The sequence below is a fragment of the Rana temporaria genome, chromosome 12, assembly GCF_905171775.1.
Source record: "Rana temporaria chromosome 12, aRanTem1.1, whole genome shotgun sequence".
Lineage (NCBI taxonomy): Eukaryota > Metazoa > Chordata > Amphibia > Anura > Ranidae > Rana > Rana temporaria.
This window is the reverse complement of record NC_053500.1, coordinates 135,822,693-135,877,292: the sequence shown is the minus strand read 5'-3', so window position 1 is coordinate 135,877,292 and position 54,600 is coordinate 135,822,693. Positions and strand designations below refer to the sequence as shown.

Below are 54,600 nucleotides of genomic sequence, written 5' to 3'. Positions count from 1 at the left end.
GAACTATGGGAGATTTCTATGGACTAATGAGGGTCTTATATGGACCACTGGAGGGAGGGGGGGGGTCTATGGGAGATTTCTATGGACTAATGAGGGTCTTCTATGGACCACTGGAGGGAGGGGGGGGTGTCTATGGAACTATGGGAGGTTTCTATGGACTAATGAGGGTCTTATATGGACCACTGGAGGGAGGGGGGGTGTCTATGGAACTATGGGAGATTTCCATGGACTAATGAGGGTCTTCTATGGACCACTGGAGGGGGGGTGTCTATGGAACTATGGGAGATTTCTATGGACTAATGAGGGTCTTCTATGGACACTTGGAGGGAGGGGGGTGTGTCTATGGAACTATGGGAGATTTCTATGGACTAATGAGGGTCTTCTATGGACCACTGGAGGGGGGGGGTGTCTATGGAACTATGGGAGGTTTCTATGGACAAATGAGGGTCTTATATGGACCACTGGAGGGGGGGTGTCTATGGAACTATGGGAGATTTCTATAGACTAATGAGTGGGTTTCTAATGGCACTTTATACACTGACATACCTCCATAGACCCAGACGGGGGGCTCATCTGCTGACTTGGCAGAAGTTGAATCCAATACAATATTCCTTCAGATAATTGCAGTCCAGAGGATGGTCTTCCAGTCTATTGAAGTGTAAGAAGACAATGACTTTACCAGCACCCAGCCTCTGTGAAGAACTAATACTGAAGGAGGGAATATGAAGAAACGGGGAGGGTCTAGCTAGGACTGAACCATCACTACACAGGAAGGGAGGACAGAGGAAGATACCAATTCACGGAAGTAAACAAGTTGTAGTGACCCAAAAACCACCACTAGATGTCACCATTCTACAGAGAATAAAATAAACCCATGCAGTTCAATAAAATACATAAATATTATATAAAAGTGGGGCACCTATGGACTAATGAGGGGTGTCTATAGACTACTGAGGGGTGTCTATGGACTAATGAGGGGGCACCTATAGACTAATGGGGGTGTCAATGGACGAATAAGGGGTTTCCATGGACTAATGAGGGGGCTCCTATAAACTGATGGGGGTGTCAATGGATGAATGAGGGGTGTCCATGGACCGATAAATGGGTTCCTATAGACTAATGGGGGGTGTCAATGAACTAATGAGGGGGCTCCTATAAGCTAATGGGGGGTGTCAATGGACTAATGAAGGTGGTCTATGGATTGAAGAGGGGCATCTATAGACTAATGAAGGGCGTCTTTGGAATATTGGGGGGTGTCTATGGACTAATAAGGGGTATCTATGGACTAATGAGGGGTAGCTATGGACTAATGAGGGGGCGTATCTGGCAGTGTATGGGGGATCTCGTCCTCAAGAGTAGATTGGATCTGGCAGTGATGAAGGGACCTATTGTTGCTGGGGGGGGTATACTGTTGCAGAGGGACTTGTTGCTGGTGTTGGGTCTACTGTTGATGAAGGGACCTATTGTTGCTGGGGTAGTCTTTTGTTGTGTGAGGGACCTAGTGTTGCTGGGGTGGGGTCTACTGTTGCCAAGCAGACTTATTGTTGCTGGGGTGGGGTCTACTGTTGCCCGAGGGGACTCTGTGTTGCTGGGGTAGGGTCTACTTTTGATGAAGGGACCTATTGTTGCTGGGGTGGGGTCCATTGTTGCTGGTGGGAGTCTATTGTTGTGTAAAGGATCTATTGTTGCTGGAGTGGGGTCTACTGTTGCGGAGGGGAAGTGGGGGAGTTCCTGCACCTATTCCCTGGAAAAAAAAGACCATGTCAGGGATCTGATTGGTGCAATCACCACACACTTATTTGCACATGGGAAGGAGAGCAGCATGGGGACCCACAATGCACCGGGACAGAGGCGCTATGTACAAAGCGCGCGGTGCGACGTGCACGCGGCGTGCGGCATGTTCCTCGTTAGTTGGACAGACGTCCCAGAGTGATTTACATCTGTAATCCCCACCAGCCGCTCTCCGTATTCCTCGCCTCCCTCTAATGTCATTCCGCCTTTTTCTAATCCGCCTATTATTAATTCAGCATCTGCCTCATTAGCGATCAGCGCCGCGTTTGTAGTGGAAATGGGACTCCGCGCGCCGGCCTCTTCCTGCACTGATCATACATCTCCGCCATCCATCAAAGTGCCGCCGAGCACATCGGGAACCAACGCCGACTGCAATCCCCATTTAATGCCCAGAGCTGTTCCCTGATAACATGTGCAGATTATTTCTGCCAAATCCCGACATAAATCTGAGAGATCTGCCTGTGTTATCCCCCGATCATTGCCACTGAGAAATGTCTATTATCTGCTTATTATGAGGGGTTCCCACCGTCCCTGTGCTGAGTTCCTGGGTCTGTATACCCGCTGTGCCCATTATGAGGGGTTCCCACCATCCCTGTGCTGAGTCCCTGGGTCTGTATACCCGCTGTGCCCATTATGAGGGGTTCCCACCGTCCCTGTGCTGAGTCCCTGGGTCTGTATACCCGCTGTGCCCATTATGAGGGGTTCCCACCATCCCTGTGCTGAGTCCCCGGGTCTGTATACCCGCTGTGCCCATTATGAGGGGTTCCCACCATCCCTGTGCTGAGTTCCCGGGTCTGTACACCTGCTGTGCCCATTATCAGGGGTTCCCACCATCCCTGTGCTGAGTTCCCGGGTCTGTACACCCGCTGTGCCCATTATGAGGGGTTCCCACCATCCCTGTGCTGAGTTCCCGGGTCTATACACCTGCTGTGCCCATTATGAGGGGTTCCCACCATCCCTGTGCTGAGTTCCCGGGTGTGTACACCCGCTGTGCCCATTATGAGGGGTTCCCACCATCCCTGTGCTGAGTTTCCGGGTCTGTACACCCGCTGTGCCCATTATGAGGGGTTCCCACTATCCCTGTGCTGAGTCCCTGGGTCTGTACACCTGCTGTGCCCATTATGAGGGGTTCCCACAGTCCCTGTGCATCCCTAGTGCACATAACTACAATTGTTATATATGTACATCTGATGCGGATACATTATGATTTTCTATGTATTTGTAATTTCACACATGTTGTGTTCCTTTTCATCAGCTGTACCCCTTGAACCTCTGAAGAAGCTCAGCCAGCGAAACACGTTGAAATATTTCATATATATATAAATAAGGAGAGATAGAGAAAGAGATAGAGATATATACAGTATATAGACATTTAGCCTTCTTTCCTTTTTTATATATATATAAAAAAAAAGGAAGGACGTCTAAAGGGAGAAGGGAAGTGTGTGTGCGGGGGGCCGGGGGGGGGGGGGGGTTAATTATGGTGAGTTTAGGTGTTAATCAGGGATTAAAGAAGGTTCAGGTTTACATTGTACCCATCTGTGCCATTTCACACTGTACACTGATCATATATCAGGAGGTGTCAGCGCTCTCTATACACATACCAGACCAGTCCCCCCCCCCCAACCCCCCAACCCCATACACTGATCATAAATCACAAGATGTCAGTGTTTGATGCACAGACCAGACCAGACCAACCCCCCCCCCCCCCCCCAATACACTGATTATACATAAGGGAGTATCAGTGTATCCATTACACAGACCTGACCGGGACTCTCCCGATCGTTAATCAGGAGGAGATCAATGATCCTTATCCACAGACCAGACTAGGACCCCCCCCCCTTTTCTGTACACTGATTATAATTAAGGGTGTCAGTATTCCCTGCAGACATACCAGACTAGGATTCCCCCCAACCCCATGAATAAGGGGGGTGTCAGTGTTCCCTACACACATACCAGACTAGGATTCCCCCCAACCCCATGAATAAGGGGGGTGTCAGTGTTCCCTACACACATACCAGACTAGGATTCCCCCCAACCCCATGAATAAGGGGGGTGTCAGTGTTCCCTACACACATACTAGACTAGGATTCCCCCCAACCCCATGAATAAGGGCATGGCAGGGGGCGTGTCCTATGCCTGCATACGTTTGTTGGTAGGTGTCCCTCATTCCCATCTCAGACTGTTTGGAGGTATGATAAACCCTGCTAGACGAAGGATGGACCACATGGGGTGTGAATATAGGACAACCTACAATAAGAACATCAAGAGAAGGGAAAGAAAATGCTGCTCCGGGGCTCCCTCCAGTGCTGCTCCCTAGAAATTTACAAACATTTCAAGTCACTGCTTTGTGAAAATTCACAATCCATCAAAATGTGGAATTTTCCAAACCTGGACACTCCCGTTAAAGTCATTAAAAATGCAAACCAGACTACCAAAAACGAATGTTATTAGGCTACTTTCTCTCCAGAACGAAGGTTAGTCTTTATACAGAATAGAAAAACCTCCAGAAAATACAGCATTATTGCCACTAAGTGGAGCGGAAGATAAACATTTTTTAATAAAAAAAATATAATAAAGACACACATACAGGGCTTTTTTTCAGCTGGAACTTGGTGGAACTCAGTTCCTCCACCTCTGGTTCAGGCAGCACACCTCTGAAATCTGCACTACGTACACAGCACACTCCTAAACTCTGTACTATGTACCAAGCGCACCCCAGGACTCTGCACTACGTACACAGCACACCCCTAAACTCTGTACTATGTACCAAGCGCACCCCAGGACTCTGCACTACGTACACAGCACACCCCTAAACTCTGTACTATGTACCAAGCGCACCCCAGGACTCTGCACTACGTACATAGCACACTCCTAAACTCTGTACTATGTACCAAGCGCACCCCTGAACTCTGCACTACGTACATAGCACACTCCTAAACTCTGTACTATGTACCAAGCGCACCCCTGAACTCTGCACTACGTACATAGCACACTCCTAAACTCTGTACTGTGTACCAAGCGCACCCCTGAACTCTGCACTACGTACATAGCACACTCCTAAACTCTGTACTGTGTACCAAGCGCACCCCTGAACTCTGCACGTAGCACACCCCTGGGGGAAGGGGGTTTCGGGGGTTGTGGTTGAGTTCCTTCACCTATTTTCTGCGAAAAAAAGCCCTGTACACATATATACAGTAGAACCTCGGATTACGAGCATAATTCGTTCCAGAAGCATGCTTGTAATCCAAAGCACTTGCATATCAAAGCGAGTTTCCCCCCCATAGGAATCAATGGAAACTCTCACAATTCCTTCCAGTGTCACTGCTAGTCTATGCAGTACCACATGTGGCCAGAGGTAGGGGGCGGGGGGGGGGTTGCTGGAAACACTCGTAGATGCTCTGAGACACTCTCTGAGCGTCTCCGAGCATCACTGGCGCCCCCACACTTCTGGCTGGAGACACTCGGAAACACTCAGATGCTTGGAGACCGAGTGTCTCTGAGTGTCTCCGAGCATCACTGGCCGAGTGTCTCTGAGCATCTCCGAACATCACTGGCGCCCCCACACCTCTGGCTGGAGACACATGGAAACGCTCGGAGACCGTGTGTCTCTAAGCGTCTTCGAGCATCACTGGCGCCCCCACACCTCTAGCTGGAGACACTCGGAAACACTGAGAGATGCTTGGAAACCGTGTGTCTCCAATCGTCTTCAAGCATCACTGGCGCCCCCACACCTCTGGCTGGAGACACTCGGAAACACTCAGAGATGCTCTGAGACACACAGAGCCCGAGTGTCTCTGAGCGTCTCCGAGCATCACTGGCGACCCCACACCTCTGGCTGGAGACACTCGGGGCCAGATTCAGATAGGAGATACGACGGTGTATCTCCAAGGGCGGCCGGTCGGATCTATGCGACTGATTCATAGAATCAGTTACGCATAGATATCCCTAAAATCCGACACGTGTAAGTGACTTACACCGTCGGATCTTAGGCTGCAATTCCAAGCCGGCCGCTAGGTGGCGCTTCCGTGTCTTTTACGCGTCAAATATGCAAATGAGCATTTTTCCGGCGGAAAGTTGCCCCTGCTATAGCAGGGGTAAGTGCGGCGTATCCTATGTTAAGTATGGCCGTCGTTCCCGCGCCGAGTTTTGAATTTTTTACGTCGTTTGCGTAAGTCGTTCGCGAATACGGCCGGACGTAATTTATGTTAAAGTCGAAACCAATGACGTCCTTGCGACGTCATTTGGGGCAATGCATGCTGGGAAAATTTGCGGACGCCGCATGCGCTGTTGGATCGGCGCGGGGACGCGCCTGATTTAAATAGTACACTCCCCCTAGCCGCGGAATTTGAATTCCGGCGGGGGATTTACGATACGCCGCCGCAAGTTTTGAGGTAAGTGCTTTCTGAATTAAGCACTCGCCTCAAAAACTTGCGGCGGCCACATCTCTGGCCACATGCGGTACTGCAAATCCCAGAGGCTAAAATCCTGCTCATCTTGCAAGACAACACTGGCAAATCGAGTCACGCTGTATTTATATATTTCTGCAACCCCCCCCCCCCCCATGGAAATTGGGGTCTTCCATAGACAGCCAGATCTGTGTCAATGCTCTCCTCTATATACAAATATACATTCAGAACAGTCAGTTTCTCCAGTTTATACACAGGCAGTAGTGCAGCGCTCCACTCCCAGAATCCTTCGCTCTATATATTGATCGTCTCTCTATATGGAGGGGGGTACTCTGGTAGAGGCAGTAAGGAATAGTTTTATCCGTATAGCAGCTCTCCCATTCAGGCCATTGTGGTTCTCGTGGTAGAATTGGTGGTTCAGTGGGTCGCCGGGTGGCTCCGCCTCCTGTATCGAAACTGAATGTCCCCTTCCGGTTGGAGCACCCCGAACCCGTATCTGCTGCGGTCAAACTCTGGGATCCCTGCCTCTGGGTTCTTCAGTTCAAATTCAAAATTCAGGATTAGAAGCCAGACGAATCTGGAGGAGGAGGGGGGAGGGGAGGGGGTAAAGGAAAATAAATATAAATCAAATATAAATAAATCAAATTTATCTAATACATTTTAGAAAAAAAATTATAAAAAAAAAAAATCGCTGTACCATTTCCGGTGGTTTAATGGATCTAACGGCGAGCTTCTTGTACTGGTTGAATGAATTTTTTTATTTAACCACTTCCCTACCGGGGACACCCTAGGGCAGGGATATGCAATTAGCGGACCTCCAGCTGTTGCAGAACTACAAGTCCCATGAGGCATAGCAAGACACCCAGAGGCAGAGGCATGATGGGACTAATTGCATATCCCTGCCCTAGGGAATAAAATGGCGGTCATTGCAACTTTTTATCTCACACGGTATTTGCGCAATAATTTTTCAAACGCCTTTTTCTTTCATGAATTAAAAAAATAACAAAACAGTAAAGTTAACCCAATTTTTTTGTATAATGTGAAAGATGAAGTTACGCCGAGTAAATCGATACCTAACATGTCACGCTTTAACCACTTGAGGACTGCCTACTGCACTGGCACTGCTGGGCACATGCACGTACAGGTACGTCCTGTGCTAGTGCCCAGCCGTGGGTCGCGGCCCGGTCCAAAGCTCCGGGGACCACGGGACCCGCGGACCCGATCGCCGCTGGAGTCCCGCGATCGGTCCTCGGAGCTGAAGAACGGGGAGAGCCGCGTTCTTTCCCGTTCTTCACTGTGGCGGCGTCATCGAAGACGTACGCCTGTCGGATCTAACACAGATGCCGTCGTATCTTGTTTTGGGGATACCAAAACAAAGATACGACGCGCAAAATTTGAAATTACGCGGCATATCAAGAGATACGCCGCGTAATTTCTTTGAGGATCTGCCCCTGAGATTCTGAATATAGAGAATATGGGGGACACCCATCAGGTGAGGGCAAAGCTGATACATGATTTGGATAAATGATTAATTTATTTTTTAATCAATCTCTTCTCATAGGAATAATCTATAATATATATTGCCAACAGCCTAATCAAACGATATGCTTCACACAGGGAAATGGGAGTTCAATGTATAGCTGGAAGATACAATGTTACGTTATCAATCATCTCTGTTTCCAATAATATCTTTGTTTCCACCATGTAACCTCAATCTGATTGATTGAAATACGATAGCGTTCATGCTGACAATCAATGCAAAACATTTTCACCGTGGCCGATTGACAGATTTATCAAATCTCATTAAAATTTGTCTAAATCTATCAGAAGTAAAAAATTATGGGAATGAATTGTATAGTTGCAGTACAAAAATAGGGGGGTGGGGGGGGGGGGCAAGGGAGGAGCATGACGCATTAAATGCTTATTAATGCATCAAAAGTTTTCTCCTGGCCACAATTGCTTATGACCAATGGCCATGTGACAACCCAGAAACCCCCAATGACATTTTTTTCCCCATGGATGAACGGGAAGATATTTGGGATTTTTTTAGGCGCAGAAATTATATCAAATATATTATTTAAAAATCGTTTATTTTTTTATTTTATTGGAAGGCTTGTATTTCAAAACTGGACAGCCTCCCCTAAAGAAGCCCGATATATGGGTGAAACATGTTGGGAAATCCACCTTACAGTGCTGTCCTGCTAATACTGTGATATATTATACTTGCCAACTGTTTTATTCTTAATACATATTTTATTTTGTTTCTCAAAATAAAACAGTTATTTTAAATAATATATTTTGATATCATTTCTGCACCTAAAAAAATCCTAAATATATTTCCCGTTCATCCATTCAACCCAGGGATGTGGTGTTTAAAAAAAAAGTTGGTGTGTCCATGATCAAAAAAAGTTTCTACATTTTTCCCCCCATCTTAAAAGGAAACATTTGGACACATTGTCACCATTGGAAGAAGCCAAAATCTTCTGTAATGTCTTACAGTTTAATGCTGGTGATGGCGTGAAAGCGCCCGACGCAGACGTTGGTGCCGGACCCCCACGGCATAGTAAAATGTTTCACCCTTCGGCCCCTCTTGTAGAATTCTCTCTTCTCCGTTCCGTCTGCATTGAGGAAACGGTTGTAGTGGAAGACCTACAAGACAGACGACAAAGGGGGGGGGGGGAGGTATATTTACATATACTGGGACTTTAAATGAGGAGCACAAGAGGGGATAGTGCGACTCCATCCCTAATCTGAATCCAAAAAGTAAAAAAGTATGGGACTTTAAATTGAGGCAGGCCGAAACACAATATGGGAGTAAAGATTTATTTGCATGAGTGTCAAAATGCGCAACATTGTATATGCTAAAAGTATACAAGTATACATAGTACATAGGTATGATGGAGTAAACCTAGTGATGTACAAATGATCCCACTTCCTCCTTCCGCCGAGGGGCTGGTAAGGCGATTAGCTTAATCGAGTCACGCTGTATTTATATATTTCTGCAACCCCCCCCCCCCCCCATGGAAATTGGGGTCTTCCATAGACAGCCAGATCTGTGTCCATGCTCTCCTCTATATACAAATATACATTCAGAACAGTCAGTTTCTCCAGTTTATACACAGGCAGTAGTGCAGCGCTCCACTCCCAGAATCCTTCGCTCTATATATTGATCGTCTCTCTATATGGAGGGGGGTACTCTGGTAGAGGCAGTAAGGAATAGTTTTATCCGTATAGCAGCTCTCCCATTCAGGCCATTGTGGTTCTCGTGGTAGAATTGGTGGCTCAGTGTGACGCCGGGTGGCTCCGCCTCCTGTATCGAAACTGAATGTCCCCTTCCGGTTGGAGCACCCCGAACCCGTATCTGCTGCGGTCAAACTCCGGGATCCCTGCCTCTGGGTTCAGAGGCAGGGATCCTTTTTGTAGCTGCTGACTTTTAATAAACTTAAAAAAAGGCTGGAACACCCCTTTCAGACCATCTCTCATTACTCACAGATATTTCAGCAACAGCTCCTGATGAGTCGAACTATCGACGAAACGCGCCAAGCTTTTGACGATGTAGTCCACCCCATTTCCATCATTAGTACATCACTAGGTTTACTCCATCATACTTATGTACTATGTATATTTGTTTCCCAGTTATGACAACCATGTTTTACATTTTGTTTATATATATGCAATGTATTACGCTCATCACCCCAGGGTGTTTGTATATGCTTTTAGCATTTACTTTTCATGTACAATGTTGCGCATTTTAACACTCATGCAAATAAATCCTTACTCCCATATTGTGCCTCAGCCTGCCTCAATTTAAAGTCCCATACTTCTTTACTTTTTGGACCTACAAGACAGAAGACGGGTTCCTGGCTGGAGTGATGGATGCAAGGTGTCCTTTGCTGACGTTTTAGATATAACCAAAGGTGGAACAAAAAATATATAAAATTGATAAGGCAATGAATGGGGGGGGGGGGCATGGTGCTTCCTCTCGACAAATTGGGTCAACACACTGAGCATTGTGCAATACGAAGGCGCCCCTGCCAGGTGTACCGAGTCTATGAATGGAGAGCCAAAAATAGAACGCTCAGCTGGTTCATTGGGTCCCTCAGGTGGTGTATCATCTATAAATATCTCCACTCAGCAGGCGGTGTGACCCCCGAGGCCTGGCGTGTCTATTTTACAGATATTCTATTTTCTGCACCCTTACCATTGTCTCCGGGTGGAATTATTCTGTGTTAATAATTGATGGAGACAATTGGAGAGTTCACGGTGTACGTGAAAAAAAAAAACGGGACAATTAGTGTGACGGATGAGGTAGGATAATGCTCAGTATTGTATCACAAATCTGATGAATTTGTAGAATGACACAGGAAAAGATTTGAACATTTTATATGGTTTTTAGAGGATCTCCAAATGAAATGGCTTCAACCCAAAATGGCACCCACCTTGTAGATCACTATACATTGCTCTCGGATTGTTCCAAACACAGGAAAATTGTGTTTGTGTAAAAAAATAAATAAAAATCAGAACAACTTACTGGGGCATACGAGTGTTCATGAACCATATAAATGGGCTGTGTAGAGTTCTGGTGATTAGAATGGTGGGGGGACGAAGATGGACAGGTAAAGGGAGGACAGGTGGGGGTTCTAGAAAGACTGGTGGAGGAAGATGAGGATGGACAGGTAGAGGGAGCACAGGTGGGCAAAGAAGAGGATGGACAGGTAGAGGGAGGACAGGTGGGGGAAGGAGAGGATGGACAGGTAAAGGGAGGACAGGTGGGGAAAGAAGCAGATGAACAGGTAAAGAGAGGACAGGTGGGGGAAGAAGGGGATGGACAGGTGGGGGTAGAGGAGGATGGACAGGTGGGGGAAGAAGAGGCTGGACAGGTAAAGGGAGGACAGGTGGGGGTGCTGGAAAGACTGGTGGAGGAAGAGGAGGATGTACAGGTAAAGATAGGACAGGTGGGGGTGCTGGAAAGACTGGTGGAGGAAGAGGAGGATGGAGAGGTAGAGGGAGGACATGTGGGGAAAGAAGCAGATGGACAGGTAAAGAGAGGACAGGTGGGGGAAGAAGGGGATGGACAGGTGGGGGTAGAGGTGGATGGACAGGTGGGGGGAGAACAGGCTGGACAGGTAAAGGGAGGACAGGTGGGGGTGCTGGAAAGACTGGTGGAGGAAGAGGATGATGGAGAGGTAGAGGGAGGACATGTGGGGAAAGAAGCAGATGGACAGGTAAAGAGAGGACAGCTGGGGGAATAAGGGGATGGACAGGTGGGGGGAAAAGAGGCTGGACAGGTAAAGGGAGGACAGGTGGGGGTGCTGGAAAGACTGGTGGAGGAAGAGGAAGATGGACAGGTAGAGGGAGGACAGGTGGGGGAAGAAAAGGATAGACAGGTGGGGAAAGTAGCAGATGGAAAGGTAAAGAGAAGACATGTGTGGGTAGAGGAGGATGGACCGGTGGGGGAAGAAGGGGATGGACAGGTGGGGGTAGAGGTATATGGACAGGTGGGGGTAGAGGAGGATGGACAGGCAAAGGGAGGACAGGTGGGGGTGCTGGAAAGACTGGTGGAGGAAGAGGAGGATGGACAGGTGGGGAAAGAAGCAGATGGACAGGTAAAGAAAGGACGGGTGTGGGTAGAGGAGGATGGACCGGTGGGGGAAGAAGGGGATGGACAGGTGGGGGAAGAAGAGGATGGACAGGTGGGGGAAGAAGAGGATGGACAGGTAAAGGGAGGACAGGTGGGGGTGCTGGAAAGAATGGTGGAGGAAGAGGAGGATAGACTGGTGAGGAAAGAAGCAGATGGACAGGTAAAGAGAGGACAGGTGGGGGTAGAGGAAAATGGACAGGTGTGGGAAGAAAAGGATGGACAGGTGGGGGAAGAAGAGGATGGACGGGTAGAGGGAGGATAGGTGGGGGTGCCGAAAAGACTGGCGGAGGAAGAAGAGGATGGACGGGTCGGGGAAGAAGAGGCTGGACGGGTAAAGGAAGGACAGGTGGGGGTGCCGAAAAGACTGGCGGAGGAAGAAGAGGATGGACAGGTGGGGGGTGAAGAGGCTGGACGGGTCGGGGAAGAAGAGGCTGGACGGGTAAAAGATGGGGAGGACAGGTGGGGCTGCTAAAAAGACTGGTGGAAGAAGAAGAGGATGGACAGGTGGGGAGAGAAAAGGATGGACAGGTGGGGGAAGAAGAGGATGGACGGGTAGAGGGAGGATAGGTGGGGGTGCTGAAAAGACGGATGGAAGAAGAAGAGGATAGACAGGTAGGGAGAGGACAGGTGGGGAGAAGAAAGAGCAGAAAGGGAGGCAAGGGAAAACCAGGTGGAAGGAAGAAGTGGACAGGCTGGAGAGGGGAAAGAACAAGTGGAGGGAAGAGGTGGATGAGAACAAAGCATGGGACAGGTGTAAGGGAGGTGGGGATGGGATGGGGGAGAATAGAAAATTAGAGAAGGATGAATGGAAGGAGAAGGGGGAAGGAAGGGAAGAGGGGGTTTGGGGTTCATGTAGGACAGGTCAGAAGAATGGAAGCTAGACAAACCTGGGGCTCCGGGTGTATCTCTGGATCCATCTGAGGACTGACATAGGGGAAGAGGCACAGTCTGTCACCCTTCCTTAGGAGGTACTCCGTACCATCCTCCATCTTTAGTGGTAGCTCAGTCAGCACCTCTCTGGTGATAAAGGGGGCTGCAGTCAGACGGAGACTTTCCTCCAACACGCTGTCTGCAAAAAAGGGCAATATTGGTTATGTCATTAACGTACAAAGGAGTATATCCAGTATTGCGCAGGGTGCCAGGTGTACCCAGCATTCATTGGTGGAGTCAGGTGTACCCATAGGTGTGCCAGGTATGCCCAGGCGCACCCTAATCACCCTGTACAGCACAGACTCCCCCGACTGCCCTGCCCCCCCCCCCCCCCAGTGATATAGCAATAGTGTCTTCCCTCTTCTCCAGCCAGCTGTTGCTGCAGGGATGTTTTAGGATGGGTAGGTGAAGGGGCAGGTAAATATGTAATTTACTGGCCCCTTCCCTTTCTGAATGAAAACCGTAATCAGTAGTGTGTGTTTGCGCTTTGGGGTGCTCATCCTAATGTAATAGGCTGCGCACACCTATGGGTGTACCTATTGGACATGGTGGTGTAAGAGATGAGGAAAACGGGAAGGGGGGGGGCATCAGTTCCTCTCACTCAATGTCTGGGAAACATCGCCCCTCCTTGATTCCACAATTGTCCCTCTTTGGTCTTTCAGTGGTCTCTTTGGTCCCTCTTATAGTGAACTCACTGAATATTGTTGCACTCTCCAGCGCACTTTGGTCCATCTCCTCCAATCCCGTCACTTTCTGCAGCAAAGTCTTCAGTTCACCTTCAATGGCCGCCATCGCCTCAGGGTTCTTCAACAGGAAGAACAGAAGCCAAAAGGCCGCTGGACCCGCATTACCCTGAAAAATACCAGGAAAGAATAAACAGCTCCACTTTATTCCTGTGTCGGGTGGAATGAAGTGACCCTTCTCTGGTCAAAGGACAGTCAACCTGTCAGCAGGGCTGGACTGGGACAGAAATTTGGCCCTGGACTTCATCCAGACTGGCCCACTTTGACAGGTCTCTCCCATGGCGGCCGGACAACTCCTGCAGGGACATGGAAGGAGGGGTACAGGGGGGAAATCCCTCCAGAATTTCTATACGGACAGTTTTGCCCTCTCACCTGTGTTGCCCACAGTTGCAGTAGCATGGCACGGCTCTGCATGTCTCTGGGCACTTGAAGATCATCCAGGTGGCGCTGGTAGGCCTCCAGCCAGCCGCTCCGATTGGCTCTCCTCCGCAGGGTGTTGGCGTCCAGCAGCTGCCAGAGGTTTTCCTTCAGCAGAGCCGCCTCTTTCTTCTCCGCTGGGGAGGATGCAAAGGGGACGTTAAAGATAGCAGATTTAGAGTTAGGGAACAATGGGGTACAGACATGACAGACATGTGCAATTCGTTTAGTTCCGAATTCCTTTTTTTCAGATTTTATGACATTTTGAATTTCAGAATTTTTGAAAGTTCGAAATTTCAGAAATTTTAAATTTCGGAAATTCAAATTTTTGGAAATTCGGAAATTCAAAATTTTGAAAATTGGAATTTTGGAATATTTAAATTTCGAAAATTCGAAATGAAGAAATCCATGATTTCGAAAATTCCAAATTCAAAAATTAGAAAATCGGAGATTAGAAAATCAGAAATTCTAAAATTACAAATTACAAAATTTGGAAATTCGAAAAGTCGAAAATTCAGAATTTAAATTTGCTAAATTGGGATTTTCGAATTTTCTAATTTACCGAATTTCCGAATAATGCAAAAAAAAAACAAATGCAACTAAAATGAAAACAAACACATTTTTCGGCAGTGCACATGTCTAGTATTTGACAAAAATGTCCTCCCGGCGATGGTAATTAGAAGCTGATATTATAATTCAACAATAATATGATATATATGATTTTTGGTTCCAAGTTTAAAATAAAGGGAGACTGTGGCGTCACCCCAAAAACAAACAGCGATTTATCACCGATCTGATGGACCGACCGTGATAAAAAAAAAAGGAAATGCCTGGTTGCGGCAGCAAATTGGTGAGATTGTGTGAAGCAATGCTGCCATCTGGTAAAGGATTCCATCATTAAACATCAGTTTGTGGCAAAGACAGACAAGGACAAGCGCCCTCTGTGCGTCTTTCGCTAATCAGTGAGCCGTATATGGAGCAATGCTGCCCCCTGGTGTCTTATTCAATCATTACATTGTGCCGTCAGCCCTGTGATAGTTCAGTGCTGTTCACCAGCATTAAAAGGCTAAATTGAAAAGTGCCTTTAAACACTTCAGCTTCGGAAGGTTTACCCCCCCTTCATGACCGGGCCATTTTTTTGCAATACGGCACTGCGTTACTTTAACTGACAATTGCGCGGTCGTGCGACAAAGTACCCAAATAAAATTGATGTCCTTTTTTTCCCCCACAAATAGAGCTTTATTTTGGTGGTATTTGATCACCTCTGCGGTTTTTTTTTTGCGCAAAAAACTAAAAAAGAGCGACAATTTTGAAATAAATAAATTAATAAATGTCTTCATTAATTTAGGCCAATATATATTCTGCTACATATTTTTGGTAAAGAAATCCCAATTAGCGTATATTGATTGGTTTGTGCAAAAGTTATAGCGTTTACTGACTACGAGACAATTTTTTTTTTTTTTTACTAGTAATGCCGTAAATCAGCAAATTCTAGTGGGACTTTTTGGGGGACCAGTGACACCGATAGTGATCAGTGCTGAAAATATGCACTGTACTAATGATACTGGCAGGGAAGGGGTTAACATCAGGAACGATCAAAGGGTTAACTGTGTTCCCTGGGAGTGCTTTCTAACTGTGTGGGAGGTGACTGGGGGGGGGGGAAGAGAGAGATTCGTGTTCCTGCTTAGCAGAAACACAGGATTTCCATCTTCCCCTCTCACAGAACGGTGATCTGATTTATTTTCCTCTCTCTGGAACGATTGCTAGGTGTCAGCGAACATCAGGTCCGCCGGACCTGCTGATTGGCTCCGGTCCAATCACAGCAGGAGACCCAGAAATGTAAATGACGTATGTAATTTGGTGCTCAAGGGCCGCCCTGCTGCAAGTGACAATCTGCTACGTGTGGCAGGTGACGTTGTGGCAAGTGAAAATCCGCAATGTGTGGCAGGTGACGTGGCAAGTGACAATCTGCTACGTGTCGCAAATGACAATACGCTACGTGTGGCAGGTGACGTCCTGGCAAGTTACAATCTACTACGTGTGGCAGGTGACGTTGTGGCAAGTGAAAATCCGCAATGTGTGGCAAGTGACGTGGCAAGTGACAATCTGCTACGTGTCGCAAATGACAATACGCTACGTGTGGCAGGTGACGTCCTGGCAAGTGACAATCTACTACGTGTGGCAGGTGACGTCCTGGCAAGTGACAATCTACTACGTGTGGCAGGTGACGTTGTGGCAAGTGAAAATCCGCAATGTGTGGCAGGTGACGTGGCAAGTGACAATCTGCTACGTGTCGCAAATGACAATACGCTACGTGTGGCAGGTGACGTCCTGGCAAGTGACAATCTACTACGTGTGGCAGGTGACGTTGTGGCAAGTGAAAATCCGCAATGTGTGGCAAGTGACGTGGCAAGTGACAATCTGCTACGTGTGGCAGATGACGTTGTGGCAAGTGACAATCTGCTACGTGTAGCAGGTGGCAAATGACAATATGCTACGTGTGGCAGGTGACGTCCTGGCAAGTGACAATCTACTACGTGTGGCAGGTGACGTTGTGGCAAGTGAAAATCCGCAATGTGTGGCAAGTGACGTGGCAAGTGACAATCTGCTACGTGTGGCAGGTGGCAAATGACAATATGCTACGTGTGGCAGGTGACGTTGTGGCAAGTGAAAATCCGCAATGTGTGGCAGGTGACGTGGCAAGTGACAATCTGCTACGCGTGGCAGGTGGCAAATGACAATATGCTACGTGTGGCAGGTGACGTTGTGGCAAGTGAAAATCCGCAATGTGTGGCAGGTGACGTGGCAAGTGACAATCTGCTACGTGTCGCAAATGACAATACGCTACGTGTGGCAGGTGACGTCCTGGCAAGTGACAATCTACTACGTGTGGCAGGTGACGTTGTGGCAAGTGAAAATCCGCAATGTGTGGCAAGTGACGTGGCAAGTGACAATCTGCTACGTGTGGCAGGTGGCAAATGACAATCTGCTACGTGTGGCAGGTGACGTTGTGGCAAGTGAAAATCCGCAATGTGTGGCAGGTGACGTGGCAAGTGACAATCTGCTACGCGTGGCAGGTGGCAAATGACAATATGCTACGTGTGGCAGGTGACGTCCTGGCAAGTGACAATCTACTACGTGTGGCAGGTGACGTTGTGGCAAGTGAAAATCCGCAATGTGTGGCAAGTGACGCGGCAAGTGACAATCTGCTACATGTGGCAGGTGGCGTTGTGGCAAGTGACAATACGCTATGTATCAGCCAGTGGCGGCTGGTGTTTTTTTCTTTTTTGGGGGGGGGGGGGGGGGGGGGGTGCATCAAACAACCAAGAATTTTTTTCATATATGTCTCGATGGAAAAAATTCGGACGTCAGCTGTGTACTAACGATTAGATTATCGTACGATCGCTTTGATGGTGTTATTTTTTGTTCGATATTCGGATCGCATATCTAGCTCTCGGCAGATACTTTCTGGAAATGATAAATCGCATTCAAACGCTGTACTCTCACCAACCCCAATGTTTCCAAGGATCTTGTGAAAACTAAGGGGCTGGGGGGGTTTATTTGCTGTACTTACAGTAAGTGACACACCCTACAGAGGTGTAAACTGATGACGATGATGAAATCTTTTCTCGCCGTGAAATGTCGCTTTGAGGTGTGATGCCCCTACCTGCAGAGAGCATGCCACGGGCGCTCTTCATCAGCAGCTGATCCAACTTGCGGAATTCTCTGTACACGTGGAGGGAGTGTTGTAAATCCCTCCCTGGTGCCGTCGGCTGTTCTGACTCCGACCCAAACAGTGTCAGATATCCGGCCCTGAAAGACACAAAAGGTGGCAGTCAACTCCCTGCAGACAATCCACATTTTATAGGCTAAAAAATAGGGCTGGGGAAATTAAAGATTAATTTAGGGTTGTCCCGATACCGATACCAGTATCGGTATCGGGACCGATACTGAGTATTTGCGGGAGTACTCGTACTCGCGCAAATACCCCCGATACCTAAATAGAATACTTTTCCCCCCCCCCGCCGCTGCCGCCGCATCGCACCGCCGCATCGAAAGCCGCCGCATGGGTTAAACGCCGTGCGGGAACATCACAGCTTTCATTTGAATAGCTGTAGTGTTCCCGCACGTATAGACACTCCCCCTTGCCCGGGATTGGATGGGTGATCGTGATCTGTCCAATCCCGAGCAAGGGGGAGTGTCTATACGCGCGGGCAAAACAGCTTTTCAAATGAATGCTGTGATTTTCTCCATGCGGCGGCGGCGAAGGTATGGGGGACATTGCTGCCAGAGGGACATTGCTGCCAGAGGGACATGGCTGCATATGTGAGGGACATGGCTAGAGGGACATTGTTAGAGGGACATGGCTAGAGGGACATGGCTGCATATGTGAGGGACATGGCTAGAGGGACATGGCTGCATATGTGAGGGACATGGCTAGAGGGACATGGCTGCATATGTGAGGGACATGGCTAAAGGGACATGGCTGCATATGTGAGGGACATGGCTGCATATGTGGGGGACATGGCTGGGGGGACATGGCTGCAATATGTGGGGGACATGGCTGCATTTGGGGACACATTTAAAAAAAGTATCGGTATTCGGTATCAGCGACTACTTGAAAAAAAGTATCGGTACTTGTACTCGGTCCTAAAAAAGTGGTATCGGGACAACCCTAGATTAATTCCTCGATTAATCTTTAATTTTTTTGATCGATCAAAATTCTTGACGTCACCGGACAGCCTGGACAGTGAGACTTTCCCTGCTGTATGCGATTAATCGAACACGAAAATTAACAGCCCTACTAACAGCCCAGTAACAGCCCTACTAAGAAAACAAGCTGCGAGACTTGAATGACTCAACATCTGCTCTGTCGGGGAATTTTATGCGGCGAATGATCCAATATCCGCCCTGCTGGTAAATGGACGGGCAGAGATTCAAACGATCGTTCTGCTGGTAACTAACGTAGTGAATGAGCCAGCATCTGCTCTGCTGGCGAATCACCTGTAGCACTACCCCCGCTGAGTTCAGATTTCCCTGGACCTCCCTCTTATTATCCTGCAGCCAGATGCTTGGGTATTTTCACACGACCAGGTGCACACTCATCCGCTCGTTATCCAATGACCAGTCCGGGGATTTGTTTTTTTGTATATATTGGTAGAACTTGGATGGGAGAAGGGATTAGTAGGATACTCTAACTATGCACAGACGAGTAGAGGAAAATGGTGATATGGATAAGTGACAATGTCAAAAAAGGCACCAACATCCCTGAAAATGGAAGTGGATAAGGGAAGTTTTTTAGGGGACTTTTTAGAGGTGCCGGTGTCTTGTCACATTCGGCTCCCCATCACAGATTGCTCCGGAAGTGACGTTCTGTCGCTGCCATCTTGCTACACCCCACACTCCTGCACAGTAATAATAGAGTGTGAAGGGGGCAAGCGGACTTCTTGTTACACCCACCGGAGTTTTAGATTTCACAGTTATTTTCAACACAAAACTGAGCTTATATGCTTAAATACAGTGGGCCGGATTCAGATGCATTGGTGTATCTTTCCAGGTGGCGTAATGTATCTCAGATAAGTTACGCCGCCGTAAATTAGGGCGCAAGTTCCGTATTCAGAAACAACTTGCGCCCTTAGTTACGGCGGCGTAACGTATGTGTGTCAGCGTAAGCCCGCCTAATTCAAATGTGGATGATGTGGGCGTGTTTTATGTATATTAACTGTGACCCCGCGTATTTGACGTTTTTTACGAACGGCGCACGCGCCGTTCGTGAAAAAATCCCAGTGCGCATGCTCGAAATTACGCCGCAAATCGTCAATGCTTTAGACGTGAACGTAACTTACGTACAGCCCAAACAACGTAAAATTTAAAAAACTCGACGCGGGAACGACGTCCATACTTAACATTAGCTACGCCTTATATAGCAGGGGTAACTTTACGCCGGGAAAAAGCCTAACGTAAACGACGTAAAAAAATGCGCTGGCCGGACGTACGTTTCTGAATCGGCGTATCTAGCTCATTTGCATATTCCTCGCGTAAATATACGGAAGCGCCACCTAGCGGCCAGCGTAAATATGCAGCCTAAGATACAACGGTGTAAGACACTTACGCCGGTCGGATCTTAGGGAAATCTATGCGTAACTGATTCTATGAATCAGTCGCATAGATACGACGCCGCACACTCAGAGATACGACGGCGTATGCAGAGATACGCCGTTGTATCTCCTTTCTGAATCCGGGCCAGTATTTGTAAATCCGACGAACTGTTTAAATGTTAAATGTGAAAATCAGAGGTGTTCTGTCACATTAACAACCATTTAAGGTCAGCAGGTTTGCTGCTGCTTTTATAAATGTAACATGTAAACAGTCCGTCGGATTTCCAAATACTGTATTTAAACACATAAGCTCCGTTTTGTGTTGAAAATAACTGTGAAATCTAAAACTCCGGTGGGTGTAACAAGATACCCGCTTGCCACCTTCTCACTCTATCATTACTGTGCAGGAGTGTGGAGTGTAGAAAGATGGCGGCGACGGAACGTCACTTCCGGAGCAATCTGTGATGGGGAGCCGAATGTGACAAGACACCGGCAAGATGAGTAATTCAAATACTACAGTATATAAAAAAATAACAAAGATTTTATTATTACATACAATACATACCGTAGTTAAAAGGTTGGCTATGCTTTATGTGCACAGGTACAGAAGAATATCTTGACTTCAAAACAGATGAAGATTAGTCACTCAACAATAACATTGGAGTGATTGTCCCAACATGTTTTGCCACTCAGGGTTTTCTCAGAGGATGTTTTAACCACTTCAGCCCCGGAGGATTTGGCTGCCCAATGACTGGGCCATTTTTTGTGATTCGGCACTGCGTTGCTTTAACTGACAATTGCGCGGTCGTGCGAAGTTACACCCAAACAAAATTGACGTCCTTTTTTCCCCATAAATAGAGCTTTCGTTTGGTGGTATTTAATCACCTCTGCGGTTTTTATTTTTTGCGCTATAAACCAAAAAAGCGACTATTTTGAAAAAAAAGCAATATTTTTTACTTTTTGCTATAATAATGCCCCTTTCACACTGGGGCGGGAGCTACACCCATTTGTCATGTTTCCCCCCCACTGTCCAATATGCCCCTTCCTATTGGACCAGTGTGAAACAGGCAGACAACAGGAGCACACTGAGCAGAGATCCATATCATCTGGTAAGAGGCTGTCTGTCTTTCTCAATAAGGAGCACGTTTGGAGCGCGATTTAAAGTGGACGTTCCCTTAGTAGCACCAAGCACTCTTCTTGGCACATTATACACTTATCGGCAACATCTGCTGGTGACGCCCATTTGCTCCACTATCCTGTCTGCTGGATATCATCCCTGTTCATTGGGGCATCCTTTGAGGATATTACACAGGCTTGTCTGATCTCTGTAATAGAGATTCATATCATCTGGTAAGAGGCTGTCTTTCTTTCTCAATAAGGAGCATGATTTTAAGTGGACATTACCTTAGTAGCACCAAGCACTCTTTTTGGCACATTATATACCTATTAGCAACATGTACTTTATAATTTGATCACAGTTTCGACATCTCTTTGATTGTTATTTATACTAGTGTATTTTTTGCTTACATTTTGAAGTTATATTTACATTTGCACACAGTTATTTTCACGAGGCGATTTAAGGAACAGCGCACCATTTTTTTATACACGTTTTCATTAGTCTAGTATTCTGACTATTGAGAGTTGCAGCAGTTCATCTTATTCACAGTAGCCAAGGGCATAAACCAGGAGTCTGAAACTGATGGCCCTCCAGCTCTGCCTGAGGGAGTTATGCTTGTAACTATTAGCATTGCAAAGCCTCATGAGACCCCTGGCATGAACCCTTTTATTTTTATTTTGTTATTATTGAAGAATATAACAGATTTGAAAAATCATGTACATGTAATATAGGGGGTCCAGTACAACACTCTTCCTTAGATCCTCAGGGGCGGGGCAGCAGTTTACCTCCCCAATCAGCTCACCACCTCCAGAGAGCCCCTGCCAAAACTATTCTTACTACAGTACCTCTCCAAACTGTGGTTTTGCATGTCCTACTTATGAGAAAATTATATTTATTATATATAATGTAATTAAAAGGAAAAATACCTTAACATGACACCGTACGTGAAGTTGAAGAGGCCATCTTCCCTCCATGTAGTTGCCGACACGTTGCTGTCATTCAGTATGGCGGACAGGTTTCTGAACATGGATCTGGTCAGGCTCGGCAAGTTCTGGTTCTGTAGATGTCTACAAAACAAATGAAAGGAATCTCCGATCAGAAATCGCTTCCGTACCCACCAATTTAAACTATACTTTTTTAAGTGGACCTAGCCAAAAAAATGCATAAAACACAGGGCGACTAACTACTGTGAATGCAACTATTGGAATGTACCAACGTCCCGATAATATGGAAGTGGAAATTAGTCTGGACTACTAGAATGGACTTTTGGCGGTACAAGTAATGAATGTAAAAAATCTATAAATATTTATTCATAAAAAAAGAGTATATGAGGAAAGATATACATAATTTCGTGGGAACAGTACATTATCAGCATATTATCTCAGTACATATTATAAAGAATAGTACAAAAAAGCTTATACTTATGCAAATATACTCATGACATAAGACTATATAGCACAGAAGAGTATATATAAACTTTTAATCCTTGGAACTGAGTTTGATATGCGGAATGGTAAGTCTTGCTTTTAGTCTCGACATGTTTCGCGTACAGGACGCTTCATCAGGAGCATAGAGTTAGGTTAAACAGGTCTCCGCATAGGTTTGTGGAAACGACCGTTAATAATAAAGTATGGTATATACAGCGTTGTTGCCTAAACAGCCTTTTGGGCATGTGTTAGTTCCTTTACTCTTTTTTATGAATACATTTTTATAGATTTTTTACATTCATTACTTGTCCCACCAAAAGTCCATTCTAGTAGTCCAGACTAATTTCCACTTCCAATTTATACTATAAGGCCACAGTGAGCTTGGTGGCCATGAAATTGGAAACTCCCACCATCCACCAGCTATGCAGGAACTCGCAATCTACTTTTTGCTCGTAATACTTACAGTTTTAGCGTGGCCTTTTCTGCTGCGGCATCATAATCTGGCAGAGTGACATTGAACATTCGCTCCATTAAAATCTTGGCGTATTTCCCAAAGTCCAACTTGTTCCTGGATTCCCAGACAACGTGGTCATAGGAGAGCGGATCCAGGAGAACGGTGACAAACCTCCCAGCCACCTGGACCTGGCAGGAATAGAGCGGGTGGCATCAGGTGACATGTGGAGGAATGGTGGTAATGACACAGATAAGGGTGACTTTGCACCATGACATCTCTACATAGTCCTAACATTCCAACCCACCCCCGGAGGAATTTGTCTGTTTGGTCCCTTTATCCTTCTTTTCTTTGAGAGATTTGTTTGTTTTCTCAGCTATAATCCCCCCAACCTTCTGGAAGATTTTCCTTAATCTGAACATATTTCAGGAGTGACGCTCTGCGAGTTTCTTTTCTCGCAAAAGGAGATTTTCCTCCTGTGAGACATGAAGGGGATTAACTGACACCAAACGAGGAGAGGAGAAGTCGGGAGAGGATTTCTTCTGACATTTCCGGTGATCTTTCCCCAATTCCGGGGTGATTGGAGAATGGCGTCCACATCGCACCATTATATCACACAACTATGCAACCATACCATACTATACAAACACACCATTACACAACCCCACTGTACAACCCCTCTGCATCATTGTATCACATAACCCCACTGTAGAACCTACAGAACCACACCGTCTCCTTGTACCACACAACCAACTTGCTCCATTCCACCACACAACTACACTACCCTACTGCACAAATGCACCATTGTACTGCACAACTGCACTCACCATTGTATCACACAACCACACTGCACCATTATGTCACAACTACACAACCCTACTGTAGGACACATCCCCACCACACAATACCATACAACTACCAGGGCTTATTTTTCTCAGAAAATAGGTGCTGGAACTCAAACACGAACACCCATACCCCCCCCCATACCCTCCAAACCAAATCAAACAGTGAGTGTGTTCAAAGTTCAGGGGTGCACTACATACATAGTGCAGAGTTTAGGAGTGCGCTACATACATAGTGCAAAGTTTAGGAGTGCGCTACATACATAGTGCAGAGTTCAAGGGTGCGCTACATACATAATTCAGAGTTCAGGAGTGCACTACATACATAGTGCAGAGTTTAGGAGTGCGCTACATACATAGTGCAGAGTTCAGGAGTGCGCTACATACATAGTGCAGAGTTCAAGGGTGTGCTACATACATAGTTCAGAGTTCAGGAGTGCACTACATACATAGTGCAGAGTTTAGGAGTGCGCTACATACATAGTGCAGAGTTCAGGAGTGCGCTACATACATAGTGTAGAGTTCAGGAGTGTGCTACATACATAGTGCAGAGTTGCACTACATATGTAGTGCAGAGTTCAGGGGTGCGTAACATACAAGCAGCTGCTTATCTCTGCATCCCCCATCCACATTTCACTTTCTCCCCTCTTCAGCTCTGACCTGTGCATACAACCCCCCTTCTGGTACTGAATGTAGGTCTGCCCCTCTCACTTGCAGGGAGTTCATCCAGTGGGGGTTTCAGGATCTGCACTGCACGGCACCTGCATCTCCCTTGTCCCCATCCTGCACTCAGTGGGAGCCACCCAGGAGGTCATATCTGTGGGAGCCGTTGGGGAACAACCTGTCACTTGTAAACACAGAAGCTGAACTTCTGTGTTTACAAGTGATAGTGGTAAGCAGGGAGCAGAGGGCCTGAGTAGGAGGTGGTGGAACTGAGTTCTACCAAGTTCCAGCTGAAAAAAAGCTCTGCAACTACAACAATCACACAAACACCACACTACTGCACCAGCATCATTATAAGAAAAACTACACAACACACCACACACAACTACAACTATACCATTATACTGTACAACTATGCAACCACCCCACATGACATCATTGTACCGCACAACCAAACCATTGCATCGTACAACCACACTGTACAAATATATAGCTCCATTAAGTCACACAACCACACTGCACTATTATATCAAGCAGCTACATTTGCGTCCTTTGTATCACACGGCACCATTATAACACAACTTCTCCACTCAAACCACACAATCTGACACAAGTATACCTACTACACACTATTGTACCTGTAGCACCCTGAAGTTTAGGCAGGGTTGCTCCTCACAAATTTACTTGTCAGGAATAGTTATCCTGGTTGATCATTAGAGATCTATTGATTTCTCCCTAAGTTTGGCCTTGTTGCAAATTTCTCTTCTACCACTAGGTGGCCGGGTACTTGGAGGTACTAGATATGAGAAGGGCAATGCAAGGTCAGGTTATGGGTTTATGGGGTATCTCAGCCAATGGACAGGGGTTTTCTTGAATTCCTTGGCCTGCTGGAAGAGCCTATATATACGGGTGGAATCAGATGATCTGTGTTCTGTGCCACCTGGACGGCTGTCTGGGTGGACATGTGTTGTATTGCCCACGCTACTAGGCTGGAGATTGGGCCTATTCCAGACACATCTGGCTGCTAGGCTGTCTGAGGGCCTATCCAGAAGCAAGAGAGCAGCATAGGGTTGGGACTGCGGCTCACAGTCCAACCAAAAATAACGGTGCTGCCGGCCAGAGAACCTGACGTGGTCAGAGGTAGAGGCAGTGACGGTGCGTCCATAAGAGGCACACCGGCGCTGTCCCCTCTCCCTGCCACCCCTCTATCACCATAGATAGATTCATGCTTGGGTCTGTTACCCTTTAGGCGTCCAATCATAGCAGAGGACGGGAGAAGACATCAAGAAGCATGGAGGACACCGCCGTGACCCGCTGCCCCACCAAGACAAGGTAAGTGCCAGGCGGACAGGGGATGCACACACTAGCAGTATTTGATGGGCACAGTGGCGGCAGTTGATGGGCACAGTAGCGGCAATTGATGGGCACAGTGGCGGCCATTGATGGGCACAGTGGCGGCCATTGATTTGCACAGTGGCGGCCATTGATGGGTTTTTTTTTCAGTTTGTTTACTCCCCCCAAAAAATTTTGAGCACCAACCGCCACTGGGTAGAGGGGAAGCTGTCTCCAGTAAGGGACTATCCACCTAATTACCAGGGACCACAGTGAGTAACTGAGGCAAGTACCGGAGCAGCATTCTCACCAACCGGGGGCGGTGAAGAATCGGGAAACTGCACTGGGTATCTAGCCAAAAAAGTTTGTTTGCATTCAAGAAGTGTCTGGTGCCCAATAACTTTACCTACTCTGCACCCTTCATGCCTCACAACCCACTACATACATGGATGCTACGTATCCAAAAAACGACAAAACACACAGCACCATAGCATCACACAACTACAGCTTGCAGAAGCTGTCTACCCACACTGTACCATTTGTAAATTACATGTGAATCTGATCTCTTCTCCAGCCTCCCTCCAGTGAAAATAATGACTTCTGCCAGGTTTTGGGTGGAGCAAAAATGATTCTTATAAAATCAGTGGAATTTTTGGGAGAGGAGAAAAAATCACCCGGGGCAGCTATGCACAGGAGGAGACATGCCGGGGATTATCATCTTCATGTCAGAAGATTAAATAAGACTCTGAGTTGCCCTTCAAAGAGACACTACATTGTGGGAAATATGGAGGCCTTAGTCTAAAAAGGCCAGTTGCCTGGCTGTCATGTTCATACCCTGACTTCAATACTCAGAGCCCCTGATCTGAAAAAGGCACGTAGGAAGGAAAAAGTACAAAGATAATCAGTATACTTGTGAATTAGGGCTGAAGCAAAAAAAGATCAGAATGACAAACTAGAATTTTCAGCAGGAGCCTGGCAATGGCAGCACCAATTTTCAGAAGAAGGAGCCTGGCAATGGCAGCACCAATTTTCAGAAGAAGGAGCCTGGCAATGGTAGCACCCATATTTGTCTCCAGAGAGGTTCCCTTTAATGCTTTCCAAATTGAGATGTGTTATTGGTGCAGCCTGGGAAGGTGTGGTGCTCCAGTGGATGGTAGCACTGGCTGGGCTCCGAGGGGGCCAGGAATGGATAGGATTACCACTTACGGTCACATGACAAAATCCTGGTGTGCGGAACGGCTCGGGTGACTAAATTTCCAAACGGCCATTCAGGGACAACCCGCCCACCCCCCCCCCCCCCCCCCGCCACCACGCGAAAAAAAAGATTTTGACAGTTTTCGGAAGAACAAAAGCAAACAGTGGTCACTAGTTTGGACAGTTTGTCACCTTCATTACTGTTCTACCACTTGTGCCACCTTCTTCTTCATTACTGTCCCTTACTTGTGCCACTATCTTCTTCATTACTGTCCCCTACTTGTGTCACCTTCTTCTTCATTACTGTCCCCTACTTGTGCCACTATCTTCTTCATTACTGTCCCCTACTTGTGTCACCTTCTTCTTCATTACTGTCCTCTACTTGTGTCACCTTCTTCTTCATTACTGTCCCCTACTTGTGCCACTATCTTCTTCATTACTGTCCCCTACTTGTGTCACCTTCTACATTACTGTCCCCTACTTGTGCCACCTTCTTCTTCATTACTGTCCCCTACTTGTGTCACCTTCTTCTTCATTACTGTCCTCTACTTGTGTCACCTTCTTCTTCATTACTGTCCCCTACTTGTGTCACCTTCTTCTTCATTACTGTTCCCTCAGTTGTTGTCCCCCTGTGTCACTTTCATATCACCCACTTGTCAGCTTCATTACTGTCCTTCAGTGCCCCCACGTGTGCCACCTTCTTCTTCATTACTGTCCCCTACTTGTGCCACCTTCTTCTTCATTACTGTCCCCTACTTGTGTCACCTTCTATATTACTGTCCCCTACTTGTGCCACCTTCTTCTTCATTATTGTCCCCTACTTGTGCCACCTTCTTCTTCATTACTGTCCCCTACTTGTGTCACCTTCTTCTTCATTACTGTCCCCTACTTGTGTCACCTTCTTCTTCATTACTGTCCCCTACTTGTGTCACCTTCTTCTTCATTACTGTCCCCTACTTGTGTCACCTTCTTCTTCATTACTGTCCCCTACTTGTGTCACCTTCTTCTTCATTACTGTCCCCTACTTGTGTCACCTTCTTCTTCATTACTGTCCCCTACTTGTGTCACCTTCTTCTTCATTACTGTCCCCTACTTGTGTCACCTTCTTCTTCATTACTGTCCCCTATTAGTATCACCTTCTTCATTACTGTGCCCTACTTGTGTCACCTTCTTCTTCATTACTGTCCCCTACTTGTGTCACCTTCTTCTTCATTACTGTTCCCTACTTGTGTCACCTTCTTCTTCATTACTGTCCCCTACTTGTGTCACCTTCTTCTTCATTACTGTTCCCTACTTGTGTCACCTTCTTCTTCATTACTGTTCCCTCAGTTGTTGTCCTCCTGTGTCAACCTTCATTGTCCCCCTGTGTCACCTTCATTGTCCCCCTCGTCTTCTAATATGCCCTCTGGTAAATGGTTGTCCACTGGTATGTCTGGGGTCCCTCAGACTGTCGAGCGGGCCACGGCCACAGGCAGGAGGAGGAGAAGTCGGGCAGCCATGGATCTGAGCCAGAGCCAGTCAGCACTGCAGATGCCACCGGACGGTGGGCTGCGGGCGCCAGAGAAAGAGGTGGTTTGAGATACTGGAGTGAAGAAGATCACACCAGTCCCTCTAAGTCATTCTGAGCACTGGAGAAGGAGGAGGTGGGTGGAGACACCAGTCACAGTGCAGTACTAGGTGCACTCTGAGTCTCTGACTGACGCCACTGGTTGCTAGATGCCAAGCAGCCCTAGCAACCAGTTCCGACAATCAGTTAGTAGGGTGGCTGTATCCTCTATTTCATTCCGGGACACTGTATTGTCCCGGAATGAAGGTGCCCGGGACCCAGGACACACATGGGATAGTCCCGGGCAATCCGGGACATGTGGGCACCCCAGGAACGACATATCCATTATTGAGAGTGTATAGGTGACCCATACATGCCACCAGCCTGGTCACACCAATCTGTCATATTACAGGAATGTATGAAGCAAACCTAACAATCATGGCTGCCACTCAGTGTCACCTTCTATTGTCCTTGGTGACTGGACCCGCTCTGAACGAAGTACAATTGACACTTACTGTGAACACGTCTCCATGTTTGGCTTTCATGCGTGTCAGGAAGGCAGCCGCGTCTCTCCCGAATTCTAGTGCGTGACCCAACCATGGGATGAGTCCACGGTCCAGTGGGGGCTCCTTCTTCCTCCTGCAAAGACATAAAACAACATTCAGGATTTGTGGCTGCATCTCACTTTTACCTTCTAGACCCAAACAAGCCATCCCAACATGGGTCTGTACATGAGGCCGGACACCAGGAACGGCTACGTACATCACACTGGACACAGCTCCGTACATCAGACCAGACATGGGTCTGTACATGAGGCCGGACACCAGGAACCGCTACGTACATCACACTGGACACAGCTCCGTACATCAGACCAGACATGGCGTTGTACATTACACCGGACATTGCTGCATTCAGACTAGACATGACTTTGTACATCCCACTGGACACCAAGAACAGCTCCTTACATCAGTGGTTCCCAACCTCAGTCCTCAAGTACCCCCAAGGGGCCATGTTTTGGGAATTTCCCTTAGATAAAATAGCTCTTATCAATACCATGTCATTGATATTGATTTACAGCAGCTGTGCAATGTAAAGGAAAACCAGAAAACATGGCCCGTTGGGGGTACTTGAGGACTGAGGTTGAGAACCACTGCCGTACATCACACCAGACATGTGGCACAGTTCTGTACATCAAACCAGACACCAGACATGGCTCTGCACATCACCCTGGACTAGGGTTGCCACCCCATCCTTTTAAAACCAAACACATTAATTACAAAGGTTTGGAGGCTAATTTAATGTAGATAAGGCACTAAGTGAGTTTAATCACCACCTTAATCCATACCTCTCAACTTTATGAGATGGGAATGAGGGACACCTATCAGCAAAAATATGCAGGCATAGGACACACCCCTTGCCACTCCCCCTTAAAGGAGAATTGTACAAAAAAACAAGGGCCTAGATTTACATAGTTAGTCAGGTTGAAAAAAGACACAAGTCCATCCAGTTCAACCACAAAAAAATAAACAAACAAAATAAAAAACACAATACAATCCCATACACCCAACTCCATACCCACAGTTGATCCAGAGGAAGACAAAAAACCCCAGCAGCGCATGATCCAATTTGCTACAGCAGGGGAAAAAATTCCCTCCTGATCCCCCGAGAGGCAATCGGATTTACCCCGGATCAACTTTACCTACAAATCTTAGTACTCAGTTATTTTATGTACATTTAGGAAAGAATCCAGGCCTTTCTTAAAGCAATCTACTGAGCTGGCCAGAACCACCTCTGGAGGGAGTCTATTCCACATTTTCACAGCTCTTACTGTGAAAAAACCTTTCCGTATTTGGAGGTGAAATCTCTTTTCCTCTAGATGTAAAGAGTGCCCCCTCTCAAAGGGCTTACGACGGCGCAATGCCATGTACGCCGTCGTAAGTCCTAATCTGGGCCGCCGTATCTATGCGACTGATTCTTAGAATCAGTTACGCATAGATATCCATTAGATCCGACAGGCGTAAGGCTCTTACGCTGTCGGATCTTAAATGCAATTTTTTTTTTTGCCGCTAGGTGTCGCCTCCGTCGTTTTCCCCGTTGAGTATGCAAATTAGCTAGATACGTGAATTCCCGAACGTACGCGCGGTTGACGCAGTGAAGTTACAACGTTTACGTTAGGTTTGCGCGGCGTAAAGTTGCCCCTGCTATATGAGGGGCAACCAATGTTAAGTATGGCCATCGTTCCCGCGTCGAAATTTATAAATTTACGTAGTTTGCGTAAGTCGTACGTGAATGGTGCTGGACACCATTTACGTTCACGTCGAAACCAATGACGTCCTTGCGACGTCATTTGAAGCAATGCACCCTGAGATATTTTCCGGACGGCGCATGCGCAGTACGTTCGGCGCGGGAACGCGCTTAATTTAAATGCTCCACGCCCCCTACCCGGCTAATTTGAATTAGGCGGGCTTGCGCCGGGTGATTTACGCTACGCCGCCGCAACTTTACAGGCAAGTTCTTTGTGAATAAAGCACTTGCCTGTAAAACTTGCGGCGGCGTAACACCCATCTACGAGAATCTGGGCCAAGATTGGTAAACCCACAAGTGCTTTTTTACCACTACTATTCCTTTATATTGGCTTTTTGAATTTACCCACGCAGCAATTTAGAAATCGGATGAAAGGTTTAGCACCGAGAAACACTTTTTGATAAAAAGTGCATTTTATATACATCTATATAGATCAGACCAAAAATGAGGGACAAATGGGGAGGAATGAGGGACATTGCTCCAAATCAGGGACAGTCCCTCGAAATCCGGGACAGTTGGGAGCTATGGACTAGGCAGAGTGGACAACAGGATGGTAGCCGTCCTGTTCTGCCTTATGGTAGTCATTGTGGTCAGAATCCCATTTGGTTTGTGGAGGCCACTCCATGAGGTCATATGTGTGACGGCTGAGCGGAGGGAAGGAAACCCCAGATGGTAATGGCTCATCTGCCCACACACAGGAATATGTGACATCTCTGTGACCCCCCGTGGGTGAAATGATGACGGTTTTGACACTGAGGAAGCCCCGAGACGGAGGGGGGATTTCAGCAGATTCTCCTCTCTGTTGGAGGAGGTGACCCCTCTGGATTTCAACTCTGTTGTGGGATGTTCACTGTAATATGGAACCATAGGTGTGCGCAGCCTATTGCATTAGGGTGTGCACCCCAAAGCCCAAACACACACTACCGATCACTCACGATGTTCATTCAGAAAGGGAAGGGGCCGGTAAATTACATATTTACTGGCCCCTTCCCCACTCCTATAACATCCCAGCAGCAACAGCCGATAGGAGAGGAGGGAAGTTGGCAGCACAGCGGGGGGGAAGATGGGAGCTAGGGCAGTAGGGGGAATCTGTGCTGCACAGGGTGAATAGGGTGTGCCTGGGCACACCTGCCACACCCTGTGCGCACGCTTATGTATGGATCCTCAAATTATATACATGCACCCCCCAATATCTGCCCTCATCCAGTAATGCCATTCTACACGTTACCCCTCATTAAAGGAAACCTGTCAGGTCTATCCTGATCCTAGTGCTGTACATCAGATTGAAACAATGTAGAAATCAACACTTCTAATTTTACATGCAAATTGCTGCTAATAATAATAAGCAGTGGAAAATAATATTTTTTTTATCTGCTAATAAATGTGTAACTCTAACAGAAGTTACAGCATTACTCTACAATGTTACAACATCCAGTCCCTTTAGGTCAGTTATCCACACTCTTTGAACACTGTTCTTCCAGGTAGGTTATCAGCACTCACCTGTTCCTCCTAAATTATCTGCAACCCTTTGCGTGCAGCACCTCTAGGTAAGTTATCCCCACCCTTTGCTTGCAGCGCCTCTAGGTAAGTTATCCCCACCCTTTGCGTGTAGCCCCTCTAGGTAAGTTATCCCCACCCTTTGCGTGCAGCGCCTCTAGGTAAGTTATCCCCACCCTTTGCGTGCAGTGCCTCTAGGTAAGTTATCCACACCCTTTGCGTGCAGCCCCTCTAGGTAAGTTATCCACACCCTTTGCGTGCAGCCCCTCTAGGTAAGTTATCCACACCCTTTGCGTGCAGTCCTTCTAGGTAAGTTTTCCGCACCCTTTGCGTGCAGCCCCTCTAGGTAAGTTATCCCCACCCTTTGCTTGCAGCGCCTCTAGGTAAGTTATCCCCACCCTTTGCGTGCAGCCCCTCTAGGTAAGTTATCCACACCCTTTGCGTGCAGCCCCTCTAGGTAAGTTATCCACATCCTTTGCGTGCAGTCCTTCTAGGTAAGTTTTCCGCACCCTTTGCGTGCAGCCCCTCTAGGTAAGTTTTCCGCACCCTTTGCGTGCAGCCCCTCTAGGTAAGTTTTCCGCACCCTTTGCGTGCAGCCCCTCTAGGTAAGTTATCCACACCCTTTGCGTGCAGCCCCTCTAGGTAAGTTTTCCGCACCCTTTGCGTGCAGCCCCTCTAGGTAAATTGTCCGCACCCTTTGCGTTCAGCCCTTCTAGGTAAGTTATCCCCACCCTTTGCATGGAGCCCCTCTAGGTAAGTTATCCCAACCCTTTGCGTGCAGCCCCTCTAGGTAAGTTATCCACACCCTTTGTGTGCAGTCCTTCTAGGTAAGTTTTCCGCACCCTTTGTGTTCACCCTTCTAGGTAAGTTATCCCCACCCTTTGCATGGAGCCCCTCTAGGTAAGTTATTCTCCACCCTTTGCGTGCAGACGCTGTAGGTAAGTTATCCACAACTCTTTGCGTACATTCGCTCTAGGTAAGTTATCGGTAGTACACACACACACACACAGTCCCTCCAGGTAAGTTATTAACACTCTTTGCACATAGTCCCTCAAGGTAATTAATCTGTAGTCTATACACAGTCCCTTCTAGCAGGTTATCAGCACTCACCTGCTCATCCTACTTATCTGCAACCTTTTCACACAATTCCAGGTAGGTTGTCCTCAGTCCACACACAGTCTCTTCAGGTAAGTTTTCCATACTCCTTACCTGTACTTAGTCTCTCCAGGTATCTGCGCTTTTTACATAGTCCTTCTAGGGAAGTTATCTGCTGTTCCCACACAAAGCCACCCCGGGGAGGAGACCAGCACTCACCTTCACACAGTCCCCCCAGGTAATTTATCAGCAGTCACCTTCACACAGTCCCCCCAGGTAGGTGATCAGCACTTACCGTCACACAGCCCCCCCCAGGTAGGTGATCAGCAGTCACCTTCACACAGTCCCCCCAGGTAGGTGATCAGCACTTACCGTCACACAGCCCCCCCCAGGTAGGTGATCAGCAGTCACCTTCACACAGTCCCCCCCAGGTAGGTGATCAGCACTTACCTTCACACAGTCCTCCCAGGTAATTTATCAGCAGTCACCTTCACACAGTCCCCCCAGGTAGGTGATCAGCACTTACCGTCACACAGTCCCCCCCCCAGGTAGGTGATCAGCAGTCACCTTCACACAGTCCCCCCCCCCCCCAGGTAGGTGATCAGCACTCACCTGTTCCTCCGCAGGAAGGCAGCCCAGATGAGCACAGGGATGAGGATGAGCCAGAGGAGGACAGAGCTGGAACTCATCGTTCTCGGAGGAGGCAGAGCTGGAAGTGGAGTCAGCAGACTCTCATCCTCTGTATATATATATAGGAGGGGGGCGTGGACTCCAAATTCCACAAACACTGCCAGGATCTGAAGGGGGTCATCCTCTCCACCATTATGTGAACACAGCAGAGGCAGCTGAACACTCCACTTTTTAATTATAAGCAGCACACATACTGAGTGATGGAGGGATAGGCAGGAGATATCCTACACCCTCACAAACTATGAGTTTGTGTTGTCCTTTAAAGGAGGCCTCTGACCCAAGCTGGCCAGGTTCCCCCAGATTTAATGAGCTCAGTGACCATATGGCGCCATCTGCTTTGGTAGATGGATATACAAATGCTGTTCCCACCCAACGTGAGTGCCATTGTGATGCAGCACAAGGCGACCGCCATATCTGCTGTCGACAAATAAAATAAGACAAATTAGGAACTCCGCCTCTTATCTCTACTGTATATGGTGGCTCATGCTTGGAGGTCATCATGCCTGAGCTCAGCAATGACTACAAACACGTCCTTCAGCTATGTGAATTGTGGCCAGAAGACACAATATACAGATTCTGCCCTGTGTAAGGAACAAAGGTCCGCCAGAGTGCCTAACCGAGCCCCAGACAGCTGTAAAAACCTGACAGGGGTCCTGATCCTTCCCCAAATCCACCCTTAACAAAAAAAAAAATTTGGGCTGACATACATTTTAATAATGAGCATCTGTCCTTGAGGTAGGGAATCCAGGAACACTCTGCTCCACCAGGGGCAGATCCAAGTGGGGCAATTTGAAAATAGTGAGGGAGCGGCCAGTGGATGAGCGGGCGGGCAGGCCAGTAACTGGGCCAGTGGGTAAGCGGGCGGGCAGGCCAGTGAGTGGGCCAGTGGGTGAGCGGGCGGGCAGGCCAGTGAGTGGGCCAGTGGGTGAGCGGGCAGGTAGGCCAGTGAGTGGGTGGGCGGGTGGGCAGGCAAGTAACAATCCGCATCTGAAGGCAGGTGACGTAGTCTCTCCATATAATAAATATATGAAGAATTTCTGTGACATAAGGCGACCTCCCTAATGGATATAATGCAGCCCCCATGGATAGACATACTGGCCCAGATTCAGATACAATTGTGTATCTATCGGCGGGCGTAACGTATCTCATACGTTACGCCGCCGTAACTTAGGGCGCAAGTTCCGTATTCATAAAGAACTTGCGCCCTAAGTTACGGCGGCGTAGCGTATGTGGTCTGGCGTAAGCCCGCCTAAATCAAATGTGGATGATGTGGGCGTGTTTTATTCAAATTAATTGTGACCCCCACGTATTTGACGTTTTTTACGAACGGCGCATGCGCCGTCCGTGAACGTTTCCAAGTTCCAAATTACGCCGCAAACTGTCAATGCTTTCGACGTGAACGTAATTTACGTACAGCCCTATTCGCGAACGACTTACGTAAACAACGTAAAATACGACGCTGTTCGGTCATTTCCGACGTCCATACTTAACATGACTTACCCCTGTTTTATGAGGGGTAACTTTACGCCGGAAAAAGCCTTACGCAAACGACGTAAAAAAAACTTTTAAATCTACAACTCCAACCCAGAAGCTGGAGCTTCTGATGCCTCAACAATGCATAATCCAGAAAATAAATAGTCGGCACCCAGGATAAATGTAAAAAGCGGTCTTCCTTTTATTGAATTATGCTGTAAAAACAACCAACGCGTTTCAGCCATCAATGACTAAGGCTTGACGGCCGAAAGACGTTGGTAGTTTTTACAATTGTAATTAATGCAATTCAATAAAAGTAGGGCTGTTACTGATCAAAAATTTTCTGTTCGATTAATCTTTTTTTTTTTTTAATCGATTAATCGACTAATTTCGATTAATTATAACGCACATACAGATCCAACTACTTTTAGCTGATCTCCTTGCAGGCTGATTACCAGTGCAGCTACCGACCACTGGGAAAATGGATAGCAGGATACAAAAAACACACAAAGGCCGCGCTCGTTGGGAATAGCATTAAAACTTTTATAGTCTTCAAGTAGGTAACCAAATAAATATTGCACTGGAGATAAAATCGATGTAGCTACATAAACTGTAAAAATGGTGCGAGTAATACCAAACGGTATCAAAAGCAGTCATAAAAACCTGTAGCTAGGTATGATACTGGTAAAAAAATGTGTACAACAATACCACTGCTGAATCCAGATGAGGAGAGGTTAACATCAGTCCGTCGGCATGTAGATGTCCCGTGAAGGGAACTATCACAACTCCCAGTGGATGGTTGTAGAATCCCAGGTTGACAGAGGGAAGTGATAGAGGGAAGTGTAACAGCCCTTGCGTGTGGCAAATAGTAAGGTCCCGCCGGCATGCAGATATGAAGGCACAGCAAAGGAGCCCTTCAGATGGACACGGCAAGCCCCGCCGGTGTCCGTGACGTTACTGGATCTCCGACAGAACTCCCTGAAGGCCCAGAAGCCGGCGGAGAGGTGAGTACCAACCAAAAGAATTTTAATCGATCAAAAATATTTTGATCGATCAAAAAATTTTTTAAGATTAATCGATTAATTAAAAGTTAATTTGCACAGCCCTAAATAAAAGGAAGACTGTTTTTTGAATTTATCCTGGGTGCAGACTATTTCTGGATGCCCCCGGGAATAATGACCGAACAAAGATGGCTCCTTCCTTCTGGAGAGAAAAGCAGATAAAAGCATTGTCAGGGGCAGTACTGGGATAGTTATAGATACCTGAAAGGGTTACACTGACACATTACTGAGCTTGTATGGAGTTATCAATGATGCATATCAATAATTGCATACAGGAAGCAGCCATCAGTGACTCGTCATTAGAGAACCCCCCCCCCCCCCCCATCACAATGTTACATGACTGCTATGGATCATGGCTGGTGTTCCGTACACCTAACACTGGTCCCATCGCCCAGCACGTGGTTCAGCCAATACCCGATCCACACACAGGCTCTGTTGCTGCCATGCTTATACAACTTTCTCATTGATCAGAAGGGGCCTCATCTCCATCCTATGGAGTCATTCCAGCCGCCATCCTGGAATAATGACATTTGGTTGACAACTATTGTTGGTTTCCGGAAGTCCTGGGAGGTGCTGATGGGGGAACATAGTATTTGTTATTATTCCTGATTTTCCATCCAACATTAATTTTAGCTAAGCCCCCTCTTCGTTTATCATAACAAAGTCCTCAGTCTGCGTCGCGTGTTTACGGAGGAAATAAACAACTTGTTGACGGAGCGATGACCGGCGAGTAATCTCATGTGGAAATCTGAGACCTGACCGGATCATGTCCCAGGAATGTCGGCGAAAATAGTCATGAGATTAATTTCCCTGATTTACGTGAATTATGGATTTCTCTCTAGATACGGGAGGACGATACGCTGCGAACAGAGGAAGAAGCCTTGAGTTTCCCCCATCTCGTTCCCCTGCCATACATCTCAGGATATTGGAAGCTTATTGCAGAGACTTCCCAGCTTGTTGGACAATTCGGGGGCCCAGGCAGACCTATCTGCTCATTACGCGGACTAACCCCCCAAGGGCCAAGGTGGGCTTGGACATCATGGTGAAATATGACCAAATGAGACACATGGAGTATGAACAGTGTAAACGCAACTCAGGTGCCTCAAGAGAACCTGTGGGTACCAAACCACTGTGGAGTACACACCATCCGGTATGGTACCAGGGTGGAGCAGATGAACATGTGCCCCCACCTTCCCATTACCACCCCAGAACCAGCAATGTAACTGAGCAGAGGGGAGATGGTAAATTGCACTGGCTGGTTAATGACAGGTTCTCTTGAAAGGATTTAGGAATGTTCCCCTCTGTGTAGTTTGTGGCCCCAACATGTGTCAGGAGGCGGCTGGATGGGGTCAGATATTTCACCTGTGGATCTCAGTGTGTGGCCAATTAGTCTTTATCAGCATCTCCGCATCCTGAGCGGCTGCCAATCTTCATCCAGCGAAAACAAATCCTGAACCTTTCACTATCCTGTACTCCAGTCTATGCCATCCCTCCTCCACCTGACCATAGATCTAATTACCCCACCTATATACCACTGTACCCCCACAAATCCTTTACTTAACTCACTCATACCTCCATTTACACCTCCACTATATCCCATCTTACCTTAACCTTCTAAACCACTGCCTTATCTACCCAACCATCCCTTCACCTACCTGGCCATGAATCTAATGACCCTGCCGTACCTCCACCTACCCCACTGTAGTTCCACTCACTCCAGCATACCTCTACTATATTCTGCCATCCCTCCACCTTTTCCTCTGTACCGTTAAATTATCTTTACACTTCTCTTGTTATTTTTTTTTTATCTTTACACTACTCCTTCACCTGCCCTGCAATACCTCCACCTACCCCATGGGAATTTGTCAGGATGTATAAAGTGACACCTCCTGGTACAGGATCCACCCAACTTCGAGACTGGACAATGAAGAAGCAGCAGAACATTGACGACCTCTGACCTGCAGTGGTGGATCAAGGCAACAGGGGAGCATAGTGTACTATATTCTACCAAATGTTGACCTACCTTACTTAACCTTCACCTACCCCACTGTACCTCAACCAACCCTATCTGACTTTCACCTACCCCATTGTACCTCCACCTACCCTACCTCTTCTATATTCCACCGAACCCCCACCTACCCTACCACTTCTTTACCTATCCTGCTAAACCTTCCATCTACCCCAATGTACCGCCACCAACCTCACCCAACTTCCACGCACCTTATCGTACCTCTACCCATCCCACCACTTCTTTATTGACCCATCTGTACTTCTAAATACCCAACTGGTCTTCCACGTACCCTGCCATACCTCAACCAACCCCACCATACCTAAATGCTTTGATATACCTTTATCTACCCCAAAGTTCCTTCTCTTACCCCACCATACTTCCACCATAGTGCCACCTTCCCCATAACTCCTGTACCTAGCATACCAATCCTCAACCTCCACCACCACCGCTCTGCCTACCCCACAACTCATCTATCTACTTCACCTACACTGCCACTCTTCTACCTCCCTCAACATTCATCCATCTATATGACCACGGTTTTACCTACCCCACACCCCCCCTCCCTTTACTCATTTTGCCATCCTTCCCCCTACCCCACCATTCCACTATCCATCCCAGCACTCTTCCACTTTCCCCCACTACCCACACCTACTCCAACACCCCTATCTACCCCACTACCCCTCCACCTATCCAACCACACCTCGACCTACTTCACCAGCCCACCACCTACCCTACCCCACCACCATTTAATCTACTCCACCAGTCCTTCAACCCCCCACCTACTTGAACACCCCTCCACCTCCCCCACCACTCTTCGATCTACCCCACTACCGTCCCACCTACTCCACCAATCTTCAACCATCTTCATCTACCCCACCATTTCTCCACCTACACCACCACTCCTTTACATTCTCCACCAATCCTTCACCTCCCCAGAACCCCACTACCCACCCCACCTCACTTCCACCAATCAGCTGCCTATCCTGCCACCCCTCTACCTCCCCTATATCACTAACTAGCCCACTATTTCTCTACCTACCTCACCACTCCCCCTACCCCACCACTCCTCTGCCTAAACTGCTTCCCCTCCACCCACCCACCACAACTCTGCAGTACCTACCCCATTACTCCTCTACCTACCTTTCCATCCCTTCACTTACCCCACCACACCTCTCCACATACCCTGCCATCCCTCTACTTACCCCACTCTACCTGTTAATACTGCACTGTACTGATACCTATTCCACCACCCCTTCATCTACCCTGCCACTCCTCTATCTATTCCACCACTCCTCCCTCTGTCCACCACTTCTCTTTCTAATCTGCCATCCCATTACCTACCCCTCCATTCCTACACCTACCCTGCCACTCCTCTACCTTCCCCTTTACTCTCTTACCTACCCCCTTTACCTAGCAACATCATCCCTCCTCTACCTATCCTACCACTCTTCCACCTACCCTGTCACTCCTCTCCTCTACTTCACTCCCCCCACCTCCCCTACAAACCCTCCATCTCCTCCACTACCCCTCCACCTACCCCTCCTGTTTTTTCACCTACTTCGCCACGCCTACCCTGCTACTCTTCCACCCACCCTACTGCTTTTTTCCTACCCCAGCAATTCTCCACCTTTCCCGTTACCCCTCAACTTACTCCACCACTTCTCCGCCTACCTCATTATTCCTCTACTTATTCCACCACCCCTCCACCTGCTCCACCACTCCTCCACCTACCTTGCCAACCCTCCACCTACCCAGCCAAACCTTTTTATGCTCTACTGTACAGATACCTATCCCATTGTACCTCTACCTACTCCATTTTCCTTCACTTACCCCACCAATCCACCTACTCTGTCACTTGAATTCACACAGGCTCCCCAAAATTGGACAATAGAAGACTGAAAAAACGCTGCGTGGTCTGATGAGTCTCGATTTCAGCTGCGACATTCAGATAGTGTTGTCACAATTTAGTGTAAACAACATGAAAGCATGGATCCATCCTGGCTTGTATCAACAGGTCATTCTGTTGGTGGTGTAATGGTGTGGGGGATCTTGGCACACTTTTTGCCCCTTAGTATCAAGCACAGAGTAGATGATGTAAAGCAAGGTCGGAGCAATGCTAGCATGATAGCCTGAGAAAATTGATGACAAGTAACGCGTAGTGGTCCAGGGTTGATGTCTATTACTATCTGGCAGTGGTAGGACAAATTGGACTCAATGGGCAAGTGGCAGCTGCCATCTGTATCATTTGTATTAGGCAGTTCTCAGTCAGGGTTCTGTGAAATCCTAGGGTTCCTCCAGAGGATGCTGGGGGTTCCTTAAACTGTGGCTAATTGACCTTGCGTTTGATGGTGCCTGGATTGTTCTGGAACCAGTGTCACTTGCCAGAGCCGGCTGCATGACACCAATAATTTGTTTAGCTGTCTGTAAAGGAACGCATTCTGACCGTTACCGTAAAGGGCATTCTTGCAAAAGGGGTGCATTAAGAGAAGCATTTTTCCAACTGGCCACCAATGTAAAAGATCATTTTCCCACTGGCCACTAATGTAGGGAACATTCTTCCCATTGGCCACCAATGTAAGCAGCATTCTTACATCTGGCCACCAATGTAAAGGAGCATTTTCCCACTGGTCACTAATGTAGGGAACATTCTTCCCATTGGCCACCAATGTAAGTATCAATCTTCCCACTGGCCACTATTGTAAGATTCAATCTTCCCACTGCCCACCATTGTAAGATTCAATCTTCCCACTGCCCACCATTGTAAGATTCAATCTTCCCACTGGCCACTATTGTAAGATTCAATCTTCCCACTGGCCACCATTGTAAGATTCAATCTTCCCACTGGCCACCATTGTAAGGTGCATTTTTCCAACTGGCCACTAATATAAGGTTCAGTCTTCCCATTTGCTGTGCATATTTTAAGGGTGAAACAGTTGAGAAAGGCTGGTATAGGGGTTTCATCATTACGTAGACCTGAATGTCTGAGAACTATATAATCTTAAACCATATAATTTATTCCATCTGAACCCTCCGATCATCACCCCACTACACGGCACCTCACTGAGCGATGCTCCAGAGTGATAAGACCAAAGGGCCCAGGATGGGTCGCGTACATTCCAGGGTATATATCTCCAGTTCGCCATCTATACTCTCTGCTCCCCATAAATAAATTCTCCATCTGGAAATGATTGCTCCTCATCTCCTAATTGCCTATAAAGCATTCCTATAAAACCTGTCGGAGGGAAATATTTCTCATATATCAGATTCTGTGTCAGAACTGCTGAGTACGATGTGCAGAGACGCTGTGCGGGGGAGAGCGCGCATTTCCACACACAGCTTACTGGAATGCAATTATTAATTTTATTATTAATAAAGAATCGGTAAAGGGAGAAATCCCAAACTCTATCGCTGTTCAGATAAACTAAGACCACGACTCAAAATGAATTTACATCTTCCTTTTTAGCGCAATTAGATGCAAAACATTAAATATGTGGAATGTTGGAAAGTAAAAAGGACTGATTATGTTCTTTAATTGTATCTCATTGTGTGTGTTCTACCTGAACTGTCTACAGTGCAATGCAAAATAGTTATTTCTTTGATATTTGCTGTGATATCTCAGCCTGGTGTCTATGGTGTGTATTGTGCATTATATCACACAGTAAAATGTATATAGTATTGTACATTGTGGTTGGTTTAGCAGAGTGCACATCTGTGGCCCCCTCCCGACCAAAGTACCTGGTAACTGTCAATGTCCATTATCTGAGCGTTATCTGATCTGCTCTTCTTGCCTCTTCTCCTGGTTAAACATTATGAGCTAGATTCACGTAGGACTTACGCCGACGTATCTCGAAATCCGCAGCGTAAGTAAATTATTATTAGTCAATTATTATTCTGCACTGACTGTCTTTTAAATTGCCCAAGCCCCTGTTCAAATCCAATCTGGGGACAAAACTGGGGACAGACTTGGCCCGGGGACAGTGTCCTCAATCTGGGGACTGTCCCCTGAAACCGGGGATGTCTGGTCACCCTAGGTCTACGTGACCTCGTGTTGGTGTCTTTGGTGTTATCACTTTGAACAATAAAGGGCAATCGGAATTCCTGGATGTGCAGCCATTTCTTTTCTTACAAGTCACCCAGCCCCCCCTGCTGGGATTGTGGACAGGTGGGGCGCTGAATGGTGAAATGTGGTCCTGGGTGGCTTTCTATGCGGTTCCCGCACTTACCCCTGTATAACGACCTCAGTATTGTGCCATATCCTTTCATTGTATGATTACCACATTGTTTCACCACCGGGAGATTCCACCAATCTCTTCTTATCATTATCCTCAGGTTTAATCACAATGTGTGCCCTGACGGCCGGGAACCTCCCGTGACCATGGCTGAGCGCAGGTTTCCTCACCACGGACTCTCCGTACCGTCCCTCGCCATCCATCCGGGAAAACTGCTGACTGGCTCATCTGTGAGCGGAGAGGTCTGTACATTCCTGCTGAATACAGACTTTGATGTAAATACGCTCCATTTATCTCTGCCAGAGAGGCATGCGAAGGGTGTGAGATCATTGCTGCCTCCTATTTCTGTTTTATTGCAGGACATTTACTGACGCACGGCGTCCGAGGACTCCGCAACAACTCCTTGTACTCTGCCTGTATGTCTCCCTATGATGAGGTGGAGTATTGGGGTTGATTTACTAAAAGCAAATAGACATTGCACTTTACAAAGTGCAGTTGCACTCTACGGGCCAGATTCTCAGAAGAGATACGCCGGCATATCTCCTGATACGCCATCGTATCTCTGAGTGCGGGCCGTCGTATCTATGCGCCTGATTCAGAGAATCAGTTACGCATAGATATCCCTAAGATCCGACAGGTGTAAGTGTCTTATGTCGTATCTTAGGCTGCATAATCACTCTGGCCGCTAGGTGGCGCTTCCGTATAGTTACGCAAGGAATATGCTAATTAGGTATTTACGCCGATTCAGAAACGTACGTCCCGCCGGCGCATTTTTTTACGTCGTTTACGTTAGGCTTTTTTCGGCGTATAGTTACCCCTGCTATATGCGGCGTAGCTAATGTTAAGTATGGCCGCCGTTCCCGCGCCGAGTTTTGAAAATTTTACGTTGTTCGCGTAAGTCGTTCTCGAATAGGACTGGACGTCATTTACGTTCACGTCGAATCCAATACGTCCTTGCGGCGTACTTTGGAGCAATGCACACTGGGATATTTTTTACGGATGGCGCATGCGCCGTTCAAAAGAAACGTCAAAAACGCGGGGTCAAGTGAAATTGCGCCCCCAACATCCCCATTTGAATTAGGCAGGCTTACGCTGCAACACATACGTTACGCCGCAGTAACTAAGGGCGCAAGTTCTTTCTGCATACGGAACTTGCGCCCAAAGTTATGAAAAAGTCAGGCCGCAAGTTTCTAAAGGTGGGGGGGGGTCAAACAAAAAAAAGGGGGGGTGGCCAGGCCCCTTACAGTTGTAAGGCCTGTACCCCCCTGATGGCGGCCCTGAGCCCAGGTTCACACTGAGTTCAGCTGAACTAATTCATTCCCGCCAGTTCCGATTTCGGCTGCGATTTCAGAGACATTTGTGCGGGTGGAAGTCGCACCCCGGAATCGCAAGAAGTAGTACAGAAACAACTTTTTGAAATCGGTGCGGCACCGCAAATGCAGCGTCACACCGATTAGAACGGTGCCATTGGCAGCAATTACCGCCGATTCGACATGTAAAATCGCACCAATGTGAACCAGGGCTCAATGAGATAAAGGTGGCGAGTGCGGATCGTTTCGTTCCAAATAAATATTCGGACAACTTTTTCATTATTTGGCGATTCGGATATATCCACATACTCGAATTACAGTGTAAATTAAGTTTAGTGAATGGTCTGAAAAACGAAACAAAATTCGTACAAATTTCCGAAATTCGGATTTAAAATTCAAATCGAATTCCAAGTACAAACAAATTTCTGAAATCAAAGACTGTGGGGTTGATTTACTAAAGGCAAATAAGACTGTGCACTTTGCAAAGTGCAGTTGCTCCAGGACTTGATAAATGAGGGAAGCTTCACTATGAGGTTGATTTACTAACGGCAAAAAGACGATCAATGATGTCACACGTCCAGCCCCGCCCCCTACAGTTAGAAACACATATGAGGTCACACATAACCCCTACAGTGCCCCCTAGTGGTTAACTCCTAAACTTCAATTGTAATTTTCACAGTAATCAGTGCATTTTTATAGCACTTTTTGCTGTGAAAATGACACTGGTCCCAAAAATGTGTCAAAAGTGTCCGCCATAATGTCGCAGTCACGAAAAAAATCGCTGATCGCCGCCATTAGTAGTAAAAAAGTGTTAAGTATGGACGTCGTTCCCGCTTCGATTTTTGAATTTTTTACGTTGTTTGCGTAACTCGTTTGCGAATAGGGCTGGACGTAATTTACGTTCAAGTCGAAACCAATGAGGTCCTTGCGACGTCATTTGGAACAATGCACACTGGGATATGTACACGGACGGCGCATCACGCCAATCACGTCAGGTCAACACACATTGGCATAAAACACGCCCCCCCTTACGCATTTGAATTACGCGCGCTTACGCCGGCCCCATTTACGATACGCCGCCAACTTACGGAGCAAGTGCTTTGTGAATACTACACTTGCTCCTGTAAGTTGCGGATACGTTGCGCCGCCGTAAGATCAGGCGCATCTACCTGAATCTAGCCCGTTGTGTTTTGCTTAGCAGCCAGCCCTTGGTAAAGGTGAACTAACCCTTTAAGCTGCCGAGCCATCACAAAGGTTGTGTTTTGCTTAGCAGCCGTCCCTTGTTATAGGTGAACTAACCCTTTAAGCTGCCGAGCCATCACAAAGGTTGTGTTTTGCTTAGCAGCCGTCCCTTGGTAAAGGTGAACTAACCCTTTAAGCTGCCGAGCCATCACAAAGGTTGTGTTTTGCTTAGCAGCCGGCACTTGGTAAAGGTGAACTAACCCTTTAAGCTGCCGAGCCATCACACAGGTTGTGTTTTGCTTGGCAGCCGTACCTTGGTAAAGGTGAACTAACCCTTTAAGCTGCCGAGCCATCACAAAGGTTGTGTTTTGCTTAGCAGCCGGCACTTGGTAAAGGTGAACTAACCCTTTAAGCTGCCGAGCCATCACACAGGTTGTGTTTTGCTTGGCAGCCGTACCTTGGTAAAGGTGAACTAACCCTTTAAGCTGCCGAGCCATCACACAGGTTGTGTTTTGCTTAGCAGCCGTCCCTTGGTAAAGGTGAACTAACCCTTTAAGCTGCCGAGCCATCACAAAGGTTGTGTTTTCCTTAGCAGCAGGCCCTCCGCCTCTAATATGAGATGGGCTGAGAAGAGAGCGGAGTCGGTACATATAACTCCTGTCTTTTCCTGGGAAATTCTCGATAACACCGTCTCCCCTGTGAGATGTAGGAAAACAGTGAATGTTCTCAGCCCCTCCGTCTTCCTTCCAGCAGAATCGCAGTTCCTCCAGAGCTCATAACATCCTCTGCTGCTGTTTGATTTGGCGTTGGGTTCCTCAGAATCAAATATCAGCAATCCAGTTTTGTTGGTGAATGTATTATTATCTAGGTGGCCACAATTTCCTGCCTTTATAATCATTTCCTGCGTGACAAGAGCTCCACACGGCTCAAAAGGGAGACGGACATGGTGGCAACCATGACACACATATGCGCAGCATAGAGGCTTTGTGGTTAGACTTCTACCTTGCAGTACTGGAGTCCTTGGTTTAAATCCCATTCAGTGCTGTCTCCACTCGAATTCACCCCAAAGGGGTTAAATCGCGTTGAGATCAGGACTCTGTGCAGGCCAGTCAAGTTCCTCCTCCCCAAACATGCTTATCCATGTCTTTATGGACCTTGCTTTATACACTGGTCCAAATCATTTGGTGGAGGGGGGATTATGGTGGGGGGTTGTTTTTCAAGGGTTGGGCTTGGCCCCTTAGTTGCAGTGAAGGGAACTCTTAAGGCGTCAGCATACCAAGACATTATGTACAATTCAGGGGCGGACTGACAACTCATGGGGCCCCCGGGCAATAGAAGATTATGGGGCCCCCGGGCTTACAGATGGCCACCACACCAGGAGGCATTGCATAGGCAGGGCAGCTAAAATCTCAGGATTTTCACATCAAAAGCATGTCGGTTTTGGACATATCAGGGACAGATGTAAAAAAAAACTGATTTTTACATACTGTCTCTGGTTTTATTGAGCCTGGCAACCCTGATGGAGCCCCCTAGTGTCATGGGGCCCTCGGGCAGTGCCCGGGAGTCCCAATGGTCAGTCCGCCCCTGGTACAATTTCACGCTCCCAACTTTGTGAGAACCCTTTCTCTATCAATCATTTAAAATACATCTATGCTAAAACAAATATAGAAACGTAATTTCTTTGTAAAAGGGGGCGAACGTACAAAATCTGCAGGGGATCAATTAATTATTTCCCCCACTATATGTGAGATAGGGACCTCAGATTGAAGGCTGGGATTGATGCGTGTGTGTTTTTTATGTACTGCATAAAATGTTGGCACTACATACAATGCTCGTAATATTGATGGAGAGAGGTTAGACTGGAGAATGCAGCAGCAGCGCCCCCCAGTGCCTGAACTTTACTCCTTGCAGGTTCTGTGTGCACACTTCATTTCTTGCGGCTTTTGGTTTTCTACTGAGGCACTGATTGTTTTTATATCTTGTTTTTTAAGTGTTTTTCATTTCACTCTTCCATTAAGTGGTTGTAAACCCACTTTGAAAAAAAAAAAAAAAGAACACCTGCAAGATTAAGGCATAATGAGCTAGAATGCATAGCATACTAGCTCATTATGTAATACTCACCTGAGATTGAAGCCCTCTCTGCGGTGCGTGTACACAGCACTGGCCGGCGAAATCACTACGGGGTGTTACTTCTGGGTATCGCGGCTCTGGCGCTGTGATTGGCCGGAGCCGTGACAGCATCACTCCCACGCATGCACGCGGGAGCCGCCGGTAACGGCACACTCACTGAAGCAACGGCACATACGTGCCATTCCTTTATTTTGACATCAACACATGCAGATACAGGGGATATCTCCTAAACTGTTCAGGTTTAGGAGATATCCTAGATTATTATAGGCTTACCTGTAGCAAAAAGTGTGTTGTAAGAGTTTACAACCACTTTAAAGTGGTTATAAACCCTTAAAAAAAAAAAGAAAATGCAAGACAAAGGCATATTATGTATTACTTACCTTAGATCGAAGACCCCCTCCCCCGGCTGTGGACATCTCTCCTGGAGCTTACTTCCAGGTATCGCGGCTCCGGCACTGTGATTGGCCGGAGCCGCGATGACGTCAATCCCGCGCATGCACCGCCGATAATGGCACAGTCACTGAAAGCAACGGCATGACGTGCCATGGATTCAGTGCGCATGTGTCAATCACTTTGGCACATGCAGACACAAGGGGATATCTCCTAAACCACGCAGGTGAGCGCTGATGAGGCTGCACTGATGTGTGCTGATGAGGCTACATTGATGAACGCTGATGAGGATGCACTATTGGGCCCTTATGAGGCTGTACTGATGGGGCTACATTGATGAGCGCTGATAGGGCTGCACTGATGAGCACTAATGAGGCAGCACTGATGGTAAGTGGTAGGTGAAACTGATGAGGTAGCACTGATTGGCAGAACTGATGGGCACTGATTGGCAGCACTGCACTGATAATCAGGACACTGAAAATCAATGCCCTGATTATCAGTGTAGAAGTCTCCTTTACAAAAGCTGGTTATCTGTTTACATTGTGATCAGTGTGATTGGACACAGCTGATCACATGGTAAAGGGCCGCTAATTGGCTCTTTACCTCAATCTGTTATCAGCAGTGTCCGGAGGAACCGTTATCACAGAGTGCGCTGCCCATGCGCCGCAGCGGGCGCGATCATGGGAGGACATCATAAAATTGCCTCCCGCGGCCGGCTAGTGGTTAAAAGCAGGTAATGGCTTAAACAGAAATACACCAGTCACTTGCGTTAAAACATCTTTATTATATGCGACAAAAACAACAAAAAAGAAAACTCACAAAACCACAATGAGGTAGAAGCTTCGCACACAAGACAATGCCCACACCGGACATCGAGTGCAAACTTGGCTCCACGTCTACTGAGCAAACGCTACAGACGGTGGAATCTTTGGCACGGAGCTTCCAAACAGAGGAGTGGACAGAAATAAAATATACGTGGACACTTTACAGAAAGGCAAACAGTTTACATAAGCCGGCTTCCTCCTATAACAAAACACTTAAAGCCCATATACATTTGCGCGGTGCGTTGACACGTGTTATGCTGCGCACTAAGTGCCACCACTGAGAATAATGGGCTACCAACCACACCAGAAAAGTCCCAAAAGTCAGATGGGCTCCAAAATTGTTATGGAGATGCACCATGGTGCGTTGTTTTAGTATGCCGGGAGGGGGGGATGCCCATGGCACAATTCAAAATGAATGGCACAATAACACCAATGTACGTAATGCGCCTCACTGCACATGAACAGGAGCATTCCCACAATGCCTAAATCTAAAGGGGCCCTCAACCTATGAGCATGGGCACATGACCTTCAGAAGAAGACTCACCTCTACAGCCTTTACCACCTCACCCATCCACAGTTCTCTACTGTCTAGCGCCAGTGATGGCGAACCTTGGCACCCCAGATGTTTTGTAACTACATTTCCCATGATGCTCAACTACACTGCAGAGTGCATGAGCATCATGGGAAATGTAGTTCCAAAACATTCGGGGTGCCAAGGTTCGCCATCACCGGTCTAGCCAGACATTAAGGGCCCTTTCACACTGGTGCGTTTTTCCCCAAAAAATTTGCTGCGTTTTCGCGGTAAAAATAGCGCTATTAAAACGCCCATAAAACGCTCCCCATGCCCCCTCCATTGAAATGAATTAAAAACGCTGTAAAAACGGAGCATGAAAATCGTGGTAAAAATGGAGCGTTAAAATCGCGGTAAAACACCACGATTTTGGCGCGTTTTTAATTCATTTCAATGGAGAGGGGCATGGGCAGCGGTTTAATAGCGCTATTTTTACCGCAAAAACGCGGCAAAAACGCACCAGTGTGAAAGGGCCCTAAAGGTCCATTCACTTTTTCGCAATGCACGTTACATACATTCACGCATTGTGGCGTCATTCACTTTCACATAACACCCCAACGTACTAAGGCGACGCACATGTGCTGCAGCCCGCTGCAACACACCATAATGCGCTGCGTTACAAATTTTGTGGCACGCCCACCTTTTGGAACATTTTGGTTGCGTTGGCAGCCCATTATTTTCAATGGATTGCCTTAATGCAATGCATGCGCATTAGTGCATCACTCGATTGTAAGCCCTCAGTGATTAAAATCTCTCATCCCCCCCGAAGTGCAAATTAAAAAACAAAGTGCAACAAACATCATTAAAACGATATAAACACACAAAAAGCCATCATCTGTCTCAGCCAATAGGCTGGAGCTTGCCCTTGTTGGACGTTCAGTTGTACGAATATTTATCTGTATTTTCTTCAACTAGCAGCTTCTAGAAATAGGGCCCATGCACGCGGGCGGGTTTGGCGCCTACGGCATGAAAGTCTGGCGTTTTTGGAGTGTATATAGCCCACCGCCAACAGCCTGGTAAAACCAATGACAGGCTGTTCTGAGTGGTCCTCACTTTTAGGGTAGTATGCATTCAGGAAATCTGCATTTGGACCGTTCATCCCCCGCACATGGTCCCTAATGCGAGTTCTGCTCGGAGCGGTGTTCAGCTGCCGCACACTGAGTAGGGAATATGGGCGCAGAAAGGGTTAAAGAGTCCAAATAACATTTGTGATAGTCCCAAATAGAGTTCCTAAAAATATCTGCAGCACAAGTGGCAGCCCTCCTCATAGTAAGCCAGCTCTGTAGGATCAGAAACAAAAAAGAGGGACAAGCGCCATCTAAGTGCAGCTAGTCATTACAAAAACTCACAGACTGTAAGAAAGTATAAGGCTCATCAGTGGGTCAATCGCCGTGAAAAACAATCCCAACAGAGGATGAAGCTGTCAGTTCTGGCGAGGAGAGCCGAGGACCTTGGATTGTATCCCAGAACTGCCTCATGCTGGTTAGAAGCGCATCCGGAACGCACTCTCAAGCGCATATGATGTTAGATGGGTGGGATGGCTTGTGATACTTTTTTTTATTATGGCTTGTGATACTTCATCGGGCTCCAGACGTCATTGTGTGACAAAACGCGTAGGGAGGAGTGACGTGCTGATGATAAACCTTACTTTATTTGAATTAATTTACCTTTAAGATCTTACACTATGGCCTTTTTGTATTTCTGGGGGATGGATTTATGGAAGCATCACCTGGATGTTTTCCACTTTTCTCAGGAGATCTTATTCAAATGGCATTGAAAGGTCCCGGCTGGGTGTGTAGCCACAAGCATTGCTGACCTTCTGTGATAGGAGGTCCCATAAAGCTGGTAAGCCTGATACAAGTGGTGGAGCTCCAGACAAGATCTCACATTGGGTGACGGGTGGTGGCTATATTGCAGATGTGAAGGTGCTAAATTGAACAGAGTACCGTATTTATCGGCGTATACCGCGCAGTTTTTTGCCCTGAAAATCAGGGCAAAATCGTGGGTGCGCGATATACGCCGATACCCGCGCCGAGTTTGAACACTGTGCCGGCATATACCGAGCGCAGTACACTCGTGCAGGCCTCGGCTCCTCCCGCGCTCACGTCCTGGACGTACAGGATGCGAGAGTAGCCGAGCCTGCCCAACTATACACGAGTGTACTGCGCTCGGTATATGCCGGCGCAGTATTCAAACTCAGCGCGGGAAAGCGGGGATCGAGCAGGGAGGACGCCGCAGAAGGACGCCGGACCCGACGAGGCCGCCGCGCAAGACACCAAAACTGTAAGTACTAAAATGTTTTTTTACAGCAATGTCGGGTCCACTTTAGGGGTGCGCGCTATACGCCGGAGCGCGCAATACCCCGATAAATACGGTATATATCAAAATCAGTTATAACAATGTAAGCTGCACTTAGGTGGCGCTTTTCCCCTCTTTTGTTTTGTTCCTGATCCTATACAGCCGACTATGACAGGCTCCTGGCAGTGGGCTCTTTGCTGCACCCCCCAAAAATGCCCGTTTTTTTTTTTTTTAGGTTCCAATTCAGCGGCATGCATGAGCCCTTTACGTTAAAAGCCGCCAAGACAAAAACTGACTTAAAAACTATCTCTAAGAGTGTAAAAAAAAGGAACTGGTAAAAATTCCAGAGCGTAAAAAACATGCAAAAAAGACTTGATTTAAAAAAAAAAAAAAAAAAAAGCGCAAACACTGATATTGATGTTTCGGTATAAAAAACGATGACTGAACAAGCAGTTTAATGCCGTTCAGATCCGGAAGGCACAAAACTGGGCAACTGTCTATGAATCCCCATCACCCGCAGTAATGGCAATCAATGTAAAACGAGAAGCTTTTGCGATATAAAAAAAATAAAATAAAAAAAGAAGCTGAGGTAATAATAGTCAAGCGGTAATAAACCCCAAAAAACTAAAAAATTATTATATCGCAGCCTACCAATCGGATGTGGAGGCTGCATTCGTTTTCACCTGGTGATATAGCCAGTAAGGCACCTCCTGTATTAGTGAGACACAACTCTGGAGGAATGGGCACAGGAGGCACAGCAGCACTGTCAGTCTGGGCAGAGGGTAGTGGTAAAATGGTTGTAAGGGCTGAAGATTTTTTTTACCTTCAGCCCTTCATATAATATAATGCATGAAGGCAAAAAACCTTCAGTATGCAGCTTCCCCCAAAGGTCTCCTAATGCATACCTGAGCCCGATCTAGCCATGTGCAGAGCTGCTGCTCCGGCTTCTTGCCTCCTCATTGGCTGAGACAGCAGACATCGACAATCACAGCCAGTGAGTGGGGCTGAGCCCATTTCTGTGTGTCTTATGGACACATAGAGTGGGGCTCGGGAGCACCCATAGCACTTGTAAAACTCAAGGGGGGGGGGGGACCTTGGAAGAGAAGGATCAGGGCTGCTCTGTGTGAAACCACTACTACACAGAGCAGGTAAGTATAATATATATATATATATATATATATATATATATATATATATATATTTTTTTTTTAATTGGAGCCTTCAGTATTATTTTAAATATATTAGCAGATTTAATTACACTAACATATTGAAGCCACGGTTTATAATCAATGACAGCAAACCGTTTTTTTTTCCTTTCAAGGTTTTGCATGAATAATAAAAAAAAGCTGATCATTTTAAGCACTCAATGTTAAATGGTCTGTCCCATCCATGTAAACTGATAAATTCTGCTGGAGAGAGACTGAGTTAATGAAAAATAATAGACTTGCAGGATTGATCACCAGATGAAATTAGAAGAAAGAAAAGGAATAAAGGTTTTACATTAAAAAAAAGAAAAAGCTGATCATTGTAACCCCCCCTGTCAAGTGGTAAATGGTTTGTCTCATCCATGTAAACTGATAAATTCTGCTGGAGAGAGCTTGAGTTAATGAAAAATAATAGGCTTGATCGCCAGATGAAAATAGAAGCAAAGGGATAAGGGTTTTACATGAAGAAAAAAAAAGCTGATCATTGTAAACCCCCCCCCCCCCCCCCCACCCCCCGTCAAGTGGAAAATGGTTTGTCTCATCCATGTAAACTGATACATTCTGCTGAAGAGAGCTTGAGTTAATGAAAAAATAAAAGATTCGCAGGTTTGATCCCCAGATGAAAATAGAAGAAAGGGGATAAAGGTTTTTACATAAATAAGTAAAAGCTGATCATTGTAAGCCCCCCTGTCAAGTAGTTAATGGTCTGTCTCATCCATGTAAACTGATAAATTTAAATTCTGCTGGAGAGAGATTGAGTTAATGAAAAATAACAGACTTGCTGGCTTGATCACCAGATGAAACTAGAAGAAAGAAAAGGAATAAAGGTTTTTACATAAAGAAAAAAAAGCTGATCATTGTAACCCCCCCTGTCAAGTAGTTAATGGTCTGTCTCATCCATGTAAACTGATAAATTCTGCTGGAGAGAGCTTGAGTTAATGAAAAATAACAGACTTGCTGGCTTGATCACCAGATGAAACTAGAAGAAAGAAAAGGAATAAAGGTTTTTACATAAAGAAAAAAAAGCTGATCATTGTAACCCCCCCTGTCAAGTAGTTAATGGTCTGTCTCATCCATGTAAACTGATAAATTCTGCTGGAGAGAGATTGAGTTAATGAAAAATAACAGACTTGCTGGCTTGATCACCAGATGAAACTAGAAGAAAGAAAAGGAATAAAGGTTTTTACATAAAGAAAAAAAAGCTGATCATTGTAACCCCCCCTGTCAAGTAGTTAATGGTCTGTCTCATCCATGTAAACTGATAAATTCTGCTGGAGAGAGCTTGAGTTAATGAAAAATAATAGACTTGCAGGCTTGATCACCAGATGAAAATAGAAGAAAGAAAAGGGATAAAGGTTTTTACATAAATAAATAAAAGCTGATCATTGTAAGCCCCCCCCGTCAGTGCTAAATGGTTTATCCCAATGCTCTAATGGCTTCATCTACAGGACAGCTTGTTCTGTTGAACAACAGACTTTACCTGCCAGATCACTAGGTGAAAATAAAGAAAAAAAAAACACGAATGCAGTCACCACATTGGTAAGCTGCGATATAATAAATGTTTGCTTTTGGGATTAATACCGCCTTAAGACAACAGTCCCCACAAGCTCACGCTCAGCAAGTGTTAGAGGACTAGAATAAGAACTGAGAAATAAATGGGAGACAAAATATCTTCCTCTGTAACCATAAAGAGTCCTCTATACCTGAGAAGGAACTGACTCTGCACAAGTGT

The 54,600-nt window shown here is 46.9% G+C and overlaps 1 protein-coding gene across 2 annotated transcripts; it reads right to left on the bottom strand.

The window, feature by feature from the left end:
* Window positions 1-6,184: 6,184 nt before the first annotated feature.
* On the bottom strand, window positions 6,185-34,207 carry PTGIS (prostaglandin I2 synthase). Of its 2 annotated transcripts, XM_040330859.1 has the most exons (10): window positions 34,107-34,207; window positions 29,114-29,237; window positions 23,034-23,212; window positions 22,070-22,210; window positions 17,596-17,741; window positions 13,884-14,065; window positions 13,464-13,620; window positions 12,726-12,907; window positions 8,695-8,846; window positions 6,185-6,774 (listed from the first exon to the last, which is right to left on the bottom strand). In XM_040330859.1, the coding sequence occupies exons 1-10, from the start codon at window positions 34,181-34,183 to the stop codon at window positions 6,615-6,617; spliced, it is 1,500 nt and encodes a 499-aa protein (XP_040186793.1). In that variant the 5' UTR covers window positions 34,184-34,207; the 3' UTR covers window positions 6,185-6,614. The 2 variants fall into 2 exon arrangements, with proteins under 2 accessions (XP_040186793.1, XP_040186794.1); XM_040330860.1 differs by lacking the exon at window positions 8,695-8,846 and having other exon boundaries at window positions 6,647-6,774.
* Window positions 34,208-54,600: the final 20,393 nt, after the last annotated feature.

Coding starts and splice junctions, on each gene's coding strand:
- PTGIS (XM_040330859.1), bottom strand. CDS start 34,183: ATGAGTTCCAGCTCTGTCCTCCTCTGGCTCATCCTCATCCCTGTGCTC. Junction 12,908..13,463: donor GGAGAGTGCAACAATATTCA/GTGAGTTCACTA, acceptor CCTTTTTTGCAG/ACAGCGTGTTGGAGGAAAGT. Junction 8,847..12,725: donor AGATACACCCGGAGCCCCAG/GTTTGTCTAGCT, acceptor TCTGTCTTGTAG/GTCTTCCACTACAACCGTTT.